The 66,874-nt window shown below is 36.6% G+C and overlaps 4 protein-coding genes across 9 annotated transcripts; 1 reads left to right on the forward strand and 3 right to left on the reverse strand.

The window, feature by feature from the left end:
* Positions 1-14,326: 14,326 nt before the first annotated feature.
* Positions 14,327-20,937, reverse strand: snx10a (sorting nexin 10a). Of its 3 annotated transcripts, none has more exons than XM_055220034.2 (7): positions 20,779-20,937; positions 18,724-18,760; positions 17,906-17,992; positions 17,432-17,532; positions 17,226-17,324; positions 16,545-16,760; positions 14,327-15,004 (listed from the first exon to the last, which is right to left on the reverse strand). In XM_055220034.2, exons 1-7 carry the CDS (start codon positions 20,919-20,921, stop codon positions 14,839-14,841), a joined length of 849 nt encoding a protein of 282 aa, XP_055076009.2. In that variant the 5' UTR covers positions 20,922-20,937; the 3' UTR covers positions 14,327-14,838. The 3 variants fall into 3 exon arrangements, with proteins under 3 accessions (XP_055076009.2, XP_055076010.2, XP_055076008.2); XM_055220035.2 differs by lacking the exon at positions 20,779-20,937 and adding an exon at positions 19,448-19,603; XM_055220033.2 differs by lacking the exon at positions 20,779-20,937 and adding an exon at positions 19,448-19,590 and having other exon boundaries at positions 18,724-18,756.
* Positions 20,938-22,751: 1,814 nt separating this feature from the next.
* Positions 22,752-25,875, reverse strand: cbx3a (chromobox homolog 3a (HP1 gamma homolog, Drosophila)). Of its 3 annotated transcripts, none has more exons than XM_055220042.2 (5): positions 25,726-25,875; positions 24,404-24,543; positions 24,014-24,185; positions 23,612-23,706; positions 22,752-23,312 (listed from the first exon to the last, which is right to left on the reverse strand). In XM_055220042.2, exons 2-5 carry the CDS (start codon positions 24,535-24,537, stop codon positions 23,186-23,188), a joined length of 528 nt encoding a protein of 175 aa, XP_055076017.1. In that variant the 5' UTR covers positions 24,538-24,543; positions 25,726-25,875; the 3' UTR covers positions 22,752-23,185. The 3 variants fall into 3 exon arrangements, with proteins under 3 accessions (XP_055076017.1, XP_055076015.1, XP_055076016.1); XM_055220040.2 differs by having other exon boundaries at positions 25,632-25,860; XM_055220041.2 differs by lacking the exon at positions 25,726-25,875 and adding an exon at positions 25,227-25,407.
* An 829-nt stretch (positions 25,876-26,704) lies between these two features.
* On the reverse strand, positions 26,705-34,893 carry nfe2l3 (nfe2 like bZIP transcription factor 3). The gene is made up of 4 exons (XM_073858395.1): positions 34,025-34,893; positions 32,769-32,888; positions 31,209-31,295; positions 26,705-29,177 (listed from the first exon to the last, which is right to left on the reverse strand). The coding sequence occupies exons 1-4, from the start codon at positions 34,532-34,534 to the stop codon at positions 27,978-27,980; spliced, it is 1,917 nt and encodes a 638-aa protein (XP_073714496.1). The 5' UTR covers positions 34,535-34,893; the 3' UTR covers positions 26,705-27,977.
* Positions 34,894-63,314: 28,421 nt separating this feature from the next.
* Positions 63,315-64,818, forward strand: npvf (neuropeptide VF precursor). Of its 2 annotated transcripts, none has more exons than XM_055220592.2 (3): positions 63,315-63,563; positions 64,036-64,391; positions 64,636-64,760. In XM_055220592.2, the coding sequence occupies exons 1-3, from the start codon at positions 63,429-63,431 to the stop codon at positions 64,721-64,723; spliced, it is 579 nt and encodes a 192-aa protein (XP_055076567.2). In that variant the 5' UTR covers positions 63,315-63,428; the 3' UTR covers positions 64,724-64,760. The 2 variants fall into 2 exon arrangements, with proteins under 2 accessions (XP_055076567.2, XP_055076568.2); XM_055220593.2 differs by having other exon boundaries at positions 63,319-63,563; positions 64,697-64,818.
* The last annotated feature ends 2,056 nt before the right edge of the window (positions 64,819-66,874 follow it).

The following is a 66,874-nucleotide window of genomic DNA, read 5'->3' on the forward strand; positions in this document are numbered from 1 at the left end:
AAACTGCCTCCTGTGTGAGCAGTTGCCCTCTGAGTGACATTGCACACTCATTGTAAATGTATTATGATAATGAGCTACAGAAGAGCACATTGTAATTATTTCTACAACAGCAGGGGAAGCAAGTAATAAGCTTTGTTAACTCTCCCCCTTCTCTCTCTCTCTCTCTCTCTCTCTCTCTCTCTCTCTCTCTCTCTCTCTCTCTCTCTCTCTCTCTCTCTCTCTCTCTCTCTCTCTCCCTCTCTCCCTCTCCCTATCTCGTGATAAATACAATATTGCCAAGCATTTAAAGGTGCAGTGTGTACATTTTAGCGGCATCTAGTGGTGAGGTTGCGAATTGCAACCAACGGCTTAGTCCACTGCTCACCCCTCGCTTTTAAAACACATAGAGAAGCTACGGTAGCCATCACCGAACAAACATGTAATCGTCGGAGACAACTTAGTAAAAAAAATATGTCCGTTAAGGGCTTCTGTAGAAAAATGGCAGCACAAAATGGCGACTTGCATGTAAGGAGACCCTCGGTGTATGAAGATGAAAAGGTCTCGTTCTAAGGTAATAAACACTTAACGGTTCATTATAAAAGGCCTTTATACACCCCTGATTATATAGTTTTGTATATTATTTTGCATTTCTGTTAAAAGATATTACTAAAAATTACACACTGCACCTTTAAAAATATGCATTTACAAATCAATATGCAAATTAAGGCACTGAAACACTGAACAAATCCGTCATGACTAAAGAGTATTGTTACAGTTATACACAGATCTTTAAAGCAGTAAGTGTGTGTGTCTACAAATGTAATTTTGCCACACATTATCCATAACTGTCCTCTCCAAGCATAACTTGCATTTTAGCATTTTGGATATTAATTTTTCAAATGTTTCTCTCTTACAGTTCTAAACTTACAGTAAAGGTGCGTTTTTGTCTTAACCCAAAGATATTTAATATTAACAAGATGCGTCACTGGTGTTGATATGAATGGGGGAGATCGCAATGCTCAGAATGGCTGCTGTAGCCACGCCCCCCACTTAAAAAAAGTCAATCAGTAATCGGAATCCTCTGGTAAAGGGACTTTGTCTTATTCTAACAAGACCTGGGGGCTTGCAAATATAGCAGTGAAGTGAGTCAACTTGCTTTTTTCTATGGCTAAACTTTGATGAATTTAATTTTATAACACCATTCCAGTATCAATGGTTATATTCATGCCAAGAACTGGTTAATCTATACACAAGTTTATACGGACAAGTTGGGCAAGGCATAGGATTTGGTATCTCCAATTGACTTAACCAATTGTTAGCGCTACAGAGTACCTATACATTACCTCTGTAAAACCGTAAGTGGTGCTAAATAGGGCTGGGTATTGGCAAGGGTCTCACGGTACGATACTTGTCACGATACACGTACCATGGTACAATATATCACAATACAATACAATACGTTATGTTGCAATACATTGCAATACTTTTTCTTTTTTTTATCAAAAATGGAAAAAAATATAGCTGATTATTTTTTTACCTTTTTTTAAGCCAAAATGCTTCCACACGTCGGCTTTGAAAGCTGCAGGTGTTTTTAAATTTTCTGCCCTTTTCTCACGCCCGCTAACTTCTGAGACATTGGCAGAATGGCCGTATATGACAATATTGATAGTAGAGATTGAAATATCGATACACTACCGTGGAAAAATTGATCACGATAGTTAGCTGTATCAATATTTTTGCACATCCCTAGTGCTAAAGCATGACTATAGCACCATTTACAGGTGCTACATTGGTAATGTTTAGCACTAAAAATGGTTCCCCTATATGATTATGAGCCAGTGAACCACTTTAAGTGCTATTTAGCACCATTTTTGTTTTTAATGAGTGCATGTCATGCAAACCCCACAGAGATATAGCCAAGGCTCGAACCGAGGACTTTTTTGCTGTGAGTGCTACACACTGAGCCATTCAGCTGGACTGTGAACACTAATCTGTATTTGATAAGGATCCATTATTGATTTGTTTCTCTAATGGTTTCGAGACATTACGGTTTCTGTTTGGGGCTAACAACATACCAGTTTACTTTGAACAACATTCATTTACATTACCATTCATTTTAGTTTTTGCAATTATTTAAATATACTTGCTTGCATTTATGATTGTGTTAGTGCATTTGTGAATTTCACTGGTTTATATGAATCTCCTGTCTATCACTTCATCTCTATCGCTCTGTCACTTGAGAAAACTGAAAAGGTGTAATCAACAACAACAAAATACAAACAGCTTGTTGTTGTGTGTGTGCGCAGGGGTGTGCCCATGCACATATTTAAGTGTATAAGTGATAGATGGTGGACAGGCTACATGGCAGCTCATTTCCTCCTGACTGGCAGAGAAAGATGTTACAGAGTTGCCACAGAATCTGCAGCCTGTCAGCTTGACAGACAAAAAGATCTCTCTCCCTCTCTTTCTTTTGTTCCCATCTTTTTCCTTTTTCTTCTTAGGTAGAAGATGAAGTGCAATCGTGAATCAGAGGATGACAGACTGATGGGGGATTTAAAAGGCTGCTGTACAGCCTAAAATTCCTATTTAAACTGACCTATGAATAATGCATTCATGAGCACTCGCGCACACACGAACCTGCACATCAAAGCTCTCGTCCAAATTAAGCAACATAGTTGATCGATGTGTCAACGACACAACAATTGTGGCATGTTTTTGCACAGTCTAAAAATATTGTACATTCAAATTTATGCATGCAGATTTTTTCTTCGCTTGAAAAATGCTTCGATTGGACCGATACTTTATTCGACAAATTTAAAATGCAGTGTAGAAACAGCTTGTTTGGGTGCTAGATGGTTTAGTATTATTGGAACATCACTGTTTTTCAGTCTTCTGACTCTCTGAATCATGTCTTGTTTAATTGGTCAATAGGGCCTCATGTGCTGTTATCTGGCATACAAACTGCTAATGCTTGAATCATGTTTCATCCCTGAATCTGTGTCTCTCCAGGGTAGGTCTGGCCAGGAGTGGTTCAACCCCCACTGCATGATTGAGTGCTGCACCACAACACTTTTCACACTTTTCATTTTAATATGTGTGTGTACGCATTTTGCTTGGTGCATAGCACATTTACACATGTGAGAGCATTACATCTCACCTTGCTTTCTGCATGTAATATGCCAACACATTTAGGGCACCTTGATGAAGAACCAATTTGTTTATAGCCTATAAACAAATCTATCTTTTATAGGAAAATATTTATATTAATATTCACTACATATTTCACATGAATCAATTCACATTGTGATTGCATATTTATATAAATATATTGCTTTTAATGTCTTTTTACAACCCCAAAACAGAAAAAGTTGGGACACAGTAGAAATTGTGCGTAAAAAAGGAATGGAATAATCTACAAATCTCATAAACTTATATTTTTTTCACAGTAGAATATAGATAACAAATCAAATGTTGAAAGTGATACATTTTGAAATGTCATGCCAAATATTGGCTCATTTTGGATTTCATGAGAGCTACACATTTCAAAAAAAGTTGGGACAGGTAGCAATAAGAGGCCAGAAAAGTTAAATGTACATATAAGGAACAGCTGGAGGAGGACCAATGTTTAGGAATAGGAATGTTGTCCTATTCTTGTCTAATACAGACTTCTAGTTGCTCAACTGTCTTAGGTCTTCTTTGTTGCATCTTCCTCTTTATGATGCACCAAATGTTTTCTGTGGGTGAAAGATCTGGACTGCAGGCCTTGTCATTTCAGTACTCAGATCATTCTTCTACGCAGTCTTGATGTTGTAATTGATGCAGTGTTGAAATATGCAAGGTCTTCCCTGAAAGAGACGACGTCTGAATGGGATCATATGTATCTAGAACTTGGATAAACCTTTCAGCATTGATGGTGCCTTTCCAGATGTGTAAGCTGCCCATGCCACACGTACTCATGCAACCCCAAACCATCAGAGATGCAGGCTTCTGAACTTAGCGCTAATAACAACTTGGGTTGTCATTGTCCTCTTTAATCCGGATGAAATGGCATCCCAGTTTTTCAAAAAGAACTTCAAATTTTGATTCGTTGGACCACAGAACAGTTTTTCACTTTGCCAAAGTCCATTTTAAATGAGCCTTGCCCAGGGAAAACACCTGGGTTTCTGGATCATGTTTAGATATGGCTTCTTTTTTGACCTATAGAGTTTTAGCTGGCAACAGCGAATGACACGGTGGATTGTGTTCACTGACAATGTTTTCTGGAAGTATTCCGGAGTGCATGTTGTGATTTCCATTACAGTAGCATTCTTGTATGTGATGCAGTGCCGTCTAAGAGCCCGAAGATCACGGGCATCCGGTATGGTTTTCCGGTCTTGACCCTTACGCACAGAGATTGTTCCAGATTCTCTGAATCTTTGAATGGTATTATGCACTGTAGATGATGATAACTTCAATCTCATTGCAATTTTTCTCTGAGAAACTCAGAAAACTATAATTGGGGGAATTGGTGATTCTCTGCCCATCTTGACCTCTGAGAGACACTGCCACTCTGAGAGGCTCTTTTTATACCCAATCATGTTGCCAATTGACCTAATAAGTTGCAAATTGGTCTTTCAGCTGTTCCTTGTGTGTACATTTAACTTTTTTGTCCTCTTATTGCTACCTGTCCCAACTTTTTTTGGAATGTGTAGCTCTCATGAAATCCAAAATGAGCCAACATTTGGCATGACATTTCAAAATATCTTACTTTCAACATTTGATATGTTATCTATATTCTACTGTGAATACAATATAAGTTTATGAGATTTGTAAATTAGTCCATTCCTTTTTTACTCACAATTTCTACTGTGTCCCAACTTTTTCTGTTTTGGGGTTGTAGTACCAACCTACAATTACAATAGCCTACTTTTACTTCTACCAGGTAATTCCTAGCATGGCATGACTGGTACCTTTAAAAGTCAAATAAAATCAAGTTAGTCAATCAAAAAAAGTTTTTGGGCTTTTAGTGTGAATTTGTTAACCTTAATATGCATTATGCAGGCTACCGCCATGTTGATTTCAAAACGAGGTTGTGAGGGATAGACGTCCAGACCATGCGCTTTAAACGTATCAAAACACAGAAAATACATAATTTACAAATTTTCGCAGGACAAAGAACCTCAGAAATCATGGATTGTTAAAATAAGAAGGGACATATGACCTAATTTGAGATGAGTATAGGCTACATAGTATCTGTTTTGGATATTAGCCTGTTGGCTAATCGCTACTTTCTAATGTTGTAAGCATGTTTACTTTTTAAAAAACACCAATATAGTGCAACAATACAATATTTTATGACAACAATTAGTATATATCTCCAGTTTGTATAAAACATGAGCCTATGTCCCATGTATTTTCTCTGTTATGTTTTTTTCAAGACATGAGCAATAACTTAATAATGTGTGATTGACTTTGTAACAAGCTATTTGTGTGTTCATTGTGCAGGTATTGTTAAATACCTGCACATATGTAAAACCCCATATGAACCCCAAAGTTGTGTAATTTACAAATGTTATGTAGTTAGAAATGAATCCTGCTTCTGTTGTTTCCGATCAATGTGCTTAAAAACTTTATTGGAGAAAAGTTTTTAACGTATTTATGCCTTGTGTTTTGTAATCTGTACGAATTGGAGTTATGTACATAGTTCTATATAGTGTTGCTTACAATGCTTAAAACACAAGAATTAGTGATTAGCCAACAGGCTAATAGCAAACTAGATTTTATATACACATTGTGCTGCTCTTATCTCAAAATTAGGTCATATGTCCCTTCTTTTTTTAAGGTTAGGACCAACATCCCGGTACAAAACAATAGGTTTAAAGCGCAGCACGCTCTGGACATCCATCCCTCACAGCCTCGTTTTGGAATCAACATTGGCGGCGGCAGGCTGAATAAGGGGCTAATCACACCAAGAGCACTTTAAACGCTTGAAAACGCAAGGCAGTGCGACGCGGCTTTTCATATTGCTAGGCAACCAACAAGTCAGCTGTCTTGTCAATCAAATATTGTAGCGTGAGCGCTCTTTTGCTGTTAACTGTCATATCTGCAGAAACTTTAAAAAGAGGACGCTTCCTCTGACCTTGTTTGAAGGTAAGAGGTGCACAAACATGCAGGAGACAGTGAGTGACGTAAGGCCTGCCTCTCCACTCATTTGATTGGACAATGGAAAGACGCGAATGACGTCGACTGCTTTTACGCTCTCAGCGCTCCTTCAAAAGTGCGTGCTGCGGCTGGCTGGTTTCAAAAATACGCAAGGCGTTAGGCGCGCATAACCAGCGCGCAAATGCTCCCTGCCAATAGAATATCATTCAAAAAAGGCGCCTGCAACTGCCATAAATGTGTTTGGTGTGACTGGCCCCTAATGCGGCTTTCACGTAAGGACGCGGCACAGCCAAGCGATTTGTGCTCTGATGGCCAGACCAAAGTAGCCGGGGTTTTCAATAAATTACTACAGAGTTTATATTTGCGTTAAATAGTCGATGAGGAATACAGAGAATGTTGCCCGTCTTCAATATGGGGCGGCAGTGGTTTAGTGGTTCATGTAGGTTGTCTACAAACCGGAAGGTTGGTGGTTCAATCCCTGGCTCCACTGGACCAAGTCTCGAGGTGTCCTTGAGCAAGACACCTAACCCCAGTTTCTCCCGACAAGCTGGCTGGCGCATTGCATGGCTAAAAACGCCGTCGGTGTATGAATGTGGGAGTGAATGGGTGAATGTGAGGCAAAATTGTAAAGCGCTTTGGATGGCCATAGGTCTGTTAAAAGTGCTATATAAATGCATTCCATTTACATTTTTTTACCATTTCACATAACTTTAAGCTGCCTACCTACAACAACCTACTTAACTTAAAACACACCTGACATGCCAACTTGAATTGCTACGTGTTTCCTTGACACGGCTTTCCTTTTGATGTCTCTGTAGGAGCATAAACTTGTATAATAAAGCTCCGGGAATTCCGAGTATAAGCACTTTGTCCATTTTACCTGTTTGGATGCCCCGTTTCTATTGGCTGCGCGGGTAACCGTCACAGAGCGCAGCGCAAAAACTATTTTGAACGTTGACCGCGGCGTGAGCGCAAGCTGTGCTCCGCTGCACTCGCGCTTTGCTCGACGCAACAAAAAACCGCCCTCGCGTGGTGCAAGCCATTGAAATGAATGGGTTTCATAGCGCAGCGCACACCGCGTCCTATGTGAAAGCCGCAATTGGATAAGTTAGTTCACCTAAAAAAATCTGTCAACATACTCACCCATTTGTCATCAAGTTGTTACAACCTGTAAATGTCTTTGTTCTTATACTGTTCTTCAAAAACTCTGACAAAATTTGCATTTAGAAGATAAAAGCATTCTAAAATATTTACAATGATTTTTAGGACTTCACACGTCTCATCAGATTCCTGATGTGAGGTAAACTAAATGCCATTGGCTGTAAAAGGAGGAGGAGCCAATCAGTATGTTCCACCTTAACTTCCTGTTTTAGTGCAAATTGCGTCAACGCCTCGAAAAAATCTTAAGGCACTTTTTAGGGTGTTAAAAGCTTATAGAAGCTACTTTAAATTGTCTATTGTGACGATATCTGGTCTGTTTATTTTATGAACTATTGTTCATAAACAAAAAAATTCTCCTGTCTTGTTATTATTATTAATACATTTTTATATCACACTGGAGTGAAAATCGGTTCTGGGTCACAAAGGAGATCCAGTAACCACAGGCTGCTGCTGCCATTTCATATGCTGATATTAAAAGCTTTTTAATTATTCGCCGACACTGTGTAGCCCTTGAAAATATGCCCCCACAACCGCCAAAGGCCCACGGTCATATCGCTACGGTCATGAACTGATTTCATATGAGCACACAGAGACAATTAAAACTCATCTGCCGCTTTGCCTATCTGCTGTGCGGGGCTTCATTTAACGGCCATTTGTCTCTGTGATGGATTTCCTATTTTTACCGACAGCAACCGAGTCGAGGGACGCGTGAATTATAGATGGAGGCTTAGAAGCTCGCGGTGAAATACTGTCACAGAGAGGTGAAGAGAGAGCAAGAGAGAGAGAGAAAGAGAGGGATGGGAGATAGAGAGGAAGAGTGCGAGATATACTGTATATATAAAGAGAGAGAGATAGAGAGTACTTGCAAAAAAGTGGACAGCGGCAGTTTTTTGCTCACATTTGTCTTGAGAAGGGCGTTTATCACCAGGGTCACAGGAGGTGATGTATCGTTGTGAGGATGAGCTTAAGAATGGCAGTGTAATTATGGCTTTTAAAGAGAGGCCGGACACAAAGCGAGAGGAACGTAATTTAAATTGTTTTGTTTCCCTGGAGCTGGATCCTGCCCTTGAGTGACACATTGAAATTGGAAGCAGTTATTTATGTCTTCCACACTAATTGGAGAATTTAATAAGGTCTCTGAGAGGCAGTCTGAATTTCAGCTTTTCAGTAACAAGATGGCCCATTCTTATTTCTCTGTCTGTCTGTATCTGTTTTTGGGTTCTCAAATATAAGTGTTTAAAAATCTGAATGAGGTCTGAGTGGCACCTGTCAAATTAATCCAAATAATGCCCTTTCCAAGTCAGAGATGCTTTGTGACTTTGTTTAGCTTGATATTCACCACGGACTTCCTCTTAACCTAATCTAATTTCATTGGCTTTGTTTCAGCATGTTTATGTTGCCGTGAATCTGAAGTGAAGCGAGGAGGTTAGTTATTAGGTAAAGGGGGTAACACAAGGAGAGAGGAGAACAGATGGTCTCCCTCGCCTTCCCTTCTGCGGTCTCTCTCCACATTAGTCATTCAGCCAGTAATGCACATTTGCTCTTCCTCTGTCTTCATATCTGTTTGTATCCCTCTCCCATCTTCCGTCTTTCATTATCAAATAGGAAATGCGATTATTTTGGCTGCCTTGCAGCTGCATCACGCTCCGTTTTATTAATACGTTTCTGTGTACGACCAACATCCGTTACAAGTCACTTTGTTAGATCATTAACTAGCCATGTCACAATGAAAGACGCTCTAAATACACTTATATTTATCGAGTGCTCCGTTATGTACCGTGAGGGATTATGCATGTCAAAATGGGGCTTTTATACTATGTGTATCATCTTTAATGAGCATCAAGTCAAATAAAGTTTTAAAGCAATCAAAATGTTTACCAAAGTAACTCATGGTTGTTATTCCTCTACGGGTCCGAAAAATTAAATCCTACCCGTAAAATTTTATCCCATGCGCAATCCAGCCCTGAAGCAAACCACAATACATCTAAATCCTTGAAAACGAAAGCTTTCTCTCTTTCTATCTCACCCTCTATTTCTCTTTTTATTTTATAGGTGATTTTGCACAGGCTGCAGTGGAATATATATCCAACATGCCAGCACACTCCCTAAAGCAGCAAGGTTACCATAGCAACAGAAACCCCACCTGCTCAGTAGCTGTCAGCCCAAGGTTAAGAGCCAATAAACCAGAGAAACATAGCAATTACTGCACAATATAACACACACACGTGAGTACGCACACACATACACAAAGTAATCCATCTGTTTCTTCTCTCCAGTTGATCAGTAGCAACTGGGTTCGGATTAGGTACAACCATCAGGGTCCATTAAGGGGTGTTCATTTAAACCGGTTATGGCGGTTCAACCAATGAGCACAAGGAAACCTTTATGGGATGTTTGAGATAATACCCTTGGCATTGGAGTGGCCGCCGTGTGCTGTGTTTCAAAGCATCTCTGCTAATGATTTACATGGCAGGTTGTGGGTTGATATAACCTTAAAATGTGACACAATACAAATAAAGCACTAAAACACAGTACAAGCTTCGGAATAAATGCTTTTAGGGACTAAGTCTGTGAAAACCGAGCTTAAGTATTTTTTTGTGATTTAATGTGTCCTCACTGTAAAACAAAATGCAGCATGAAGTTAAAGGGGACATTTTACAAGACTTTTTTAAGATGTTAAATAAGTCTTTGGTGTCCCCAGAGTTCGTTTTGCCACTTTGTAGGTGTGAGCAAAAATTGTTTGTTTCCTTTTGATGACATCACAAGGGGAGCCAAATTTCAATTACCTATTTTTCACATGGTTTCTGAGACTGGCTTACCAAAATTAAGTTACTGGGTCATTCTTTTTCACATTTTCTAGGTTGATAGAAGCACTGGGGACCTAATTATAACACTTAAGCCCGGGAAACACTGCACGATATTTGGCTGTTCCTGATGAAAGATTGCCATCTTGAAACAATCGTCACGATTTCTGTGATTGTGGCTCTTCATCGGTGGTCCTATGTTGTACAGTGTGAGAGGTTCAAAGACGGCTGTTTTCCCGGTCTTGCGTCCAAAGATAGCCTACAATAGTTTTCGGACAGTATCAGAATTTCTGTCTAATCAATGCACAGTGTGTTTGCTTACGACCTGCGTTCTGGTATTTGTTTACCACTAGCGCATGCTGGTGACGTTGCGCTAATGTGTGACGCAGCCGTCAAAGCCTCTGTGTCACCATCGTACAGTCTACATGCTTGTCGTAGCCAAGTTTAAACGATCCATGTCGCACAGTGTGATAAGGTAATGATCTTATAGGAGACTGCAAAAATCCTGCAGTGTATTCCGGGCTTTAAACATGGAAAAAGTCAGATTTTCGTGATATGTCCCCTTTAAAACAACCTGGTTAAGTCAAGTCAACCATCTATTTTAAAGAGCACCAATGGTCCGATTCACGATTTTACATTTCCTTTGGTGTGTAAAGCCCTATTCGGACGAGATTAGTTTTACAGGGGTAGATGGCGTGATGTTATTTTACCACAGGACGTCTGTAATATTAATGGTCAATTCAGACGGGATTAGAAATCTCAGTAAAACATTCAGAAGTGGGAGGGGTAACTCGATTGCGCAGCGCATCACCTCTCGTTGTCACATTGCTTCCTGATATCACATGTGCAAACAACAGGACACAGACGAGAATTTTTTTTTTATTTCAGTTTGGTGAGAATGTCAGTTTCAGAAACCGCTCCGTGCCTCTTAGAAGTAAATTTGACTTTTAAAAAAAAGTTTGTCGTGTAATAAGGAACTGATTGCCACAGATTTTATTTTCGCCTAGAACACAAGTAAATGCTTCTTTAAGCGCTTTTATATTTAAAAGAAACCCGCAAATTAAAAGGAAATGACGCAATTTACGTTTATTTTACAGCTGGTCTATTCACACTGGATTAGTATTACTTGAGGTAATTTCTCCGGACCTTTTCCAGAAGGTAAAAGTCGCCGTAATCTTTACTGACATGGAGCATTATGACAGGACTAAAATCACTGAGAAGCTCTGATAAAAACTGCTTTACCCCACCTCCCTATGTAAAACTAATCCCGTCCGAAAAGTACTTATGTGTGTATTAGTACATGTTAACGATATGCAAAAGGTACTAACCCCAAAGTAAAGGATGACGCCAGTTATCGTCTCCAACGTAAAGCACAGATGCAATAGCCACTAAATGCCACCTCCTTCAAAAATGTTATATGTTCTCATATAATACGTGCCATATTATATGTTTATCAAGTACTTTCGCTTCAAATCTGCTTAATCCAAAGCTCGGGCCATTCAGAAATACTGGTTTGTTGCCAAAACCCTCAACAATTTTTCAGCATTCAGCAAGTCCTCTAAGCGCATGTACACTGTAAAAAAAATTTAGCATCAAGTTAAAACAACTCAATTCAACATACGATTTTAAGTTTTGACCTGTGAATAGTTGACATAACATATTAAAACAAGTTAAAATTGTTCAACTTATTTTTTTTAAGTTAAAGTAGCATCAAAATATATGTCGGGTTGACAAAAATTCAGCATTTTTTTACAATGCAAGAATTGCACGAAAGACGGCGTGTGTATTTTAATTGTCGAGCTGCAAGAGTTTAAAAAAGGTTTTCCGAATATATAAGAAAGATTGACCAAATTTTTTAGCCTTTTACCTTTATTCAGAAAGGACAGTGAAGAGTGACTGAATACTTTTTTTAGAAGTAGAGATTTTGTTTTACAAATGAAATGACTAAAGTGACATTTAGGAAAATAAGACATCTGAATAACTGACTGACTTTGATGATCCTAATCTCATAATTAGCGTATGAGATTTTAGTCAAATGTTAGTCGGAAAATAGACCACATGTAGTTTCTGATATTGGGTATAAGATGTGGCTGATTTTTCACTCGCTCCCCGTTCCCTTGATTGTTAGCATTCCAGACAGCAAGTATAAATGGCTAACCCTTGTCATCTCGGATTTCAAAATCACATGTGACATTGATGGGTGAGGCGAATGTAGAATATGAGCATATGACCGTGCTGGAGGTGCATTTTATTGCTGTATGTGGGGAATGATTAGCTGGCGTTGCAGAGCAAGAAGAATCCAATTCGTTCAGTCGTTTAATCCATCAGCCTGTGCTGAGTTCTGATCACTGTATTGACGGACTCCAGGGCAATGTCAGCCGAGAACTCGAAGCAATGTTCAGGGATATAGCATTTATTTAAGTGTTTATGAAATATAAAACAGCAAGGCAGAAAAGATTACATGTCATGTTTGTCGAGAGAGTCCATTTAGAGCGAACAGATGTCTTGCTAATTTTGTTGTGACCCATTCTTGCTTGCTCTCTGATCTGTCTCTCTCTCTCTCTCTCTCTCTTTGTTTCTCCAAGCCTCCATTATCGGCTGTGGGGAGTCAGGTAATCAGTGCTGATTAATTCTCTTTATTGTTGGTCGTTTGTCTGCAGACTCTGCGCTGTCTTTTCCTTTCAGCCTCACTATGAAACAGCCAGTGATAAATGACCATCTCTCCCCCTTCCACCATCACCACAGCAACCCCTGCTCTGCCTAAGTGCTTCTGATTAGTGACCCATGACTTAAAGGTAGAGGTGGCTTTTTGTTTTATTTCTTAATGTGACTTTTAGTTCTACCAATAAGGCGTTTTTTTTTTATGCAAAACCATGTTTTAGAGATTGATTCATTTTAGAATGATTTGGTTTATAATCAAACCACCTGGATGCGTAAGGTTATGTATTTGTTTATCTATAATGTGTGATGTATTGCAACACAATGGCTTATGGGTTTACTGGTCACCACAATGATGGTGAGTGGTAGTGGCAGAGATTGGTGAGGTTTTTTGAGTCTGGTGATGTGAATGACAATACTGCAAGTGTTTATCGGTCGCTTCTAGACGCTGATGAATCTACGCCTACACGGATCGAACGTAGCCACAATCAGACCACCGGCTTTAGCGAAACATTTCTGTCACAAACTTCATCCCTCATTCATTGAGAACTTAATCTCTCTGTTAAAACAACGATTGGATGCTGAAAAAATGCTGTTGCGTGTAGACGGAGGAAAAGAGAGACTTTCGGCCAGGTGAAGTGCAACATCTATCCTTGACCTCTGAATGGGCAGAAATTTAAACGGCAAAATTTTTTCCCCAAAGGCCTCCTTTATTTTTGCAGCCAATGTTTTATATTTCCATTGAAACCTTGCACAGGATACCACTTTTTTTGTGTGACAAATATTAGTAAATGAAACATAATTTCAAGTTAGTTCATATAATAACATAAAATTATGCTTCTATTTGTACATTAGCTTTGTGTTTGTGTTTGATCAATTGATCTTTCTATGCAAAGTCCCCTTATTCAGTGCTTTAGGATGTGTTGGATGCTTTTAAGTCATTACGCACCATCCACACAGGTACATTTCCACACTGTAAAAACTCCTAACCCTAATTTTGTTCAATCAACTCAGATTTATAAGTAATTTCAACTTTATCTTGACAAGAGATGAGTTGCTATTAACTTATAAAATAAAGTTTACATATTTCAACTATATTTTATAGGGCTGGGCAAAAAAATCTAATTTTTGATTAATTGTTTTCTTTAAGTGGTCGATTCAGAATCGATTCTCAAAGAGTAGAATCAATTTTTTTTCATATTTTTTTCTACAAACATTGAACGTAAGATTAACGTTTATCAAATTACTAGTCTTCTTCACTAGATGTCACCCTCTTTTTTGCCTTGCGCGATGTTACCAAGGAGCGAGAGGCGAGACTGTCATTCTTTCATTCAGTGCTTAAAATGGCGGTTTTAGGTGCTTTGTTGACGTTGAAGCCACCTTCACATAAAAAGTAAGATAGCTTGTGAATCGAAATTGAATCGATCTGGAACTTCCGAATCGATACCCAGCCCTAATATTTTATAAGTTATAACAACTCATCTCAAGATAAATAATTGTAAGTTGAAATGACTTGATTAAACAAAAAAATTAAGGCAGCAATTTTTTTACAGTGCAGTTATTCACAGCAAAGAGGCTCAGACTTTCAAAAAATAAAGCATTTATTCATTTATGACTGCATATACAATAAAAATGTCCTTTTTAAAAAACATAATATTATCCTTACACATTTACAGACTTCAATTCTTCTAGCAGTACTAACTTATAAAAATACTAAATGATTTTAAGAAACACTTAAAGACTTGATGCAATGTCATGTTACTAATACTCTTTTAAAATCTGTTAAACAAAAGCCTGTAGAAAGAAATACAGAAGCTGTGTTTAAAAGGCTTCTTTGTCAGGCACATTTCAGTATCAATGTAGAAACCTACATGCTGTAAACTATCCCTTTCACACCTGAACTCACTTCACTCTTAAAGGTCACAACAGAAATATAAATACATTTTCTTTTAAAAAAGAAAAACTCGATAAACATAATATAAAACAATAGCCAAAACAAGACTCTTTTACATTATCATGCATCCAAATATAACTTTGGACACTGCGAGCAGCATCTGGGGCACTTTGTCAGTATTATACGCATCTGTAGTGCATGTCACAGGAGAACATGATGCTGTTTCCTCAGTGATGAAGACAGGCTGCTAAAGAGCTCTGCCTCGGATACTGCAGCTTGAAATTCATGGTGAAGGCTATCGTGAGTGGAGTCTTCTTCAACAGGTGTGGAAGGTCCTACACTATGACCCAAACCAGAGGATGTTGTACTGTAAAGAAACATATCACAAAAAAAGATCAATGAGATATGAAAATTTTAATACCACCTTACTTTTGTATACAAATAGTAAATGTATTATCATTATTTGAACTCACAGCAACATGGCGTTGTTTCTTTATTATGCATATATTATGCAAATTGTACTTTTTATATTATTGACACATAATATGCATAACAGCCTAAACCAAGTGAGTTTCAAGATTATTTATTATGTAGCACTTCTCACCATTTTCCATAGTTGCAAAGCAGCTTCACAGTAAATACATATAAAAAAAATCATTACAATTAATTATAAAACATATAGGGGCGGTTTCCTGGAAACGGATTAGACTAGTCATAGGCTAAAATAAATGTAAGAGCTGTCCAACTAAAAACAACTTGCACAGAGATATCTAAAAATACATCAGTGCCTTTTGTTTGCCTCAAAATACAGACAAGTAATGGTTTTAGTAAGGCATGTTTGTTCAAACTAGTTATATTTCCTAATTAAACTAAGGCCCGCCTAGTCCTGGCTTAAGTTAATCCCTGTCCAGGAAACCACCTCATAGGATTTAGAATCATGTATAACAAACATGTAGACCGACGATGACACCTATTGAATCGTTCAGTGTATCCGGGACTTAAGGCCTAGTCCTGGATTAATCTAAACTTTAGATTAATCCAGGACTAGGCCTTAAATCTCGGATACACTGAACGATTCAATAGGTGTCATCGTCGGTGTACATGTTTGTTGTACCCAAGTTTAAACGATTCATTTTGCACAGTGTGATTAGGGTATGATCTATAGAAGTACAAAAATCAACGCATAATCAGCCAAAGTCTGCATATTTATGCGGGGCCCGCATTTTCTTAAAATATGCCGCACTTTCGCAGTATAAATTGCAGATTTCCGTGCTCAAAAAATGCGGGGTTGCATGATTTTCGTAGCAAAAATCATATATATCTTAGCAGAAAGTCTAAAAATGTTGCATTTACTTCACATAGTTCCTGCAAATTCCCGCATAGTCCATCGCATTTTTTAAGAAAACGTGCTGCAAGATCAAGGATTTTTGCCCGCAACAATCACAAAAAAAACCCGCACTTTTCTAGAAGGACTGACTTATGTGCATATTGAGACAAAACAATGGCAATGATATGTTTAAGAGCACCTATTTCATTGCTATAAAACAATGTTTTTTGTGTATTTGGTATCATACAATGTGGTCATGTGATTTTTTTGTAGCTCCAGATATACGGTTTTCCTCAAACGCATTGATTTTGTACAAAACTAGTCGATCTTTGAAAGATTCGGTCACAGTGCAATGCTAACAGGAGTTAAAGGGACATTCCACTTTTTTTGAAAATATGCTCATTTTCCAGCTTCCCTACAAGACAGCTCAAACATTCAAGTCAGGGACTAGATTTGAGTCTGGGAAACCACCCCATAGAATGCATGTTACTGATTTAACTTCCTATACTCTGCTTTTATCCGTTTAGTTGGATTTTATTTAGTAATAGGCACTAAATGCATAAAAAGAAAAGAAACACACCTATCACAGTCTGAGTCCCAGAAAGTTTTGCTGTCTTCTTCACGATGCTGCTCTTCGATGGGGAACCGCACATCACAGGGACATCGATGTATTGCCTGTGCTACAGTGTAGTGCGTCTGACCCTGCGAACATGCATCTATTTTTGCAATTTTTAGCTGTGACTGCAAAAACAGATGCAGTCGACTGTCTGATAACAGTAAGGGCGTCTCTAAAACTCTAGGAACACAAACACAATAAACTAAAAAAAAAACTCCAAAAATTTGATTTTTGGAAAATGCTAAAAAAATAGAAATTTTATATGTTAAAGTCATACAGTGCTGATCTTACATTTCCATTTTTATAGCTATAGTTAGTAAAGAAAATGAAATTGTATATGAATTAGTGAGCGCAAAAGCTATCAGTGGTTGTTTAGCAGAAACATTAATTAGATTATGTGTCTCACCCGCCACTAGAGGGCAAAATTAACGCATTCCCTTCATGCCAAATTTGAGATGAGTATGACAGCCAGAATGATTTATTATTAAATGATTTATCATTCATTAATATTAAAACACTGAAAACATGAAATGTCAAATGTGTGATTAAAAAAAGAGGAAATGTTCTATTTTAAAACAGAATAATCAGAAACTGATAGAAATAAAAAAGAAAAGAAAGTGTGAAGGTGTGACCGAAGCAACTCACTTCTGGAGAAACTGCTGTAGCCCCTTCATCCGTTGACCGATCTGGAACTCATTACTAAAATTGAAGAAAGGGTTTCCAGGAGGAAGTTTAGGTAGCTCTCTACAGATACAATTGTAGAGATTAGCAAAACAAAGCAAAAAAAATAACACTTAAAGACAATATATTGCTGTGTTGGCCCAGAATGTGATGTTCTTCAAAGTACTTACATGAGCAGAGCATTGTCCTGCAGTCTCTGACGCAGCCACACAAACTCACTGTACCTCCTTCTTACAACAGAGGTCTTCCTCTGGAAACACATGCTATTGGTCTGCAAACAAGAGTATAATAAACCCCATGCCATCCTATATGAATTACAGTTTAACAGTGAAAGAAGATCCGACCTCAGCCACGCTGCTATAAAAAATTTATCTTTACAGTACTAAAAAAAAACAAATCCTATTTATGAAACAGAACAGAACAAATTTCAGTGTAATTTTTCTTAAACTATTATTGCACACATTAGTAAAATGTCATTTTAATTTTTAACGCAGATTTATGAATGAAAACTAAAATGTCACTGCATGCATGATTTGATGATAGAAAAATATTAACAGGCAGACATCCAAACATCTATAAGTAAGATAAAGAAATAATCCTAAGTAACAAAGATGCACACAAACATTTGAAACGTTTGCACTCACATAAAGACAGATCTCGTAGTCAATATACGTGTGCCAAAAATCTTCCTTGTGTAGCTGAGGATCACGCACCGAAACGTTTATAAATTCCTGCAACAAGCAAACAAACTGTCTGTCAGTTTCAATGTTTAAGGTGAAGTTTAAGATCAGTTGGGCTGAAATGACTCAGCAGAAAGCATGTTGCACTTTCTTCTGTGTTACATTTTTATTTATTTTTCAAGACCAGAATAGGTTTACACCCTCGCATTTCACAAGTTTCAAACTATCTACTGTACTGGTTGCCATTTGTAACTCCTAGGGTATACAATATTTGATTAAAAAAATATGATAGGCATTCTTTAAACCGCAAGCAAATATTCACTGTAATGTTTATTGTACTGAAAGTATTTGTGATGGCAGCGAGCTCAAGGGAAATTTCTGTATTGCAGCTACTTTGTACAAAAAAGTACAAATGTACCAACAGCAAGTGTTTAAGTTTCCTCTTTAGAAACTCCAGGCACATATCCTCATGCAATAAAAATTATAACATAAAAAAATAGCGTGATATCCATTATTATTTATTCACCCTTGTGATGTACAAGACTGTATAATTTATGTGGAACCCAAAAGTTGTGGTTGAATGATAGTGACAACAGCCTTATTCCCTGTATATATTTGTTTTATCATTCAGCTTGGGCTTCACAGAAGTCAGTGAATCACATGGGTTTAGAACGACACACAAGTGTGTAAATGACAACACAAATTTAAAAACACAGTTAATGCTTTGCCATTGACACACAAGAGACACAAAACATAGCTTTTCACGCTACAGAGTAACTGACCTTCACAGAACTGAGCCTGTCCATCTCAGAGACCTGACTGGAAAAGAGAGAGATACTATTTGTCAGTGTCATATCTTATTAGTTCATTCTCTAACAGAATTAAACAAAGTCATGGAAAGATTGCTCTAATCAAGAGGGAGAAAACCAACCATTTGATAAGACATTACATCGAAATTAGAATTATTTATCATACATTAATTTAAACATTGTAAAACAGGGGTCCCATCTGCTTTGGTCCATACAAGCAACATGCTCTCACTTAATTCAATTTAAAAAAACAACTTAATTACCCTGACTGGGAATCCAAAGCTAATTATTCAGTAAATAAATTACAGTTACCATGTGCACAATGAACTGAACTACTAAGATTTATTGCTTGCAAGTTTTCACCCTGACGTGTTTTACATGATGTATTACTTTGGTTACAAAAAGGTTACATTTTATTTAGGTAAATTAAACTTTGGTAAATACATTTACAGAATTTAGATATGCCCAAAAATATTCAGAAAATTAACAGGAACGTTTATAGTTTTATTGATTAAACTAAATGTGGCGACCAACGAAACGCGTTTTCTGTTTTTAAAGAAAATAGTTAAGCACCAAAAATCACACAACTTAGAAAAATCGATTGCCATTGATACGTTTGGACAGCTGTATGTTTTGTTTACGTTTATTAGAGCTTATTTACCATATCTATTCGAATATATCAGTTTGCTGTGCTCACCTTTCCGCTTAGTCTTGATACCGCACGCCAAGTGAGCCTGTCACTGTTGTGATTTAAAATGTGGCAACTTGCGGTCATGAATATGTTCACGTGCCAGATAGAACATGTAAGCGTTTTCCCTTGACGCTCAGACTTTGATTTGCGCATGCGCGGGTCCGAATTGGCTATCGTCCGTTTATTTGCCGTTAGTGCCTTTGATTGCCATGTGATTTTATCAAAGGGGACTTTATTATTTGTGTACAATTTACATTAAAATTCGATTTGCACAATACAATCCTTCAAGCACAAATACACAACAAGTATTATATTATTTCGGTGACAGAGCTACAGGCGTGTTGACCTGAACCCTATAATTAATCTTCATTACTGACTGGTCATGACATAAAAAGCTTGATATTTTGGTACAGCCTTAGTATCTACACTGTATAATGTGAAAGTTGGATCTACTTAAACGAAGTACTTCAATTGGTAACAAAAAAACATTTATGGTGAAAAAAAACTTTTAAATGTACTTTAATTGATAACATCTGTAAAACGTAAGCTTTTTATTTTTTATTTTATGTGAAAATAAAATAAAATTTTAGGTGATACCAGTTTAAGTAACTTTTTAAGTTAATCCAACTTTCACTTTTTATAGGTCCAATGTTTTACACCAATACTGTGAAAAGTCGATACTGGCAATACTGCCAAGAGTTTTAAAAGGACCAATGAGAGTTGTTATTTACTGTGTAATGGAAAACAAGTTTTCCTTGCTGGCAGTTTTAATGAACTGGTAAACTACCATTGGCAAGGTACATCACAAGGTGCGGCCTGTGGCACACAACAGCTATTTTTATTTCTCTCCTTTACTGTGGCATATTAAGCCTGGTACCAACTGCCACAAGTATTGACATTTCTGACTACTATCAGTCAAAGAGATATTGAACCCCCTCTCATTTTCCGCACATTTCAGATGTGTCAATAAATATAAAAATTCTAGAAAATGTCATCAAAAGATGTTGTTTGTTAAACCATTTTCCAAAGACATGAGAAACCAATTGAAAACTTTGCATTATAACCATTAATACACTGTCAGAAAAAGGCTACAAAAGCGGTCACAAAGTTATGCAGTTATGTACCTTTGAGGCACCAATATGTACAACCACCCTTTAAGCAATGTGCTTTTTGAAAGGGTACTGATCAGTGACAACTTTTGGACCATTTTTTCTTTAGAGTGTACCCTATCACCTCGCAACAATTGTTTTGGTATTTATTTTTTTACTCAGGCATCTTACTTGCAACAATGCAATCTCATTAAAAGTACATACAAATAGGCTTTGTTTAACTTTTACCTTCTGTTTTGTTGATCTTTGTCTTGGTCCTCCATTATTTGTTGATGTGGTTGGCTGGGTGGCTGGCTTTCAACATTCTTCTTCTCTGGTAAGAGCTGACTGCTCTCCTGCTCTCCAAAAGTCTCTGGTTTACTTGCTGACATGGTTTAAAGTGCTTTCAGGCTGGGTATCAATACATAGCAACTCAATAGTTAAAAAAATTATACCAATTATATTGGATTTAACAAACGTACACCACGCCCATTAAGTTGTTTCTTAAATACTACTCATTTCTTTGTGCACTGATGAACTTTTCTTACTGGAAATCTACTGCAAAATGAAAGATAACTAAGTTGCATCAGAATATCACTTATATGCTCATAAAGGAAGTGACGGGTGTGTGGCCACAGAAACGTCTGAATCTAGATAAAATAGTTGTGTAACTGGCTTGGGGATTCTTAAGTTCAAACTTTATAAATATTTGGCCACTTCATAATCAGTTTCCCCATTTTTATCATTTAAATGATGAAGCATTTTAGGGTTGGGGGTGTTTATATACAGCAGATATTGGTATAATTTAACATACTTAACTCTGGTCTCTTTACTTCTAAAAGTTTATTTTTATTGATCATTTACTCAAAGGTCCAGTAGGGTGGGAAGCTGGACTTTAACTTGTCAATACCATACCATTTGTCTCCCTGTCTCAGAGGTCGCGTCTCCGAACCACACATCAAAAAGGGTTACAAAATCTAGATATCAATATGATCAACATCAATAAGGATGTAGGCCTGATTGTACCAACTGTTACAGAGGATGTGTGTCAAAGACAATAATCCAGCAAGAAATATTCCTCAGACTAACAGGACACATCATCGTTCATAGTGGGAAAAACAAGACGGACATTATGAGCAGCCTGTAGCTGTACATACACACACATCTGCCATTTATTATGACTGTAAAGATTATGTTCAAGTTAAACACCTGAGTCTAGAAAATTTGCTGATTTCAGGATGACATTACAAAAAAAGTGAGACATAAAAACCATAACTTAAAGTTAATTTCTATGTTGCTAAACTTTGTCATGCGACCTGTTACCATTCAAGCAAACAAGCTGATAAAGTTAATGCACTCAAACTCTGACCCTGATGGGGAAAGAAACCATGCACTATCTACAGCAATGCAATGACATAAGTTGTCACGTCATTGTGTTTGTGAGCTTAAAGTGAAACACAAAAATAGAATGAGATGAACAAGCCTAAATGCATTAGAATGCATACATTTTAATCTGACTCAACTACCGGTTCATTAACTTCCAAATAAATAAAAACAAGGACAAAATAGCCCACATAAATGATAATGAAGTATTATGAAAAAATATTTTTATATCAAAATAACAACTGATAAAACAAGGAAAAAAATCCCACTTTGAAGAAACATTAATTTGCCCAAAACCACTTTCTGGTAAATTCTCCCATTTTTCATGAACACAGCAATACAGGAACTAGAAAACTAAATGCAGAACAAAGACCCTGACCACAAACAAATGTATTGTGACACATAAGAAATGTTGTGTTACTTTTATCATTCATAAATAAGGAATTAACAAGGGTCAAATCTGTTTTCAGTCTATAATTAAGAGATTCAGTCTGAGATGATCGAATGTTTGCGTTACATCATATGGTAACTGTGTGAGATTGTTCAAACTTGTAGTTTTAACCATCTCACATGACTTTATCATGAAGGGTTATTTTTATGTCATTAATTATAAATATATAAAGAGAATTAATCCATTTTAAAACAAGTCCATTATGGTACCTTGACTTAAAATTTTAACAAGTAGCTGTGTTGAAAGGCTGCTCGATATGAAAATGAAAGTCTTGACCTTTGGAACTTAAGGCACAAGATGTTTTAGGGCAGAAATAAATGGCTTTGTAACCATGTGGCTGCTACTCGTTTCTTCAGAACATACAGAACACAATGAGAGTGCAAACAGATTAAAAGCAGGCATATAAACCTTTATTATACTAAAAGAAGAAATATTTACACAAACATTTACAGCAAGAGACACTATTCCAACATTAACGTAAACAAATGTAAAAAAAAAAAACTATAACTGCCCATTTAATGAAACTATGAAAACATGAGATAAGTTTCATGTCTCTCTATATATGATTACAATCAAGATGAAGGCAAACAACAAATCAGGGCATTGTGAAACAGCACTGTGACAGTACAAATTAAGAGTCTAAGCAAACTATTTAAATTTTAAAAACATTCATCACCCAACCTTCTAGATCGTTTCACTGGCTCAACAGTCATGCACATAGCATCCAGAGCATTTAAAATGTAAAACTATCCTCCACTATCAGTTTAACAAAAAAGAACAAAATGTACAAGTGGAAGACAGTGTTTAGCAAGATGTGGGATGCTATTGTTGCTCATCCTCTGGACAAGAATGCCAAGTCAACCTTTCCTCATAAAAGGCGATAACTATTTGCGGACACCGAGTGTTGGCCTCTCGCGCAGGCACCAGGTCTGCCTCATCAGAGTCCTTCCTGTGAAACAAAAAAACATTTTTCTTTAACACAAGTCATGTATAAAAAGTAATGCTCTTATATAATACATATTAGTGTAGGCCAGCTCCAACCTAGCTATTTAAATAGACTATATGCTGTGTGCTTGAGCACGGGTAAATGTTTTGCATGTAAAGCAGCTTTTGAAAATACTCGTATGTGCATATACTGCCCCCTACAGTGTATTTGAATGATCTGAAGATGCTCCAAAATCATGTAAAATCAGGATTGTATTATTTCCCTTTTAAGTCACGCATTAGCAAACTACACAAGTTTCTCACCACTTCATCAGGAACATGAGCTCTCCACTGCTGTCAGTCGCCCCAATAATCCTCTCAGGTTCCAAGTTTCTTGCAAACCCTCTTGGCTTTTCAGGCTGGAGAAACAAAGTTAGTTTTATAAAGAGAAATATGATACATCACACCTAACGAAAAAGCATATAGAGCAAATCAATTGTGACCCAGGGTGTAAAAAACTAATCAGTTTTGTGATTTACTGTTATTTATATAAAATCATCCTACATAATGTAAACAACATTTTATGACAATATACTATTGATGTTTAATATTAACAGAGCAAGGCCATGCCAAAGATTGAATTCAAAATTTGATGCTCCTAATCTTATAATTGGATTATGAGATTTTAACCTGGATTTAGCAGGGTCACAATAGCCATGCGCTTACCATTTCCTTCTTTTTCTTGGCCTTACTCTCTTCAGTTTCGGGTTCAGAGCCAGTGGAGGCTTTTCTTTTATTGGAGTCTGGGTTCTCGACCACCCCTTTCTGAGATTCTAAAAAGGCTGCAATCAGTTCAGGGCAGTCCAAATTCTCTTCAGGCTCCCAGGTATTATCGGCCCTAAAGAAAGTATTATGGGCAGGTTATATGTATTTGCTCACACCGGAACAGAACTAGTAAGCATTAATTCAATACACATTTATTTGTACAGTGCTTTTCAGAGTTACAGAGTAATTTCTAAATAAGTTGTTTCTCTCATTAACTACACCTGTGGAAAATGATAAAAAGTTGGATAATTGACAAAAAACAACCACAGATTACATCATAACTGTACTCACTCTGTAAAGCCTTTCCACTTAAGGAAAAACTCAACTTTCCCATTGACCACTCGTTGGTCAATCACTTTCTCCACCACAAACTCTTCAGGCTCTGGAACATCTTTCTTTGATTTGTTTGCTTGCTTCTTACCCATGTCGGCCTACAATGTACAAAAGATTGATACATCATCAAAAACCTGGAAAGTTAGGTATAGAGTAAGAGCACGCATAGTGCTTTGAGAATACATCCGTTAGAATCAGAAAATGCTTTAAATTAAATGAGATATAATTTATTACTCGACTTATTAGGATATGCTACTTATAAATGGAAATGTTTTGCATTTATCGATAAGTAGTTCGCAACACAATTATCTAGTTTCTGCACAAGAGCTAACATCGAAATGAATGGTTTTGTAGTGTATCTAGCATGTTTGCTAATGCGGTAACGTGCTAACTACGCATGCAAGCATGAACAGGCCAAGGGCCTGAGAACAGTTTATAATTTCTGTGCGTTTTCTTCTTTGAAATGTTTAATAAGCGCATATTACGAGATTTCGCATAACGATTACTTGCATACAACGTTAAATTGGAGACGTATGTAGACATAAACGTACGTTTCAGATGGTTAGCCCGCTAGCTAGTAAAAGAACACGCCTACACAAAGTATACGAACTTGTACATCATCTCACAAAACTACACACATTCCTCAAACCGAAATTTAAATGGAAAGTACTTCGAACGTGCACATTAATGCATATTGCAACAAACAATGCCGCAGCGTTGCAACCGCAAACTACAATGGAAATTGTTGCAGCATGAGATTCACATGCGCGGGAAAACTTACCACACAATGGACAAGGCGAAAATACGAGAGAGAAGCTCCTCACGCGCACCACAAAAAACCACTACAGTAAAAGTGTAACTCAGGTAAGCCGGATGCAAACTTTTGCTTTCTTCGGACTCTTTAAATCAATGAAAAACGAGGCTCGACGAAGGCCAACCCGAATCTAACGTGATCACGTAAAGCCACGCCTCTGCGTGACCACGTGTGTCCAATGAAATTTTCACAACGCGGGCCAACAGGTTTTTTTTTTAAAACATCGTCGTTCGCATGTTAAATATATTACACAACATAATTAAGTCGTATGGGATATCTTTTCAGTTTTATAAAAAACAATATCTCATAAAATTATTCTATTTTATTTGTAGCAAAGACACTGCATAATTAGTATTATAGATAATACTCCACCCGGAGTCTTTGGCTCGAAATCATCACTCGTCAAATGGCGCTGGACACGCCTGGTGATGATAATATTCTTTAGTCGAATATTTTCGATCCACACCTTTAACACGTCTCTGGATCCGGTAAAGTGTGACAAGTTAGCTTAAAAGTTACACTTTGGAAAGACACGGCACAACGTGACACAGCAATGCACTTTCACGTTGTACGCTTTGCTAACTAGACCAAGAACGGAAACTACGTGACGGAAATACGTAGGCTGTTTTATACAGACACGTGACACACCTTTAGCGACCGGCCAACTTTACATAAAGGCCTCCCCCACGTGCTGTACTGCTTTGTTTGTGCTTTATTGTTTTGTGCAATCGATGGAGAAACCGTAACGACCAAAGAGTAAAGCTTTGCTCTACAAATATACCAGTTATTCTTAAACTAGGGACCATAGTTTTATGACATTTTATAAAACATATCAATTTATCATTCATTCTGTGTAATCAAACGTAGGAAACAATATGGCTTCCAACCAACAGATCTATACTTTATAATTAAATGTTTTAAATTTAATTGATATTCTAAATTTAAGATTGTTTTATGCAGTTCATTTTCTTTGGGGGTCACACACGGGATGGACCACACATCAAACATGTAACATAAAATGTAGACATTGTTTTCAAGACAAACATTAAGAGAGTGTATTCTAGACACTTTAAAAAGGCCAGTTGTAAACCGCTTATAAGTATTGGTGTTGTCAGGACATTTATCAGATTTAACTTTGTAAGTGTTGCATTTGCACTAGGGGTGGTTCAATTCCTGGTAATTAATCATAAAATAATTGTGCACTAACAATATAATCTGACACACCTGACTGGAAATAGTTTTGGTAAAACAAAGCATGTGCATATTAAAGTGATACATTTAAATCAACAAAAAGGTAATACATACTGTAGCTTGAAACTTCAAACATGGCATGTCATTGAAAGCTTTTGAAGGAAATTTGTATTACAAACCAAACGTTACATGCTCCCCTAATGCTCTCCACAAGTCACTTTAGACAAAAGCATTTGCTAAATGTGCAATGTAAACAAAAATAAATTTTCCTCTTATTTATTGTAAAAGATAAAAAAGAACCAAATTTTAAAAATCCCTTTTTAAAATTAAAGGCAAGTGTTCCAACCAAACAAAACACACACAAATATATATAAAAAACACACAAAATAGATCAACTTAATAAAATAGAAAGAAAAGCAAAACTCTCAACACAAAATTAATCCATTCTGCCAAAAACAAGATATTCACATATGTCCAGTATTACTTTGTTTTATAAATCACAAACTAATTGCTCATTAAAGTAATAAAGCAATTGCCTTTTCGAAACTGTATTGCTGTTCCATGAGGTAGACCAAACTTACCAAAATAATAAAGAAAATGCAATTTAATCTTGTAATTTCACTAAATTTCATCAAAAAGGCAATTAAGGCCACCCAAGCATAACAGAATTGTTCTTGCTAACCAAGTGACAGTAATATAATGAATGGGAACAGTTTAATCATCTCAGTGGCATTTAAATGTTTGAGGGTGCGGAATGATCAAACCAGTCATTTGAAATTAAAGGTAGGTCACAGTTTCAAAAAAGCCTAAGGATTACATTTCACTTGAAGGGGTTAGATTATCCAGATTATCTTTTTTTGTCGTTTATTTAATCAATCATGCAATTACAATGGGAGAATCTTTGAAAATTGTAAGGGTATGATATTTTCGCCTCCTAACTCCTAACAAATCATACAAGTTTGATAGAAAATGAGGTTGAGTAAATGGTTCATCTTTGGATCAATTTAAGAGGTGTAAAAGGATGCAATATACTGTATGATGACTGATTTTAAACTGGTTGTGGTTGAAGTTGTCTATATTAAGGTTATTGTAAACCAGTTGGCCTCTTCATGTTAACCTCTATCCTGCAAGAAATAGCAATACAAATGAACCTTAAGCATGGTCATCCAGTGACCAACTGCATTTATCCGGAAACATTCTTTACTTAGTAATTTTCCATTTACATTAAATTAAAAAAAAGAAATATTCTTTCTTATCAAATGTCCTCTTTTTAGAAATACTTTATACACATTCATATAACGTCCAGTGTTTTCATTACCTTCCCTCTCGCAAGTGAATGTGGCTACGCCCATGGTGTAAATGTAGTATTTGTTAAAGTCTTTTCCTGTCCTCCACTTGAGTTATGAATACAACTTTGAAAAGCAAACAAGAGCCCCAAAACATCTTTTCTCAAGGATAGAAACCGACCATCAGCAAAAAAATATGTAAACACACGCATACGCGCACACACATACTCAAAATGGTCTCTTAATGTTTTTTGTCCTTCTTTCTCTTAGATGTCTTGCCACTTGTAACTGTCGTCCTTGATGTGGTGCTAGTGCGAGGCTGAACCATTACCCGTCCGTTAGCGCTGCAGTGTAGTGTGTAGTTCTCAGCGCTTAGAGGCTGTCCACATTCATCCTGAAGATGGTTCAACACGGTCCGCGAGAGCGCGTCGAAGCGTTCTGCTGCAGCGGAGAGTGCCTTGGCTGTGTGGGCTCTTTGGCGCAAAAGAGCATCTCGCTGCGCTGCAAGGCCCTCGACTTCACCCTGCAGGCCCAGGATGGCATCCAACTTCCTCTTGCGGCAGTTCTGAGCCGCAAGCTTGTTTTTGCCTCTTCTGCGCACGTCCCGCAAGAAGGTCACTTCTGATACTGACAGATCCTGTCTGTCCAACAGCTCCAGAAAGTCCTCTACAGGCATGTTGATGATCTGAAAAGCTGAAAACGGAAGACCCAAGGCCTGCACCCGCCGTTCATCACGACTCATCTCTTCTGGTTCAGACTCATCTTCACTCTTAACTTCCTGTTTGATAGATGGCACCCAGCAAGATGTGGAATTTTGAGCCTGTGGGACTGAGTAGGTGTGGTCATGCCAAATGTGGTCATTAAGGTTGACTGGTGACCAATCACGGTAAGCAGCAGCACATGCTGCTCCTTTGGAAGAGAATGACTCCACCTCGCTGCTATAACCTGTAGCTCCGCCCTCTTCCTCGCAAAATGAATCTGATGATGTTGATGGGGATGCAGCGCTCCTTGAACTGTTTTCTAAAGACAAACCAGAATCTGAATCTTCCATCCATGGAGCATCTGTGTCACCCTGTATGCAATCCAGAATCTGAGGATCAACTGTACCAAGATTTCCTAAATCTAACATATTTATATGCTCAAAAACAGCCTCATCCAGATAACCTCCCATCTGTGATGGGGAGGTTTCGTTGCGAGAGCTGTTACCCGACATAGGAAAGAGTGAAGAAGGAGGTGCGCCTGATGAACTTTGAGGTTGGTCTGAGTGGGAAGAATTGGTCGATTCAAGACGGAAGAGGGGTGCTCTGCTTAATGTGGGCCGGCAGGTGGTGGAATCTCTCCTTGGTACCATGGCATCTTGAAGGCTTACATCATAGCTGATGGGATTATGAAGGTCTGCATCTAAATCTGATATGTGTTGGGAGTCCATAGGGTCAAAATGCTGTGGGTTAAAAAGTAAATAAGAAAATAATTATTTTCAGAGGAATATTCAAAATCTTAAGTGAAAATAATTCAAGAACAACTACTCAACTCAACTTTATTTCTAAAGAACTTTCAAAACCATTAAAATGGACCAAAATGCTGTCCATAGTTAAACGCATGGAAAACATGCAATAACAACACCAAGAAAACATATACCCAGTCCTTCACACTTCTTCAACATTGTCAAACACCAAATGCTTAATAAAAAAAGTAGGTTTTCAAGTCCTTTTTAAATATGTCCATGCTTGCCGAGGAGAGTGGAAGCATGTTCCAGAGCAGCAACAGAAAAAGCGTGGTCTCCAGCGTGGACGGTTAAGGACTCATTATAGTTGTGCGTACGTCATACGGCGTAGGTTACGCGTCGGTTTTCATATAAAGACCCTTTAACAGGTAGCGGTGTTGAAAAAGTTGATAAAACTCTCTGTCCGTGTTGCCTCACTGCTGATTCTCGCCATACTTTCATTGCCAAAATGTGCACGCATACGTTGCCACGTCGTCATTGTGTAGTAAAAGGGTCTTATACTTCTCCGTCATCGTCGACGTGCAAACACAAATGCAAACCACTTGTAGGCAGTATCCACGCGTGTAACCACAGTAGCAGCGCGACCATCAATGAAGCAGCAGCTTGGCCAGTTTAACTCGCATACGAAGAAGAAACAGCAGCTTGTATGCAAGTAAATAAACAGCGACATTTGTTACAGTTTCAGCTAAATCACTCCTTAAAGGAAAACACCACCATTTTTCAATATTTTACTATGTTCTTACCCCAGCTTAGACGAATCAATGCATACCTATCTCTTTTCAATGCGTGCACTTTTAATCTTTGTACAGCGCCTCGTGAATGTGCTAGCATTTAGCCTAGCCCCATTCATTCCTATGGCTCCAAACAAAAGTTTTATTTTGTGCCACCATACTTGTGTAGCAGTCTTTAAATAGGGAAAACATGGAAGTGTTTAGTGGCTTCTAAATGTATCCTTGTTTGGGGCCATAGGAATGAATGGGGCTAGGCTAAATGCTAACACATTCACGAGGCGCTGTACAAATATTAAAAGTGCACGCATTGAAAAAAGTTAGGTATGTATTAATTTGTATAAGTTGAGGTAAGAACATAGTAAAATATTGAAAAACGGTCATAACTTGGCCCATCTATGTTCTCACCGTCGCAAACGGAAATACCCATGACGCCGTTTTTTTACCTGACGGGAGGGGTTCTGGTGGACCAATTACAGCACTTACAGTTTGTGTAGAACTGACACGCTGTAAAAAATTTGGCAAGGTGCTACACAGAGGCTACAGATAACCTACGGCGTAGCTACGACGTAGAACTTACACACGACTATAAATTGGATTTAGGAGCATAGTCTGAGAAGAGCGCAAAAGACGTTGAGGCTGGTAGAAAACAAACATGTCATTTATATACTCAGGAGCCTCATTGTGCAATGCTTTATAAACAAACAGTAATACCTTATGTTGTATTCTGTGTTTTACAGGTAACTAGTGAAGGGATATTAATGCAGGCGTTACATGATCCCGTTTTCTGGTATTAGTTAAGATTCTTGCAGCAGAATGAAAAACTAATGTTTAGTTCTTCATTGTTCGGTTAAATTAAAGGAATCTTCCAACAGCTTGAGCTTTTAAATAACAGATGGCATTGCAGAAAAGCTCACATCAAGGTGCAGAAAAACCTACTGATGTTTAACAAATCAAAATTCTGTTATCTGGAAAACAGTTGGGTTTACCCTCTGAGATGATGTAAAGTATTCATATTTGTCTGTATCTACGTTAGCTTCTTTACAAAACATTGAGTAGGAGTATGTCAACATCCTTTTCTTTGGCTGTAAACATAACTGCAGTACTCCCGTGCAATAAACAGAACATAATATTGTTGTGAATGCCAATACAATTGTCATCATACCTTATTGTTAAAGGTATCCTGAAAGTTAGCCTGAAAGGAAGACGAAGCATCATTCTATTCATAAAACTAACTTACATCAAAATCAGAGAGGAAGTCCTGCCACTGTGGAGGGAGCTCTAGTCCAGAAAGAGGTGGAGGCAGACTACTGCTACTCAGTAGATCCTGGCAAGAACACAAGCAATACAACTTAACACACATATAATATTATAAATACGATACTAATAATATGCGGCTAATAGGGCAGTTACTCGTCAAGTATACATCTGGTTAACTTAATACTTTTCTTCTTTCTTTTCATTTAAATGTCATGCCAGCTTCTTAGGCTATATTCATGGCGAGAATAAAGTCTAGTTACATAACATAAGACTAGAAAAGATGTTTAAAATTCATTCAATCTAAAAATCGTAGAACTATATTTGGATTAACTTAAACAGAAAAAAAGGTTTTCTCACAAGAATAAAAGTAATACAATTTAGTAGAACATTTGATGACCATTTTGGAGAATTTGGTGAAAGGGCGTGTTGCAGGTTAACCACCACTGTCGATTAATGGGTACATAAATCACTCAAGATATGTATATCATTTTTAAAATGTCTCAAAAATGGTCTTAAAGATCTTTTTTATAACGTTTTTGGTATTAATGGTTTTTTATGCAATTCGGCTTTCTGGATGAAAGCCTCAGCCAGAGCCATAGACATAGATTAGACATTTATTGCCGTTTAATACTTACGTATATAATATGGAAATCATATATACATAGTAGGAAATATATAATGTGGTATACTGCAAAGTTACCATGCTAATTATTATTTATGATATATGTGGAGATAAACAAACCTTTGCAAATCTGCTGATTTGATCCATTCATGTCCTGACCACCAGGCTAGAGATTTTTAAACATCCTTAATCCACACTTACTAGTCTATCAAATAATATCTAAAATATATTGTTTTGTGACATAAAAGGATGCTTTGTTATATTGTTTATGCGATCATAACTAATCACACAATCATTTTATACGCAGAAGCAGCAATCAGCAGCTGCAGCGCACTCTGATCCGACCGCATGCATACTGCAATACACAGGCATTCGGTGGCTTTTTACTTCAAAGGCCAATAGGCTATGGCATTTGGGGATAGACAGCTCACTGATCCCCGTATTTTTATAAAATCTATCTATCTATCTATCTATCTATCTATCTATCTATCTATCTATCTATCTATCTATCTATCTATCTATCTATCTATCTATCTATCTATCTATCTATCTATCTATCTATAATCTGCGCTATCTGAATACTGTACTTTACTCGTCTCTCTAGTCACTCTCAATGCTCTCAAGGCGGGTTTGGTAAATTCTCTCCCCAAAGTGACGTAATGCAGTGCGTTGTGGAGGAAAGGAGAATCATTGCAAACTGCTGTTCTTTTTCGTATTATATTCCGTTTTGTGATACCCAAAAACATAAAATACAATGAATAACAGTTTAAATGTTTATTACCAACAAGCAAATTGCACAAATTTGTTGAAAAATGTACCCTGCAACACACCCTTTAACTTAATTATTAACCAAATTATTTGACATCCTGATAAATACTGATAAACACTATACTTGTTTATAATTTAGTCTTTGTTTACCTCTGGCTCTAATGCTGAGCTCTGAGTCAACTGGTTTAGCAAAGCTGGGTTGGTTTCCTCTTGCCCTTCTTCGTCTTTCACATCCTCCTCCTCCTCCTCCTCCTGGTTCAGTAAAGCATCCTGCAGAGAAAGTGGCATGTCAAAATGGTTTAAAATGACTTTTCTTTAATGCCAAATTATAATTTACAAATGTTTTAATGTTAATGCTGTTAATTGCATTAAAGAGTAATTCCATTAAAGCAGTGGATCTTAAACTTTTGGTGTGTAACCCCACCCTCTGTAGGATCCATCCCTTTGCACCCCCCCAAAGAAAATTCATGACAAAACAATCTCAATCTTAAACTTTGAATTAAACACAACGATACAATGTAGTGCCATTGGGTAGTAGCCTTATATATTTCTGAGGTTTAATTACACAGAATTTCTGATAAAGAAATGTATTTTACAAAATGTCATAAAACTGGGGGCCTCCCTGACACCATGATCTGCCACATCCATCCCCCCAACCCGAACCACTGCTTTAAAGTTAAGAAAAAAATCTATAAAACTTGTTTACCTCTAACTCTGGAAGACAGTTGTTGCAGTTAGCAAATTATTTATGCAACAAACTTTTTACTTGAGTCACAGGCTCCATGTATACTAACTACTCTGAGCTCTGTTAAGACTTGATTATACAAGCAACAAACTTTCAATGAGCAGGTTTGGCCTGAACCTAAAATAAGTTACCCACACCCCTCTCTGACAGTCTATTACACAAGAACATTCATATAAGGATAAAAAGTTCCCTAAAATGGTCTAGCAACACAGGTGTGTCTTGACAAATTGCTAATTCTGTCAAAGTTTGCCTTACAGACTTGACAAACACCTGTACGTCTGGTAGCCATGGTGACCGACCATCCAAATAACAGGTGGACAGATTAGCCCACAACAGACATCACGTTACCACTCATAAATATACAGAAAATTGACATTAAACATGCTTTTATCTATTTAGGAACAATATTGCGCGTCTGAAACAACCAAAGCAACTTACATTTGCTAGCAAATATATGAAAACCCTCTGTAACATTTAGCAGCTAGCCATGCCAACTGCTAGATCAGTTACTGTTTCGCTTTCAACTTTACTGATGCATAACATCGACTAATATGAAACTAGCTAGCACAAAAGTCTTCATATATAACTACTTGACTGCCAAAATGACAAGAATGCACCATAAAACTGTAAAATATACGTGTTTGTGTGTGTAATATTTTACCTCTTTAGAAAGTTCTTCTACTGCACGGCAAGGCCCTGGTGTGGTATGAGTATCCTGAGATACTGAAAGTGCGAATGCCTCTCCAATCTCGTGGTCATTTTCTACTTCTCGGATATTTTCGGTATTTACCTCGTCGTTACCAGAGTCCAGGTCGTCTTGCTCATCGACATCCGAGTTATCATCAGGTACCAGGTGCACCAGCCACGCACTGACACGCGTGGGGAAGCGGGCCGGGGAGCCGAGCGCACGCACTTCATTCAGCAGCCTGCGGCTAGCGAAAAAATAGTCAAGCTCGGGACATTTAGGATGCACCTGATGGCCCGCTGCTGTATCCCGAAAGTGGTGAAATGGTGTCTGTATGAAAGCCGAACTCGGTCCGCCGTCCGTCTCTATTAACGGCGAGAAGTAACCGTTCAAATAGGTGTCGACATCCACGCGAACTCCTATCAAACTCAGCAGAATTGTAAACTGAATGAGTCCCTCGGTGAAATATTTCTTCATGTGATGCATGTTTCAAAAAACAGGCCTGAATGAAAAAAAAGAATCGTCCGTTTGCAGTTAAACAAAGAGAAAAACCCCAAACAAAAGAGCACGCGCTGACTACTCTCCGTGTCAAACAAAGAGAGCAGCCCCGACCGGCGAAACTAATACACTACCGGCTTTTCATAACTTCCTGGCCTATAGCGATTTACTGACGCAATGCCATCATCTAAACATACAACGCTTCACTCTTATCCACTGTATACATTACAAACACCTGGGGATCCAACTTTTTTACCTTATTAAAGCAGCAAAACTCCCTTATTATCCTGAACCGAACCTCTCACCAGCGGAAAGGAAAAACAGCTCGGATTTGCATATTTCATAAAATCCCACTCACATGCGACGGAATTACCTTCGCAACAATCTCTGATTGGTCCATTTTAGCTGTCCTTCATTTCAAGAGCCAATCACAATAAAGCGTGATATACCGTCTTCGTTTAAACGTTTTTGCTCTTGGACGAATAGTAAAGACGACGAAGTTTAATTTTCGGGATCGTGGAATTGTTGCTGTGCATATATTGAAGTCTATTTTGGTCAATATATATATTCGTTTAAAAGGATAACTAGTGTTTGGCGCAGTTCTGACGAAACATCCTGTTACACCCTCTAGTGTTTGACCCACTAACCTTAAACGATGTCAAGGCCAGTGAATCCCTGTCTGTCTGTATGTATGTATGTGTCTGGCAGTCTGTCATAGATAGATAGATAGATAGATAGATAGATAGATAGATAGATAGATAGATAGATAGATAGATAGATAGATAGATAGATAGATAGATAGATAGATAGATAGATAGATAGATAGACAGACAGATAGACAGATAGACAGATAGATAGATGCTTGAATAAAAAGCCTTATAATAATGTACAGTATTATTGAAAAATGCCCATCCATATATATAAAACATTATAAAAAAACTACGGGGTCTTAACCATAAGTCTTAACCTAGTCCCAGACTAAAATGCAATGATATTGTCATGTCTAACCATATGTCAGTGCCACTCTTTTGTCTCAAGATGCAAACTAGTAATGTTTTTGTGAGGTTTGCTTGTAAAAACTACTTAAATGTCCTAATATAACTAAGGTCTAGTCCTGGATTAATCTAAACCCTGTCGGTGAAATTGCCCAAAAATGTATTTAAACTGGTGCACTTACCAATACAGGGCTGTCATAATTTTGCCAAATTTAGAAATGATAATTTTTGAAAGAAATAACTAAAATAAAGTTGTCATAGGCTTTTGCATGGAATTCAAGCTGTTTTTATGAATTGTTTAGAGAAATGCAGTACTGGGCTGCAAAAGTTTAAGATATTCAAGCTGTATTTTAACCCACTCTGCCCTCTACTGTTAAACGAAGAAATTACATAAAGTGTTAGAAATGAAACCACACGCAATTTCTTTGGGAATGTGAATTGTTATTTTGAACTGCACTGGAAAATCATAATTACAAAGTGATAAAGGACTAAACTTTTAAGTATTGATGAAACAACACAATTACTGTGAAAATAAAATATTTGGTAAGTTTCTTTTGAATAAACATAATATAAATAAAAACGCGTAATACTAATACGAATACGAATACGAATACGAATACGAATACTAATACTAATAATGGGATATTTAAAAAGTCTTCTACCGTCTTAACACTCATTTTAACCCTTTCTTATTGGTGGTGCATACAAAACATCAAAGGTGTGGAAAACAATGTTCTTCCAAAGTTAAAAGTATACTTTAATTTCTTAACTTTTATTTATTACACAGTTGCCAGGTAACATTTGATTTGAAGGACAAAAGAAATCTAAAAAGTTAATAAATATATAACTTATCTATAACTTATAACTATAACTATTATAATAATCTAAAATTATTCTGTACAACTGACATATTTTTAAGCATTTGGAGAAAATGTTATCAAAGATTTTTGAGAGAGAGAGAGAGAGAGAGAGAGAGAGAGAGAGAGAGAGAGAGAGAGAGAGTTGTGAATTGAATTGAGAGAGAGATGTCATGGACATGCGCACAAGCATGCAGTGCTTCCTCAAGATTGTATGGGATGGCATATAAGTGAGAAGGCCAAAAGGAAGCAGTTTTCACTGGGCTTCCGGCTGTGGGAAGAAATACATCTACTGACTAAATGAGAAGATGCTAAAAGAAAGCACCAATAGGCCTATAAGCACTAACAACGTAAAAAAAGATGTATTTATTTTTACACTACTGCAAAATACACGAATATTTATTCAGTTCTGTCTCATTTATACATGTTTTTATCTCTTCTGTATAAAATATTTAATCTAATAAGATTTAATATTTCTAATATTGTACTGTGCGTATTTGTGAGCAAGTATTTTTTTTAATATGGTAATGTTTTAAACATTTTATATATAGATATAAATGTTTCCATAGCATGTTATACATTTTATTTATATTTAAAATATGAATAAATAAATAAATATTGTTTTATAGGTAAACCTTTAAATATATTATCAAGTCAGAAAAATGTGCTTTTGGCAGTAACTTTAGGGCTAAACAGTTATGATTTGTCACACAGTGATTTACAATTTAATAATCATTTGTAAAATTATTTTATGCAATTTTCCAAAATGTTTTCCAGAAATGTTCCAACAATTTGGCAACACCAAATAGTGATTGTATAAAACTTACAATAAATATAATAACGGCAAAATAATTATTTAAAAAAACTAAATGGAAATATGCTGCTGTTAATTAAATTGCTAATTAATAAAATGCAATAAATTAAACTATTATTTTTATAATAATAATAATAATAATAATAATAACAATAATAATAACTGCAATAATAATCATTAATAATTGATTATTATTATTATTGCTGTTAATAATAATGATAATTTTTTTGTCAATGTAATTACTATGTAATATAATGTAAATGTAGAACCGTTTCGGTCTCGATCTAAATCAGTGCCGTGTGTGTGTGAGAGCGCTGAGTTGTTTTCAGTTAGGTTGCTCAAGTTCAACTGACCGACAAATGTTTCTTGGCTTATTTTGCACTTTGATTGACACTTCAACCAGATCCAATCACAGCTGCGCTGTTATTTACGAGAATTTCATTTGTCTGCTGTTGGTTACGTAGTCACTCAAAACAGCCAATGGCAAAAATCTTGAAAATATTCGGAAAAATATTAACTCTTTAGCGCCGCGCCGTGGTCATATCATGAAACAACTTCTCGAGGCTCTCTTTAAAGCACCTGTGCTTAATGTAGCCAAAGCAACATTTTACAGAAAATGTTTTGTCTTTCAAAAAGAACACATACAGACAGATAGATAATTAAATTGTTTTTAAAAAGTCTTTCATTTTTCTACAGCTCCATGTCTTTTCAATGGCTTTTGATAAATGTCAGGTGAACAATTTAAATTGCCACAAGGTGTCGCTACCAACCATATCCCACACGCTGCTCCAAATGTATCTGCCGGTAAATGGTTGGTAAATTCGGTTGAGTGGGATTTTTTGGCAGACTTCTCAGTGGAAAAAAATAGAATTGTAAAAAACCAAAATGACTGATACTTAAATGCAGAAAATGTATAAAGCCTGAGTTTTGCACCCAAGTTTTGTTTTCAATTGTATTTCTTTATTTATTTTTTGGTTGATTTTATTATGATTTTAAAATAAAAATGTATCCCAAACTTGTGCTCACTATGAATGGTTTATGGGTTTTAAGGAGTTGAAGATGAAACTCTGAAGTGCATTGTATCATTTCCAAAAAGATCTGTGTGTGACGGTAAGAGTTTGCACATGTGAAAGAGTCTGTAAGCATTTAAAGTGTGTCTGACTCTTGATCGATAGAGGATTACCTGTATGCCTCCCCCTCTCAAAACACTAATGTGTCTGCTATTGATTTCAGGGAGACCAGACAGAGTCAGAAATAATCACTGAAAGACTCTGAGAACAAATTATATATACTCACACTAGGCCAAGGAGTGTACGATGAATAAGAGGGTGGAGACGTGAATAAAAAAGGATAAAATATAAATCGGACATATAAGGACAGGAACATTTACACAAGTAAACAAACAAAAAAATATGTTTGTCAACTGTGGGTCTTTAGAAAACATACACATTGTATTAACTCAATATTAAATTGAAGAGGAAATACAACTCGGAGAGGAAGACAAAGGCAGCGTGAATGTGTGGGGAAATAAGGGGATACCATTAAGTGGAGCACTATGCTTGGGGTCAGAGGTCAAAAGTTGTTTCTCGAACCCTTGCCTATAGGGGTTGGGGGATGGTGCAATAATGACTGACAGATGTTTTACGGAAGGGGGTGGAGTCTGAGATGTGCTAATGTTTTGAAACATAGACCAGCTCCATCAGACACACAGGATTCTAGCCTTCTCAAATGTCGGCGAGTCCAGCACCACTCGTGTCAGCCCTGTTATTTTTCAAATGCTCTGACAAGCAAATGCGTGTTTTTGACTTAGCTTTTTATGTCCATCCTGGGATGTTGCACATATGCACCCTGCTGAGAAACTTTACACACTCTCTACCTAAAAGCAAGTTTTAATAAAACGAGTTTTGTGGAAAGCCATCATCAAGTTGCTGTCAGGAGTGCTACCCACACACGAGAATAAACAGATGCTGTGTAACCATATGTCATCTTGCAGTTAACCCTGACTCCCAAGTAAATACTCATGGTCACCATTTACATACATGGGTGTTATAAAGTTTATCAAACACATTTAAATGAGTCAAAATACTAATGTAATATTAAAATAAGTCCATATTAAGATTTAAAAAATGTATCTTATATATTTAACAAGAAATATAGGGTTATTGATCTTATTGGTCACTCTTGTTAAAAAAATTGTTGGACATGAAAGTATTTTTTAAAATTAATGTGAAGAGGTGAAATTCTCAGCAAGCTTTACTTTCACCTGCTAAATGAATATAATTTGGATTTAACAGACAGCAGAAGCAAGTTTAGTCATTATGTGCATGCACACGCTGAATTGACATCTCAATCTCTTTATCCTCTCAGCCTCTTTCTCACTTTGAGGTTCATTGAGAGCGGCCTTTCAGAGACTAGCAGTCTGCATTAGAACCCACGAGAAGGATAAAAAAGAAAAGGAAGAACCACAAAAGAGAGCCAAATAAAGGAAGAAAAGAAAAGTGAGGACAGCAGCTGGAAAGGAGGCCTCTTGTTCCCACACACACACGCATACATTTCAGCCATCCATGACTCCAATATTCAACTAAAAGACCCGTATGCCTTTTTTTCTCTTTTATTTTTACAAACAACATATTTAATTATTTTATTAAGGACACAATGCATATCACAAATTTTAAAAGGATTCATTTAGTTTTTAGATAATAAACCCGTCTGTCAAGCCTCTGTTCGCATTGTGATATGGATCAGTGGGTCCCATTCCTCGCAACCACAAGATTTGTTTTTTACACACAATCATGTAAATGTTGTAAAGGTGGAGTATAAAATACATTAATAGGCAAATCCGCTAGATTAAAGATAATGTGTGCCAATGAATATGTCTTATAAATGAAATGTGAATAGATGAAATAGAGTTCATTGTAAATATTTGTGTTTATTTGTGTGGAAACAGTGGGTCTGTCTGTGCTTACGTTAAATGATGGGTGTGTCCGTATGAGCATGTTTATTTTTTGATTGTGTGAGATTGTTAGGGCAGATTTGTGTGTGTATGCTTGTGTGAAAGGAAAAGAAAGGGTCGGGGCAGCTGGGCTGTGTTTCGGTTCTTGTCGTGATATCCTAGCAGCTGCTGAGTGGCTGAAAGACAGGTTCCGCCCGGCGACACGGGCCCCTGTGGTTCGCCTGACACTTAGATTGACGACTGAGTGACACCAATGGGGGTTCACAGTCCTTCCCCTGTTTTAGGATTGCTGATTGACCGAGAAACTAACCTCTCATCAAGTAGTTTAATCTCGCTGTCCCTCAACCTCTTGATGATTCATCAACCCTAACTTGATGATTTAAATGTGTTTCCAGGGTGTACTGCTTTCTGTCCATATTACGTGCACGTTTTTCCTCACTCTCAAGATTTTGTTTCTAATGCTTGTGTAGGACTGTGCGTTACCCAGATACAAAATGAAAGCGAATATTGCTTTTTCAGTTTTGCATTTGTATTTACATTCATGCATTTGGCATAGCAAAGTGACATTCAAGCTATATATACATTTTATCCACCTTTTGCACTGCTAACACAATGCAAACTTTCCTACACACACTGTATGCTCTAATATATAATGTTAACCTATAAACTCAGTCTGTGGCCAGTATGGCATCTATGTCTGGATGATGTTAGTGGTTTAGGGTTTCTGGTGCTAAAAGGTTTAGACACTCACATATATTTACTAGTCTAGTCACCCGACACCACTCATCTCTCCCTTCGTTCGCTACCTTGCTATCAAAACAGAGCCTATTTCAACCACAAGTATCTGACAACTGAGAGAGAGAGAGAGAGAGAGAGAGAGAGAGAGAGACAGAGAGAGAGAGAGAGAGAGAGAGAGAGAGAGAATTGCTTTATTGCTATATTGCTCTTTCATATGTCTTTCAGATCAAATTGAGTTCTCAATTATAGTTCATGTTTTTAAAGGAATTAAATTAGACACAAGTACCATAAGAAAGTTAAGTTAAAAAAATATATAGCTCAGATAATTTCATCTCGGAATAAATGGATGCTAAATGTTTGAGCTCATATCAAAATCATTTTTCAATTATTTGATTACAGACTTTAGCCAGACTGAGCACAGACATGTAAGACATACACAAGGTAACAAAGGCCCTTCTATCAGGAGTAAAATATTAAGCAAAAGTCTATTTTATCCCAAGCTGACTAGGCGAGACTGAGATAAAGAGATAACATTTGTCATCATTCTTTTCAACCACCGTATAGACGTTTCATCAGCACCATGCACGTTGAATGGAAGTGAACTTCCAGTCTGTATTTATTTATCAGTCTGGCTGGTGGCTAAACTGATCTTTAAAGGTGCAGTGTGTACATTTTAGCGAAGTTTATTGGTCAGGTTGCGAATTGCAACCAAGGGCTCATTCCAGTGCTTACCCCTTGCTTTTAAACCGCATAGAGAAGCTACGGTAGCCGCCACTGGAAAAACATGTCATTTTCGGAGACAACTTAGTAAAAAAGTTTGTCCGTTAAGGGCTTCCGTAGAAACATGGCGGCACAAAATGGCGACTTCCACGTAAGGGGACCTTTTGTTTTTGTAGATAAAACGCCTCATTCTATAGGTAATAAAAGGTATTTTTCTCAAGGTAATAAAACATAACTGTTCATTATAAAAAGGTCTTGATACACCCCTGAAAATATAGTTTTGTATATTATTTTGCATTTCTGTCAAGAGATCCTTCTAAAAATTACACACTGCACCTTTAAAACAAATACATTTGCGAAAATAAAATGTTTTGGTTTGCTAAAGATGGGGGACACGACGAGCATGAATCGCAACTGTGTGGAGAGGCTTCGCAGACAGGCAAGTACAGACCTGTAGCTAACATTGTATACATTCATTTTAAACAGTAACGATGGTAATAGTTGATACGCATTAGATATGCAGGGTTCCCACACCTTAGTTAACTTTAAATTCAAGGACCTTTCAAGGACTTACCAGGTCCAATACCCTCAAATTCAAGGACTAAATGTGGGGACACATTTCAAGTAGGAGCAAGGTTACATCGTGTTACCTTTTAAGATACATTGTTACAGTTCCCTTTCGAGGGAACTTGCGCTGCGTCACTGCGGTGACACTTTGGGGACACCTCCAGGGGTAAGTGCGTCTGAATGTGTATATCAATTCAACCAATGGTGAGGCTTTATGACAAAGACAGGGTGACGCAGGACCCAGGAAGTATGTTGCCAAAGACGGCGTTACAGGGACAGAGGAAGTATGGCAAAAGAGACGCAGCGTCTCGTTCCCTTCTCAGACATTTTTTTATGTGTCAAACACAACTATGCAAAAAAGCATTTTGTTATGAATCAACATTCACATGCACAAGTTATAAGCGTTTAAAGCAAACAGTTTAGCACGTATGCTTAAAAGGTTAGAAATTTTATGATATTGTCCTACACTACACAGGGAATAATATTGATTTTTTTCCAGAAAACTTCTGATTCAAGCACTTTCATTGACCTGTATCTATATTTTCAAAAACTTCCCAGGGCATTGAATTTCCCCCAGATTCACAAACTTTCAAGGATTTCAAGGACCCGTGGGAACCCTGGATATGAAGCAAGGTAATTTACTTGTGATTTATTTCCTTGTTGTCCAAAATAAACTAGTGTAAAAACACTCTTGTTATTCACTCTATGTTTACCGGAAGTTGTGTTTAGTTCACAAAAGCTAATTTTTAGTCTATAAGAAGCACAACTAAACATAATCCATCAGTGGTATGACTGCTACTTCCATTTCTATGCACCACCAACAAACACAACCGAACTGTTTAATCTAAACTACCAATCAGTGGCTGTCGTCCTCCACTATTTCCATATCAAAACCGAGGCACTGACCTCTTGCGTGACGATTTGTATGTTTTATTCCCTTTGTTGAAAAACCTCAGACTGATTTAAAACAGATGCAAAACATTAAAGTCACGGATTTACATCAAGGTCACACATAAATGAAAATGTAATTCGGGGGTCCATGATGGTATTTCTTGTTTATTGGGAAAAAAACATCTTCTGAGCTATTGGGCTTTCTATTTCTGGCTTTCTTTTAGAAATGCAATAATAAAAATCAAAAGGAAAGTCTTACTACTGTCTTTACTTTGGCAGAAATATGCATGGAAACATAAATACGACTCGCGCTGTGATAACACTCGCATAAAAGATTAAAATAAGACTTAATTGCTCATTACTCAAAGAAAAACATGACTATTTTCTGCTGATGACAGAGATATGTTAGAAAATATAATAGTCACTTTGATGAAAATATCAGAGCAACAGATTAGGCTGAAACGGTTGACCGGCCGACCGGGTGAGAGGTTGATGGACAACTTTGCGGTTTGTAGAAAAACATCAGTCAGTCCAAAACTCACATACCGTGTAGCACAAAACGCCTGTTCACATTTGAATGGCTTAAAAGTGTACAATGGCAAGTGCGTACATGTATGTCTACATGTGTGTCTTTATAATGGAAAATTATATTTATTCTTGCACAGACATAGTTAAATAGGATGGGGTGCTGTGCATGTTGCAACTTGTAACTGCACAACATGTAACTGCACTAATGGACTTTAAATAAGGTTAATTGATTTAATTGCGGTAAATTTGTGTGCGAGCGATAATCTTCAAAAAGCAGATAACAGATCTCTTGTGCCAAAATAGTCTCACTTCCTGTCATTAGCACACAGTACAAACTCAATATAGGGAAATACTCTAAACTTTGATTGTTTTATTTAAATTAAAGGATTAGTCCATTTTCTTAAAAAAATGCAGATCATTTACTCACCACCATGTCATCCAAAATGTTGATGTCTTTCTTTGTTCAGTCGAGAAGAAATTATGTTTTTTGAGGAAAACATTCCAGGATTTTTCTCATTTTAATGAACTTTAATGGACCCCAACACTTAACAGTTTTAATGCAGTTTAAAATTGTAGTTTCAAAGGACTCTAAATGATCTCAAACGAGGCATAAGGGCCTTATCTAGTGAAACGATTGTCATTTTTGGCAAGAAAAATAAAAAATATGCACTTTTAAACCACAACTTCTCTTCTATCTCCGGTCCTGTGAAGCGCAAGCGTGACCTCACGTAATACGTCATCACGTCAAGAGGTCACGGATGACGTATCGAAACGCCCCAGTGTTTACAAGTGTGGAGAAAGAGGACCGTTGTGTATGTGGAATGATACTAATTAATGTCTTTGTGTCAGTTTATTGTTTAACCTGATAAGGAACACTGTGCCGTACACGGTACACCCCCTCCCTTGCACGTGAGGCTGCATTACGTCATTGTAACTTTAAAGCATTAAATCTTCAAAATATACGGTCATGCGGCACATCGTTGGAAAGCTTAGACTTTGGGGATTCCATTAAGCGCACACAAAAAACATAATATGATTTTTAGCAGTCATAAAACTGTAATCTAGTTGTTAGTTACCTGAACCGGGTGGCACCGATTTAAGATATTTACTTACCTTCAAAATCTTCCCTTTATCCACTTCAGTGAATTTTTTCCAAAACAAATTGTTCATAAATCCCCAAAAGTCCAAGGAAATGGAATATCCAAGCCTTTTAATCCAAAACGATTTGTTCATCTCACAATCTTGACGTTTCTGACCTAATTACGATATAAATACTGTATACAGTTAGTTCACTAACGGACATTCGTTCGAATCTCACTTTTCATTCACGATTTATAATGAATATATTCGGATGTCACGTTTATTGTGCAATGTCTGAGGAACAAATACGCCCCCTTGTGGAATTTCAGCCGTTCCATAAGAGGCTACAATGGTCCGCAAATGTGTTCTTCATATATGTAACACGTGACCTTTCGACATCATTACGCAATTACGGGGGAAGAATAGAAGTTGTGGTTTAAAAGTGCATTTTTTTTCTCGCCAAATATGACAATCGTTTGGCTAGATAAGACCATTATGCCTCGTTTGAGATCGTTTAGAGTCCTTTGAAGCTTCGTTGAAACTGCATTAAAACTGTTAAGTGTTGGGGTCCATTAAAATGAAAAAAATCCTGGAATGTTTTCCTCAAAAAACACAATTTCTTCTCGACTGAACAAAGAAAGACATCAACATATGAATTTGATTTTTATTTTAAGAAAATGGACTAATCCTTTAACACAAAAATATATTTTTGCTGTATTATTATTATTTTGAATTATTTTACTTGATAACATGCAAGAACTACAATCGGTTACCAAGATAGCCCAAGTAACCCAACCATAACCACCCCACACACACACAGATGAGGTGAGTTTGATAAGCCTGGCAGCTATCTTATCAAATACAGATACTCACTGTACACGAAGTACAGAGCAGCTTGTGAGTTGACTGATGATCTGACCTCTCGATGCACTCAGTGAATCTCTTACCATTCATCTGCTCCATACATCTGGAGAAAGTGGGAGTCATGAGCAAATTCATTTGATGTGACAAGAGTGATTTCACCCACTCACCCTCTCTGCCCTCAGTCTATCTTGATCTTGCAGGTGGGAGTGATTATGCACAATAAGAAATAAACACAAATACACGGGTCATACAAGTAACATGGTGCACACACTATCAGAAACATACAGCTTTGCATTAAAAATTAAGATAAAGATGTATGTCTGTACCTAATGGTACATATTAGGATCTTTTTAAAGGGTGGGACAGCTGGGATACAAATTTTATTAACCATTTTTTTAACAGTGCACAAACACATCTTTGGTCGTGGGTTGTCACTGAGTTTCACAACGTATACCGAAAGGGTGCATATTAGATCTGTAGGATCTTTTTAAATGATAGCATCCATGACAGCTTTGTACTTTTTCTGGCAATGTAATGAAAACATTAAGCTCTAACAAAAGCAACATAGGTTAACAGACTAAAATATGATGTTCTCATAACTCAGCGCAGCCACAGATTCAGTCGAATGGTTTTGTTATTTCTCGGCAGACTGGGCTTGTCTGATGGGGTTTCCTTCCGCTGGGAGCAGGGACCTCGGCACTGATTAAAGGAGCACAGCAAATAAAACAAACAGCAATCAGAGAGGCCAATACACACACATGCACACACACCCATGCATTTGCAAAACAAATCCAAAATCAAGTACAAGAATACACACGGAGAAACTATCTGATCAAGCTTAAACTATGTGGGCTGGGTTACACACAGAGTAATAATCATGCGCATGCATAAACATACCGTGTATACAGAAAAAAAACTATGTTTAGATTTAAAAACCCAGATATGGATCAACTTCATCAACCATCAATATATTCAGCTGTATCGCTTCAAGACCTAGATTTAGACAGAAGATCTGTTTGCGATGAAAAACACACACAAACGTTGGCAGTCGTCCTCTGGAGGCCTTGAGAAACCGAAAATCTCTTTGATTCCGAAACTTCCCAAGCTTTTGCCATTCTAAATCCCAGCATTTATCAACATCATCCATCTGGGAAAGGGGGGCAGAGCACATTACCTCGGCAACAACTGTAGGCCCTGGTTACCATGACGCCAATGCCAAGCTTCATTTCTCCCATTTGAGGAGACCGATTCATTTGACGGAGGAAATGTAAAATATAAAAGCATACGCAGAATGATTCGTATAGACCGACATCATCTGTGTCTTAATGTGGAACGACAAGAAAATGTGGATTTATTTCCTAAAGTCTAAAATACCCCAAATTATCCAAGCTAAATGAAATCTCCTTCATCTTAAAGTTTATGCTCACAACGTAAAATGTTGAAAAGAACCAGAACTCCTTTCTTATAGCTCTACTTTCTTTTGGTCTACTTCAAGCCAACCCCCTCACTTTAATTTTCTGACAGACCATTTTAGACTTGTAGAATGTTTAAATTACCCAGAAGGCTTCCCGCTGGCTCGCACAATCTCCATCCAACATTTGCTACCACCCGTGCAGGTACGCACACTCAGATGCGCGCAATTCGAGGGTGAACATTTGTGTGTCGATCGTACGTTCTCGCACTTCAATTTCACACTAAGCGGTTTTGTCATCAATATGGAAATAAAAAATGAACGAAGATGATGAAGATCAAACCGTGGCTTCTGGGCTCCAGTGACTGAGAGCGACAACAAAATGAGCCATGACATCACTCGCTGCAGTCTTTCTCTTGTTTTTTCTTCATATGTCATCCTCATGGGTTTGCATCATATTCTACTTTATTTGACTTTAATTTCTTTTTCAAAAAGATAAAAAGAGGGATTTGTTCTCCAATAAAGTTTGAAAGTTTTTATTGGCAACGCGGGCTGTACGGAAACTAGGGTCTTTAAGAGGGGCTGCCAAAGAAATGCCTGACAGAATGCGACCATTTATTATACATACACTGTGAGTCTGGAAGCCATTAGTTATAGTACACCCCCTGAGTTTAGGTTTGATAGTTCCCAGGTGAAAGTTTCATTTTGTGTTGTATGTTTTGTTGGTGGACTCAATTAGCAACAACTCCGATTGATTTCGCTCATAACCCTCCTGCTGATAGCTGCCATGTTAAAGAAGGAGAGCTGCCGTTTGCAGTCACTATACATGCATATGCGTTCAAAGCAGGACAGGAAATAAGCAGTCACACTTATGCTGGTACGTGTCAGCCGGTCCTAGTTAAAACGAGACCATGGGGTTTTGGGATTCAGACGGCAGTTTCCCCCTGGTACAAATGCACAGAAACACATGCACTCCTGGCCACATTCACACACACGTTGTGAATTGACATTGAGAAATAATGATACCTTGTTGTGGTCTGTCTGTGTTTTCCCAGAAGTTTCCACTTCTATAAATGACTATACACAATGCTTGTGACACCAAAGTTAAAACATTAGAAAAGTGTCTGATCAAAACACAACCTGAGGAGATGCACAACTAAGCAAACATCCACTGGCAGCACAACAAGGATATTTGGTTAATAACTTATAAATAAGAAATGAAAAATATACAAAATAAAAAAATATATATTTATTCATTTACCAGGCGCTTTAATCCAAAGCATCCACACTGTAAATAAAGTTGGTTCAACTTAAAAAGTAAGTTACATGGTTGCCTTAAAATTTTGAGTTCATTCAACTTAAAAATATTATTTGACACAAAAAAAATTTACAAACTTTTTTGGGTCAGCTAATATTTTTAGGTTGAATAAACACAACATTTTAGGGCAACAATGTAACTTACTTTTTTAAGTTTAATCAACAAATCTTAGTTTACAGTGCAAATGAGAATTTAACATTTTGTCAGAGGAGCCAACAATAAGCTATACAAAGTTTGTAGCTAAAGAGAAAAGTAGCACCATAAAATATTTTTCAATAGTTTTTTAAAAAAAATATATAAACAAAGTTTTAAAAAGTTAAACTTGGGGAGGATTTAAAAATATTTAAATACAAAAAATGTTAACATAATATATGTGTTAAAATAAATTATTGGCCTTAATGACATCACATGTCTGCACAGACTGAACAATCTGTGGTGATTTATTACAAATGCTAAAACAATACTGAAAATATATCAAAACTAAACTAAAAATGTTTATTTAAATAAAATAAAAGTAACACATGCTCTATTAAATGTAACTGTAGTTATAGTATGCAAAACAAAAACTACTTAAATTTTTACAAATTTAAAATCCCCAACACGCACACACGCACACTCAGATATAAACATTTGTCATTCTGTAACTTCAGAAACATAAGTCTTGATGTGCATGTGTCTGAATGTGTGTGATTTTTTTTTAAATCAAGGTGTCTTTGAATCTATGATGTGTGTGCCTGTACTTGTCTAATTCAGAATGGTGCCATGTACTTTTGTGTGTGTGAGAGCAAGTGGAGTGTGAGCGTTTCCATAGCTGACAGCTCAAACATTAGATTTGTTGAAAGCAGGAAAACGCGTCAGTCTGTCTTTCATCACAGGCGAGAGAGAGAACGAGAAACAGAAAGAGGGCGAGAGAAAAGCGGGCGTGATGAAGTAGAAAGACTGATGTGGTTAGATAATGCGTATGTGTGTCTTTGTGTTTGCCTTCAGGTGGTCTTTCTCAAAGACCAACCGCAAACATTCTGGAAATGAGAACTTCGGGAAAAATACACATAGACGTCACACAATTCGTCATTAAGGTAGCAAAAGAGCTCTGATTATACAAGCAAAAAACACAGAGGTCAAGGAACTTTTTGTGTATAGTTCACCCAAAAGAAAAGGTTCACCCAAAAATGTAAATTGTTTTATAATATAGTCAATCTCAACTCCTCCTCATGACTTCCTTTCATCAGTTAAACACAAACAAATAACTCTAATGTTTAATGACTAGTTGTCATATGCATGTTTACATGAACCATTAGGATTGGAAGTTATCGATGTGCCGCCATATTTGAATTCATTGGCTGCGTGTGATTGCTCATCCGAGGGGCGCTAATTCAAAATAAGTGTTTGGAGTGTCATGTGTGTGGTTCCTTTTTCAAAATAAATGTTTTGCGCTTTGAGGGATCATGTGTGCATCACGTGTTTTGACAAAATAAGTGCCTGCTGCACGCGTCAAAACCATTTATTACAAAAGAGACGCTCACGTTCACAAAATACACGCAAGACACTCCCTTAACAGTAAACTTTGATTACGCATGAGTTTATGCAAATATCTGGCAAACGCGAGGGTCTCTTTTATCATAAACCTCTTAGACGCATCTGCAGTAGGCACTTATTTTGACAAAACACGTGATGCACACACGATTTCTTAAAGCGCAGAACACATATTTTAAAAAAAAGGAACTACACACGACGGGCTACATGCATGTTGTGATGAACTTCACATCGAGCACCCTCGAAAAAAGAAGTCACTGGCCGCCACTGTTTGAATTGTTTCCATGACGTACGGTATTGTTGCTAAATATTCTCAAAATAATAATCATTATCTCACAAACGTATTGCTTCGCTTCATAAGACATAAATTACACAACATGATCGCACGGAAAGTCGTGTTATGGTCACGAAAAAGTGTATTAATTTATTTGTGTCCATGGCACGAAATTCAGCTTTTTTCGTGTGTTGAGCAAGAATGTTTTTTTCGTGTCACTCGCACAAATTTCTATAAATAGTTTTTCATCTCCGTGGCATGACTTTTTCGTGTCATTTTATGTATTGTTTTTTTTCCTATTTTTTAATCATTGTCGCTTGGGGTTAGATTTGGGGATTGGGTTAGGATGTCTAAAAATGTAACAGAAAGTGATTCTAACCCCAACCCAAAGCGACAATGGTAAAAAAATAGGAAAAAACTATAAAAAAACAATACATAAAATGAAACAAAAAAGAAAGTTGTGCAATGGACACGAAAATCTATTTAAAGAAATTTGTGTGACTGACACGAAAAAAACAATTGTGCTCAGGGCACGACAAAAGTGGAATTTCATGCCATGGACACGAAAATAAATTAATCAAATTTTGTGTGACTAACACGACTTTCCGTGAGATCAGTTTAATATTAACCAAGTGGATTACTAGGTATGCTTTTGGAGCTTCACCATGTTGTTCCCATATAAGACAACATTTTAATATAAATGTATTTATTCATGGTCAATTGAAGTAAATCATACACATCTGGGATGACATGAGGTTGACTAAATTATAAGAACTATTGGAAATGTCTTTTAAATGAAAAAGTTTAAATGTCTAAAACAGTCATAAATATGTGTATACACTCTAAAAAATTTGCTGTGGTTTTGCAGCTGGTTGCCAGTGGCTTACTGTAGAGGATGGAGTCGAGAAGTGTTTCATGTTCATTTTACTTTGGACAAAATGTTGCCAGTAAATAACATAAATGTAAAATCTACAGGAAGTTACTGGCAGCTAGTTGCCAATAATACCCATTAATACTGTAATTTCTAAAGACATTTTTTACAGTGTACTCAATCCAGAGAAATGTATAAACAGTTTAAAACATCAGACTAGATAACCCAGGATTACATTAACAGCTTTTCCCTTTCCTCTCTCTCTCTTTCTGTCTGTCTCTCGGCCTCTCTCAGAGACCAATCATTGTGACCTCATTCTTGCAAAACGACATCAGTGTTCAAAATGACCAATTAGTAGAAAATGTGAGAATTGTAACGAGTCTATGGGGAAAATTGTATGTGTGTGTGCTTGTGTGATAGGCATGTAAAGAAATAGCACCTTAATGAATGGTCCCTTCTATAGCTCCTTGCAAGTAAATCTTTGGTGTCTTACGTGTCAGATTTGTTATAAGATACAGTCAACATTAAAGTACGGCGGTCAAAGGCGGTAAATGGAAAATGTGTGTGTGCATGTGTGAATTCTAACTGGTTTAATCTTGAGTTTCCTTGATACCATCTACTGTTTCAGCCTGTAGACCCAACATATCATCAGTCATACCTGTCAGCCACTAAATCCCTCCCGTACTTTCTCTCTCTCTCTCTTTCTATCTGTCTCTTATTTAGTTTTATTTCCTACTTACACACACACACACACACACACACACACACACACACACGACTTCTCACTCCCCAGTGTGTTATTATGTGAACTGCTTGCACAGTAAATGTTCTGTGTTTATGTACCTCTGTGTTTCATTTGCGTATAAAAAGAAAGAGACAAAGAGAACAAATAAAAATAGACATATTTCATAGTCTAAATAAGTTGCTCATGGTTAGCTCAGTGGTAAAGCATAGCAACGCAAAATGTTGTGGGTTCAGATAATACACATACTGATATAAAAAGTATACCTTGTAATACTATAAGTACTTTTGGATAAAAGCATTTGCTAAATGCATAAATGTCAGTGAAATGTGAAATAACTTGGCCATGCAAAAATTTAAAGGTGAGATTTTACAAGACAATTTCAAAATGTTAAATAAATCTTTGGTGTCCCCAGAGTACATATGTGAAGTTTTAGCTCAAAATACCCCATAGATAATGTATTACAATTACACTGCTTCTTTGTAGGTGTGAGGAAAATGTGCCATTTTGGGTGTGTCCTTTTTAAATGCAAATGAGCTGATCTCTACACTAAATGTCAGTGCCGTGGTTGGATAGTGCAGATTAAAGGGCGGTATTATCCCCTTCTGACATCACAAGGGGAGCCAAATTTCAACTAGCTGTTTTTTCACATGCTTGCAGGGAATTGCTTACAAAAACTAAGTTACTGGGTTGTTCTTTTTCACATTTTCTAGGTTAGAAGCACTGGGGACCCAATTATAGCACTTAAATGGGAAAAGTCCGATTTTTGTGATATGTCCACTTTAAAGCTATAACTTTCTATTATCTCTCTATTATCTCTGTTTAAAGAAAAATATCAGGTTACTTATCTTTACATTTATTTAGAAACAAATGACATTTCCTGCAAAATCTGACAAAACAGTTCAACTTATAAATCATTATTATAAGTTTAATGTTATGAATCGTGATAAGGTAAGGAGATCTTGCTCAATAACTGATTTTTGATTATTACTTAAAATTAATCTTTGAGAATCATAATAGCATATGTAAAAGTTTTTTCTTCATGTTTCAAAACAGCTTGAATGTAACTCAACACCCTTGCTTCATTCAGTGTAAGCTGATCTATGAATATGCAAATTGTCCCCACCTCTACTCAATTGCAGAACTCGGCCCATGATAGATATAAATATGCAAATTAGTCCCCACACCCACTCTTTTGCACCACCTCGGGCCACAGATATAAAGAGTTTGGTTCCAAATCCGTTTTAAAAAATTTTGTCAGAACACGTTTATTATTATGTTATCATGTTATTATTTTGTTTTATGGTGCTACTTAGCTGTATTTTTTAGTTATGAAGGCATAAATCAAAACTAACCAACTGCAGTTTGATTGATATTAACTGGAATGCACAATCAAAAAACAAAATTTTTGAAAAAATAAAAAAACGAAGTTATCTTGTTTTGAAACCAGAATTTACATATATATGCAGTGCCGGCCCGAGCCTCTTGGGGGCACTAAGCAGAATTTGTTTGGAGGCCCCCCTCCCACCAATTTTTTTTATTAAAAAATAAAGAAATTACAAACATTTACAAAGTTGCACATTAAGTAAGGGCTAAAATTAGCATTAGGTACAGAAATCAAATCCAATGAATCAAAACACTGTCTTTATTGTATGAATTAAATATAATAATTATTTTTTAGAGCTACAGAAGTGATTTTCTCTTTGTCTTGGGTTGTTTGATTAACATTAATGACACAGACTTAAGTAGGTTAATTGAGGTTACTGTCTCTTTAAGAGAAGCACGGACCTGGTTTTTGCCTAATCTATACATAAACCTAAGCCATAAACAAATGTTTTTATTGGAAAAAGAGTACTGTGGAGATCATTTTGTTTGTATGTGCCCTGTCAAGAACAGAAAGATTTTATGTTTGCTTGCTTTCTGAAACGCGTCTCTCCATGTGTGCATTAGTTCGCTTATGCCGCGGGCCTGCCCTGTATATATGCAAATAGATGATACATTAGGCAGTTTCAGACATGTAATAGCCAAGTTTCACACAATGCACATGTGAACGGTGCGTTGATGTTAACAGGTTAGAGCAATCACACAGCATCACAGAAGCAGAGCTGAAGCAGCAGTGCCGCGGTCACTTCAGTGTTTGTGGCATCCATACAGATCTATGGCTCGAACTGATCCATGATATAATTCGTTACATGTTTGTGACATAAGAAACCCAAGCATTTTCAAAGCGTCTTTGGAAAACTCCAATTTTATGGAGAAAATACTTAGTAAAGGGGCGTGCACACCAAAGCTTTTACGACAGCGGCCAGCGTATGTTTGCAATTGTTTCCAATGGAAATGTTGCGTTTTTCAAAAAAGCCAGCAGCTGGCATTTTTTTCCATGCTGAAAGCCGCACTCTCTGCGTTTTTTCCATGCACTGAGAGTTGGCAAATTTTCAACTTTGGGTGAAAAGCTTAGCTTTTCAATGTCAGTTCTCACACGGCCGTCCAATCACAGTGGAGGAGGGGCGGGACAAATATCACAACAAACAATTGGCGCATCATTTAAGAATGGATAAACAAAGCAAAAGTATCACAGCAACCAAAGCGCTAAGCTGAAGAAAGTTGGCAGTCGGCTGAAATCAAGCTGGCAGTCGGAGTTCGCCGGGCGTTTTCAGCCCCGTAAAAAAGCTTTGGTGTGCACGCCCCCTAATGATGTTGAATGATGAATTTGCACATGGTTTGTCTTAAAGCATATTAAAAATACCACATAGACATATAAACAACAAAAACTTTTCGCCACAGGGGGACTTTGACCAAAGAAGTTATGAACTGCAAATTATATATTACTGAAACTTCTGAGATTATTGTTTGTGAGATGGTCTGGAAGAAATATCTGAGAAGCAGTGTCTGAAAATACAGACACCAACTTGCTGACACTCATACAACATTGCACATTATAATTTACCAGTGTAAACACATTGGGCTATAACAACATTACCCAAGTTTCACACCTCTTTGGCATCTGCGTATTGTTCGATTCTGGTGTTGCTTGAAGAGATTCAATTCATCCACATAATTAAAATCAAGTGATTGTTTTCTTTCACCGAGTTTTATTTGTTTGAGCTTCTCTGAAATGCCAATCAGCATTAAAGTTTTTGTCCCAGTTGTGTTTTCAATCCGTGCCCTGTCTTCATTCAGTCCCAATCAATTTCAACACAGTAGTTGAGCGGTTTCCACTGGAGCATTTAGCAGGTGCCAAGAGTTGAGATCGTACTTTTCAACACCTTGATGTTATCACTCCACACAGCGGGGAAAGGCTGTAGTCAGTTGACTGCACAGCCCAAGCAAACACATTCCTCTACAGGGATCCATGGGATTTGATTTAGAGGTCAGCATAGGTACTATAGTCTATAGATGTCTGCGTGTGGGTTTATGTTGTATATACATAGCTGATGACGGAAAATCTGGCTGTCAGAATTGAAATGTAATAATAACACTGATTGCTTTGTTTTCAGGAGGGGGGTTCACATAGTATAAAGGAAGGAAATTATTGATCATTTATTTCTATTCACACTTTTTCTTATTTTTGTCTTCATTGAAACTTTTGTAAATATTTAATATATCCACAGCATTCAGGTATGTGGCTTGCAAAAACTTGCAAAAACTATGACCTACTGTATTTGCATGTTTATTTACATGTTATGGCTGTGAAATAAGTGATAATCTTGACAACCATTAAGCAATTAAAGGACTCAATATTTTATTAATTATTTTTTACTATAATAAACCTTTATATACATTAAAACACGCAAATTCTAAATCTCAAAGTACTTATGAAATTGGCTGCGCTTAAAGGCATTACTTATGTACACTTCTGCAAGATCCAAATGTATTTAAATGAAACGAAAACACAATAAATATACAATTAAATTATTTTCCTTTCAGCACAATGTCTCATAGCCTCTCCTGTCCTCTCTCTCATCACTCCACATGGGCTTTAATTACACATCAAGTTCGTGGCTACTTTGTGTCTCCATTGTTAAGTGTCTCTTACTCTCTCTCTCACTCTCTCTCTCTCTCTCTCTCTCTGTCTCTCTCTCTCATCTCTCTCTCTTTCTAAAAGTTGGGTTTACTTAAAAATATAGTGCATCATTTTTGCATCCATTTTTTAAGCAAGTACATGGAATTTTAAGCAATCTATGCAACTGCTTATTTTTTCTAAATTTCAAGTAAAACTTACTTAAAAAAGTGGATGCAAAAATGATGCACTATATTTTAAGTAAATCCAGCGTATTATTTTTACAGTGTATGCTGCATGTTGGCACACGAAAAACGTATTATTCATAACTTTCCAACTTCTACTTAACATTAATTATTTAGTGTGTGTAACATAAAAATTTAAGTTACCAGGTGAACTTAAATGTATGCAAAAATAAAATGAAAAAACTTAAGTAATGCCAACTACTATAACAATTGCATTAAAATTAAGTAAATCTAGCATAACATTTTAAGTAACTAGAGCCACGTGATATGCAAATTTCTGAAAAAAATTCTGACATCTGTCATAGCCATTTTGTGAAGCACATGCACTGTAAAAAAGAATTTTCTTTTAACAAAGATAATTAAGTAGCTTGAACAAAGATTTTTTTGTTAAAGGGCGTCAATTCATTATTTTGTATTCACTGAATGAAATAAGCATAATTATCCTGCTAACAAATATTATTTTGTTGACTGGACGTAGATATATACGTTTTTGTCCAATTCGTTTACCCAACTTGCCAAACTGAGTAATCTGAACAAGCAATTTAAAAAAAAAACAATTGACTAAATCGTTAGTTAGGCTACATGTTGTATTTAGAGTTATTCTAAAGGAATTATGTTTGTTCATTGTTACCATGATTGAGAACTGTGTGTTCAGTGTAGAGGGTGGCACAGTGGGTTAGCGCGCATCATTGTTGCGACACTTGACCATGCGTCAATATGTTGACGCGGAGGGTATACCTTTCGCGTCATTTTTTGACGAACTGGGGACTTCAATACTATTAAGTCCGTTGCATTCTCTTTCCTATTTTCTTAACCATTTTCTACCATTTTCGCGTCGGTTTAGGGTTAGATTTACATAATGACATCCCTACCCAAACCTTTCCCTAACCCCAATGCCAGGCGACAACTGTTTAATTTCGCGTACCTGGTGGTGTTGAAGTCCCCAGTTCGTCAAAAAATGACGCGAAAGGTATACCCTCCGCGTCAACATATTGACGCATGGTCAAGTGTCGTCAAATATTGACGCCATGGGTGTGAGACCGTGTACATCATAAAAGGTCTCTGGTTTCTTTGCAAGAGCAAAGTCATACAAAGATTTTCTGTGTATACTCCCACAGACCAAAACATGCAGGTTAGCTGAATTGGATATACTAAATTGCATTTTACCTAACTTCACTCTAAAAATTATGTGTTGGATTTTCTTACAATATATATGCACCATTTTTGCATCACACTTTTTAAGTTTTTTCAATTCAATTCAATTTTATTTATATAGCGCTTTTCACAATAGTTAATTGTTTCAAAGCAGCTTTACATTAATAGAAGCAGTGAAAAGCACAGAAAAACGACAGATAGCACAACATAATACATGATAGCATAAGCAGTTAAATTTGCTGCGGCTATGACTCAACATTATAAGCGATGTATTACTAATGTAACATTTAGAAGAGGAAGCTAAATTAAGCCCAAGAAGGCTGCCTCACAGAAAATATTTGTTATATGAACTTAAATATTTGAGTCCATGTAACATTCTTTACTTAAAAATGTAAGTTCATAAAACACAGGTGTTCTTGTTAATTTTAAGTAAAATTATCCAAGTTTGGATTACTTAAAAAGTGTGATGCAAAAATGGTGCATATTTTAAGTAAATCCAACACATAATTTTTTGTGTGTGTGTGCGTGTGTGTGTGTGTGTGTGTGTGTGTGTGTGTGTGTGTGTGTGCGCGCCCGTGCATGCGTGCATGCATGCGTGTGTGTTTGTACTGTTTATTCTCACTCTTGAATTTGTTTGACATTTGGTATGTGTTATGTAGTTAGCAGGGTAGCTTTGAACACACATACACACATGCACGCACACACATTTAGAGGTTGTTCACAAAAGTGAGCAAAATCTGACAAAACCTCCTTTTGGGAGTGTATGAAATGTACTCATGTAGATAACTTATTATACATGTGCGTGTGTGCGTGTGGGGCGGTATCGCAATGACCACATTAAAGGATAATGCAGCATCACACTAGCAGGACAAAACCACTGTGAGATCTGATCAGGGAGTGAGATCATTCTACTTAGTGTAAAAACACACAGTCGCTTGGATGGTGTAATGGTTTATGAGATACATAAAAAGAAAAGAAACATATGCGAAAAAATGTAGAAAAGGATGAACAGCTGAACAGAAATTCTGTCTCTGTTTAAGCATTTATATTTATGCATTTACCAAACACTTTTATCCAAAGCATTTTACATTGTATTCAATGTATTTTATCAGTATGTAGGAGTCGAATCCACAACATTGTGTGGTGCATTTTTGTGATTTTACCGTTTTTTTACATAAGATCATCTTGACTGAGTATAAGGCAATGTTAAAGATTCAGATCAGCTGAAATCAAACTTTGATGCTCCTAATCTCATCATTAAATTATGATATGGATTTCACATGCTGGGTCACATATGGCTAATTATATGGACAATATGTGCACTTGTTTGGAGTTAATTTGATCTCTGTTAGAGTTGAATTTACACTTGCCATTTTGTGTGTATGCCCATTTAATGATACCATGATAAATTAATTTTGAATTATTTTTAATGAATGAGATTTAAGATCTAACGACAGACAAACAGGAAGGACTGCTGATGAGACCATTTAGAGGTCCAGTTTAAACCGTGGGCCATACCACCTCAGGCTAAGTGCAGGGTCATAGTTTGGAAGAGAGGTTAAAGGTCACTCCCCCCTCCCACGCTGACTGCACTTTTCTCTGAGTGACCATCATGCCCACTTCCGACCCCATCGTCGCCAACCACATTTTAGGAATATGCAGAGAGAGAACACAAGAGATCAAAGTTCAAGACCCGGCATGGGGCGGAGCCTTCTGTGCTTTTACTCCTCCTCTTCCTCTCTATTCCCCATACACAATCTCTTTATGACATCCTTTCTATTTTTATGTTCCCATTGTACTACTCTGTCATTGCTGAGATTTAAAAATAGTTAAAAGCTACAGATGCACTTGTTAGATAAAGCATGTGCATAAATAGTAGCATGCTAAAACACATACCTTGTCTGTCATTACAGGTCATTTCATGGATCCCGATCCTTCGCCAGAGCTTTCTGCTCAGTTCCTGATTGGTTGAAACATGCTGACTTCGACAGACATCTGATTGGATGACCCTAAAGTCTGCACTTCTTGTCTGAGTGTGTTGTGTGGTTGTGTTTCATGTCTTTGATCATTGTGAAAAGATGAGGGTTGTAATTAACTATAAATTAATGTAAAAGGCTTACAAATGTTAACAGTACTATGTTTCACATAATACATTTTTCAAAGAGCCACTTAAAGAAATTTCAATAAGACCAGAGGCGAGAGTAGCCTAAACTGAATGCTTGAATAATTTGGCCATTTTTCCATGTCCTCAGGTCTGTGTTCTCATTCTTTCTGTGGTATTTGAGTTTAACAATTTGGGGTAAAATTAACATTTGAAAATTAATTTACATTAAAAGTTTTAAATGAGATTCGCTCGATAGAGACATCGTTGGTGTTTTAATGTTTCACTGCCCCCTGGTGGGTAAGATATGAAGTTACAATTCTCAAAAAGGTTAAATCTCAAAATATCAGCACAAGTGTCATATTAATTTCATATTACATAGGTTTTTTTTACTTATTTGTAAGCCTAAATTATTTACTTGAAGTACCCCTGAGATGTTGGGTAAATATTTCAATCATTTGGAAAATAGCATCTACCAAAATGCATAAATAATTTAATAGCAAAACATTTATCATTTATTTATTTTAAAGTTTTTATCAATAATATTTTACATCGTTATTGTTATTATTAATTGTTAATAGACCTTCATCTAGTAATTTTCTTTTACTGGTACATAAAACTTATTTTATTTTGCATGAGTTCCAAGTTTTCTGATATATTGCAATGTTGTGTAATGGTCACATAACCTGCGGATTAAACAAATAAAATATATATATTTGTTAGTAAGTGTTTATATATTTTAATTCTACAATTATTTATTTACATTTTATGATTTAATTTAATTAATAATTAATTTTTTATCACCTCACTTCCCTAACCCCAATTTGGGAAAGCCTAATATGATACAATAATTCAACCATTTTTTTTGTTTTGTTTTCAGTCATTTGGATTTAAAAACTCACTCAAACCATTTAATAATGGTTGTGATTTGCATATGCATAGAAAAGTGACAATTTTGTGAAATAGCTTAATTGACCTTATAGGAACACCTAAGAAACATTTAGAAGCTATGTAAATAACTTACATTACATTTTATGTGCTGGCAACCATAAGACTTCATACACAGTACTCTGGAATTATATTTTGTAAATGTAATATGTTATTTTTTTTATAAATGATTTGTTTTATATAGCCTAGATTTTTTTCTGAATTATAAACAGCCCATCCCCACTCCAGTGGATGTTATGCATGAAAGTGCAATTAAAAAATACTCTTCGATGGAATAAAATACCAGACTGTTAATCAGAGCACGTCATTTAGACATTTTATGCATGTCAACATCCTATTTAAGCTCATTTGTCACACATCTTTCACTAGAAGAAACGTCATACCGTGCTCATTTACTTCAAACTGAATGTTTGAGTGGTAACTGGGGTCTTGCTTCACAATGAATTGATTTAAACTATTGTAGCATGGAATGCTTCTTCAGCTAATTTGAAATGAAGGTCTAAAAATGTTGTGTGTCATTTTGCACGGTTCCATAAAGAACCTTTAACATCCACAGAATCTTTATGTTGCACAAAATGTTTTTTGCAAGCTAAAAATAATCTACAGACTATGAAAAGGTAAAAGAAAAGAACCTTTGACTGAAAGTTTATTTGGAGAAAAATGGTTCTTCTATTGCACTACTGCAAAGATTTTTTTATTTTAAAAAGTGTACAATTTAGTTTAGCATGTGAGTGCACTGCACATTATGGATTAGTTATACAGAGTGAAAGACATCATATGTGACAGTATTGTACGTGTACTGTTGTATGTTAATGTTATGAGATAAAAAACAGTAAGTTATTATTCTCATAATTTCTATTTTGTTTAAAGGTGTCAAAGAATGCACTGAAATAATATGTTAAATTGTTATTTGATATTTACATAGAATGTATGTAACTTCTATATTAAATTTATCCAGAAACGTATTTACATGTCCATTTACAACCCTAGGATTTGTCCTTTGAATGAAATGGTCTACCCAGTCTCACAAACTTTCGTGATATAGTCACGTATTTTTTGATTCTTTTTTCGTGCTATTATCACGAAATTTCGTGTTTTTTCGTAGTCGTATAACGAATTCCTGTTTTCGTGTGATTATCACGTATTGGTTACTCGACTGTTTTTTCCTATTTTTAAACCATTGTCGCTTCGGTTTAGGGTTAGATTTGGTGCTTGTATTAGAATGTCACTTAATATATTGATCTATACTATTTTTCCTGATTTATTTTTTTATATGTCGCCTGGCGTTAGGGTTAGAGTTGGGTTTGGTTAGGGATGTTATTTTATGTAAATCTAACCCTAAACCGAAGCGACAATGGTAAGAAAATAGGACAAAACAGTCGAGTAACCAATACGTGATAATCACACGAAAACAGGAATTCGTTATACGACTACGAAAAAACACGAAATTTCGTGATAATAGCACGAAAAAAGAATCAAAAAAATACGTGGAAATGGTCTATTTTTGCCCAATTTGGAAGGGTCATGAATAATAATGTTGAGCTCTGCTCTGATTGGCTCTGCTCTTTCTGAGGCTTGTACCAGTAGCTCACATTAGTAGACATGTTGGGGAAGATCTCGACTGTTACCTGCAACATGATCTCACAGCAAGTCTTGTTATAGTCATGAAAAATGTATTAATTTATTTAGTTTTAAATCATTGTCGCTTGGGGTTGGGATTATGGGGTTTGGGTTAGGATGTACTTTTATGTATTGGTTTCTACATGTTTTTCTTTCGCTTTTAAAACTATTCTCGCTTGGTGTTGGGGTTAGAGTTGGGGTTAGGATGTCAAAATGTAACAGAAAGTGATTCTAACCCCAACCTCAAGCGACAATGGTAAGAAAATAGGAAAAAACTATACATAAAATTACACAAAAAAGAAAGCTGTGCCATGGAGACAAAAAACTATTTATAGAAATTTGTGTGAGTGACACGAAAAAGACATTCGTGCTCAAGGCATGAAAAAAAACAGATTTTTTGTGACCATAACACAACTTTCCGTGAGATTAGTTTGTTACATCACAGTCGGTGTTAAAGGTTCAGTGTGTAAATTTTAGCGGCATCTAGTGGTGAGGTTGTGAATTGCAACCAACGGCTCAGTCCACTGCTCACCTCTCGCTTTTAAAACACATAGAGAAGCTACGGTAGCCACCACCGGACAAACATGTCATCGTTGGAGACAACTTAGTAAAAAAGTTTGTCTGTTAATGGCTTCTGTAGAAACATGGCTGCACAAAATGGCGGCTTCCATGTAAGGGGACCCTCAGTGTATGTAGATAAAATGTCTCATTCTAAGGCAATAAAACACATAACGGTTTATTATGAAAGGTCTTTATACACCTCTGATAATTTAGTTTTGTATATTATTTTGCATTTCTGTCAAGAGAACCTTCTAAAAATTACACACTGCACCTTTAAGATGAGATTGGCCTGTTTTCCAGCAGTCTTTTGCATGCACAAAGTTTACATAAGAATGAGAAAACAAACGCGTATTAGGCTCACGAAATGTCATTACCATGTACAGACCTCATATTATTCATCTATTCCTAAATACAGTTTGACATTCTATGGCACCTTTAAGACTTAAAACACCAATACTTCAACATATTTCTTGCACACTCTAAAAAATGCTGGGTTATTTTTAGTGTTGGGTCAAAAAGGGACTAACGCAACCCATTGTTTTGTAATTTAACCTAGGCTTTACAATGTTTTAACCAATTGTTGGGTCAAGTATAAACTTTTTCTGTGTTAAATTAACCCAATGGCTTGGTTTGTTTATTTTTGACCCAAGGTTGCGTTGAAAGTATCCCAGCATTTTTTTGAGTGAATGATGCTTCAAAGAACAGCTTGTTGGCATCACTTAACAAGGATCTGTTTGTTCACATTAGTCAATTAATATAGTTAAAATACATATTTAAAAGCAAATGTTGTATTGAAATGTAAGATTTAAAAAAGAATCTCCATCTCATATCATAGACAATGTAAAGAAACTGAAAACGTGTCATTAAGCACTTTGAATTCTTTGTCAGTTGGTTGTGTCCTTCTGTTGCTACGAAACACTAAAGAAGTTCATTAGTGAATGAATAAAGGTGGGTGCTCTGTTTGTTAATATATTAAGTATGAAATACTGTGAGTGCAGGAGCCTATATGGAATGTCATTGTGGGTATGTTTATTAGCACATGTCTAGATGTATAAAAACCCTGTGATGTGCGAGGACTTTGGTGAAAGATTGTAAGATGTCATACAGCACTCTCTTTTCTTTAGCCTTTGGCATCCTTAGCAGTCTAATGCTGAGAGAGGTTACAGCTCTTAAATGGCCACTTCCAAGTAACAGTGGTCCACATAGATTTATATGGGGAGAGTTTCCAAGGGTAAGTGTTTTATCTCTTTACTGTCTCTTTTCAGGTGTTTCCTTTATTGAGTGGTATATCAAAGATGTGCTTTACAATCTAAGCAATGTTTTGTCATGTTTTATTCAAGTTAAAAGTATATATAACTAAACTTTGCGGATTACGCAACACTTACTTTGCCTATCTGTTAGCATGTATTGGCATATAGGCCTACACTAAAACTGATGGCATTTTCTAATAGCAGGTGTGTCTATATTTTACCCAACCATGTTTTTGTTGGATTTTTAATATAGCCTATATATTGAAATGTGATTTTGAAATTTGGTTGAAAAAATACATTAATACTACTTTCGCATATCGCCTAAAAGAAATGTATCTTCAGTAGCAAGTCCATCAGTTTAAAACGTCCCTTGAAACCAAATAAATCATTGAATTAAGTCTTCCGATTTTCAAATATTCTTCTTCGTCTTCTTCTGCTTTTCTGTTTTTAAAGAATACTCAAGAGATTCCACGCAGTCTGGATCTAGAGGACTTTACTCTCAATGTTGCCCCAACCAGTGGTCGCGTGAGCTCTCCCACCATCGTCCGACTTCACCCAATTGTGTCACAATCTTACAAGTACGCGACCCTGCCGATGCGCTTCGGTCGGGATGCGCAGGCGAGCTCAAGTGACCGCGCGCCCAAGTCCAACATCATTAACCTGCCACAGCGGTTCGGCCGCTCGTGCACTATATGTGCGCGCTCAGGCATTGGACCCTCAGCAACATTGCCGCAAAGGTTCGGGAGACGGAACGCATTTACAATTGACCTGAACGCACGTACAGCTGAATTGCCATCTCCAAAAGACAGGTAAACGGTTTAAAATAATATATAATAATATATAATATAATCGAATAAGTCACACATGATAAAGACTAGTATACTTTAATATTTATATAGCCTAGCCTATTAATCTGTGTATTAATAATAGTGAAATGATTAACAGAACTGTAGAACTTTAATATTTATTGGTAGGCATATATGTGGTAAAAAGTGTCCTTGATGTTCCTGTTTGTTTTATGTTTTTCCATGCTTGGCTAAATAATCATGCCAGAAGTCTACCTCTGCATATGGACTTGGATAAAGATGGATTATTATCTTTATTTCTCTCGCAGGACTCAAGTCAACGACTACATGTTTGAAACAGTAGAAGACTCAGAGGAGACTGTAAAGAGCACAGAATATACTGCGTTAGACTAAAACAGGAGTTTATCTTCTTTATTTACTTCCTATTATTTTATGTATTCGCATATGTCTTTGCTTGCTTGTAAATTGTTTGAGTAAAGTAAATTATGAAGATGATATGCATTCTGATTATTGACTAATACAAAATATAAATACTGTGTACAGTTTCCCAGACAGGGTATAGATTAATCCAAAACTAGGCCTTAGTTATTTTAGAACATTTAAAGGGGACATACCATGAAAATCTGACATTTTCCATGTTTAAGTGCTATAATTGGGTCCCAAGTGTTTGTATCAACCTAGAAAATGTGAAAAAGAACAACCCAGTAACTTAGTTTTGGTAAACCATTCTCTGCAAGCACACTCTAAAAATGGCTGGGTTATTTTTGACCCATAATAAGTAAATATTGGACAGAACACATGCTGGGTTAAATATTACCCTGTGCTGGGTTAAAAAAATGACCCAATGTTGGGTTGTTGTTATGCAACAATGGGTATAATAACCCAGCAGTTGAGCTAAAAATAACCCAGCATTGGGTCAATTGTTAACCCAGCACATGTTCTGTCCAATATTTACCCATTATGGGTCAAAAATAACCCAGCCATTTTTAGAGTGCATGTGAAAAAATAGGTCAGCGAAATTTGGCTCTCCTTGTGATGTCAGAATGGGAATAATACCGCCCCTTAATCTGCACTGCACTGCCATTTAGGGCATTTGCATTTAAAAGGACACACCCAAAAACGGCACATTTTTGCTCACATCTACAAAGTGGCAATTTTAACATGCTATAATAAATTATCTAGATGGTATTTTGAGCTAGAATTTCACATACATACTCTGGGGACACCAAAGATTTATTTGACATCTTAAAAAAGCCTTGTCAAATGTCCCCTTTAGTAGGCTAGTTTTCACAAATAAACTTTACAAAAAACAATACTGGTATGCATATTGAAACCAAACAATGATACTAATATATGTTAAAATATGTCAGTGCAAGGTGTTTTAATTTCAAACATGCATTTTAATCTAGGACTAGGATAAGTTCTGTCTGGGAAACCGCCCTATTATGACTTGGTTTCACAGACGAGGCTTATCTAAAGCCAGGACTAGGCCTTAGTTAAATGTTTCAGGATCTTTTATATGCCTTAGATGTTAATGGTATGTATCTTCAGACAAATCAATAGTACTGGCATATATTAAGATATATCAGTGCAAGTTATTTTTAGTTGAGTCAGCGTGTCTTAGTCTAGGACTAACCTTAAGCCCTGTATGTGAAACTGTATAAGTGATTCAGCCAGTGCCTCTAATAGTCTAACAAATTATTAAACCTCCATAAAGAAAAGAAAATAACACATGTAGCTTCCTAACACAATTGCTCCAGGGCCAGAAACAAGAGAGCCAACCAGCTGACCAATTAGTAAAGGATTTTACCCGCAATGAGGGTGTGAACTATGACTTTAATGAACTGTTTTATAGGATTCTCTAAAAAGGGTTGCTAAGGAACCGATGATGCTATGACAAGGCCAACAAAGCATTTGAAAAATAATGTAACCCATCCAAAACATCACTTATCAATGAAAAAAATACAGTTTTTTTATAAACACACACTTTAACTATAAAGGCATCCATGATAAAGAATACAAAGATCCACATGAACGTAAAATATTTTTCTATAGCAGCTAAAAACATTTTAAAGTGTGGTTTTCTTCACAAAATTCTGCGTCTAGCAATTCTCCAACTCATCACCAGATGTCACTGTCGTCTCGCTAGTCACATTTGATCTCCATTGTTATTGTAACGCCTGTTCAAGGTTTGTTCATATTTGTAAGAGATTTCCTTTTAACACAGAGATAACACTTTAATGTATTAACCTTCCTTATAATTGCAACCTCAGTTTTAAATTAAGTGTTGTTTTACAGCTTATATAATTCATAAGCTTATAAGATGCCACTAATTTCCATAAATGTAAAGCAGGGTGCCTTCTCTACGTCGTTGATGCACCGCATGCGTTTTGAAAGTTTGCTAAATGCGACTCTGTTACAAACCTATTTTAAAAGCCAAAGAAGAACCAGTGGCTCATCTCTTACAACATAATCATATCTCATTA

Source organism: Misgurnus anguillicaudatus, chromosome 20, assembly GCF_027580225.2.
Source record: "Misgurnus anguillicaudatus chromosome 20, ASM2758022v2, whole genome shotgun sequence".
Taxonomy (NCBI): Eukaryota; Metazoa; Chordata; class Actinopteri; order Cypriniformes; family Cobitidae; genus Misgurnus; species Misgurnus anguillicaudatus.

What these genes read in the sequence shown, in the direction of transcription:
- snx10a (XM_055220034.2), bottom strand. Translation starts at nt 20,921, where the DNA reads ATGTCAGCAAGTAAACCAGAGACTTTTGGAGAGCAGGAGAGCAGTCAG. An exon ending in AAAGATCAACAAAACAGAAG is followed by an intron (nt 18,761 to 20,778) that starts GTAAAAGTTAAA and finishes TCTCTTTTCCAG; the next exon opens with TCAGGTCTCTGAGATGGACA. An exon ending in TGGGACTCAGACTGTGATAG is followed by an intron (nt 15,005 to 16,544) that starts GTGTGTTTCTTT and finishes GTTTCTTTACAG; the next exon opens with TACAACATCCTCTGGTTTGG.
- cbx3a (XM_055220040.2), bottom strand. Translation starts at nt 25,655, where the DNA reads ATGATTTCGAGCCAAAGACTCCGG. An exon ending in AAGTGGAAAGGCTTTACAGA is followed by an intron (nt 24,186 to 24,403) that starts GTGAGTACAGTT and finishes TACTTTCTTTAG; the next exon opens with GGCCGATAATACCTGGGAGC. An exon ending in CCAAGAAAAAGAAGGAAATG is followed by an intron (nt 23,707 to 24,013) that starts GTAAGCGCATGG and finishes TTGTTTCTCCAG; the next exon opens with CCTGAAAAGCCAAGAGGGTT.
- nfe2l3 (XM_073858395.1), bottom strand. Translation starts at nt 34,534, where the DNA reads ATGCATCACATGAAGAAATATTTCACCGAGGGACTCATTCAGTTTACA. An exon ending in GCTCAGCATTAGAGCCAGAG is followed by an intron (nt 31,296 to 32,768) that starts GTAAACAAAGAC and finishes TGTTCTTGCCAG; the next exon opens with GATCTACTGAGTAGCAGTAG. An exon ending in ACTTCCTCTCTGATTTTGAT is followed by an intron (nt 29,178 to 31,208) that starts GTAAGTTAGTTT and finishes TTTAACCCACAG; the next exon opens with CATTTTGACCCTATGGACTC.
- npvf (XM_055220592.2), top strand. Translation starts at nt 63,429, where the DNA reads ATGTCATACAGCACTCTCTTTTCTTTAGCCTTTGGCATCCTTAGCAGT. An exon ending in TATGGGGAGAGTTTCCAAGG is followed by an intron (nt 63,564 to 64,035) that starts GTAAGTGTTTTA and finishes CTGTTTTTAAAG; the next exon opens with AATACTCAAGAGATTCCACG. An exon ending in TTGCCATCTCCAAAAGACAG is followed by an intron (nt 64,392 to 64,635) that starts GTAAACGGTTTA and finishes TAATCATGCCAG; the next exon opens with AAGTCTACCTCTGCATATGG.